This window comes from Odocoileus virginianus, chromosome 15 (genome assembly GCF_023699985.2).
Source record: "Odocoileus virginianus isolate 20LAN1187 ecotype Illinois chromosome 15, Ovbor_1.2, whole genome shotgun sequence".
Classification (NCBI taxonomy): domain Eukaryota; kingdom Metazoa; phylum Chordata; class Mammalia; order Artiodactyla; family Cervidae; genus Odocoileus; species Odocoileus virginianus.
This window is the reverse complement of record NC_069688.1, coordinates 55,555,047-55,615,994: the sequence shown is the minus strand read 5'-3', so window position 1 is coordinate 55,615,994 and position 60,948 is coordinate 55,555,047. Positions and strand designations below refer to the sequence as shown.

The 60,948-nt window shown below is 37.6% G+C and overlaps 1 protein-coding gene and 1 pseudogene across 3 annotated transcripts; one reads left to right on the top strand and one right to left on the bottom strand.

The window, feature by feature from the left end:
* Positions 1-8,357: 8,357 nt before the first annotated feature.
* TMEM67 (transmembrane protein 67) lies at positions 8,358-50,710 on the top strand. Of its 3 annotated transcripts, none has more exons than XM_070477403.1 (28): positions 8,358-8,609; positions 10,269-10,357; positions 12,182-12,275; positions 12,995-13,094; positions 13,895-13,964; positions 14,057-14,131; positions 18,667-18,729; positions 20,256-20,410; positions 20,525-20,633; positions 21,389-21,475; positions 21,799-21,864; positions 23,692-23,848; positions 24,806-24,929; positions 26,373-26,478; positions 29,191-29,247; positions 30,828-30,926; positions 32,853-32,951; positions 33,184-33,270; positions 34,491-34,590; positions 34,684-34,823; positions 36,396-36,536; positions 40,892-40,972; positions 41,458-41,574; positions 44,632-44,748; positions 44,854-44,958; positions 45,519-45,621; positions 48,446-48,588; positions 49,528-50,710. In XM_070477403.1, the coding sequence occupies exons 1-28, from the start codon at positions 8,384-8,386 to the stop codon at positions 49,606-49,608; spliced, it is 2,991 nt and encodes a 996-aa protein (XP_070333504.1). In that variant the 5' UTR covers positions 8,358-8,383; the 3' UTR covers positions 49,609-50,710. The 3 variants fall into 3 exon arrangements, with proteins under 3 accessions (XP_070333504.1, XP_070333505.1, XP_070333503.1); XM_070477404.1 differs by having other exon boundaries at positions 21,386-21,475; positions 34,684-34,769; XM_070477402.1 differs by having other exon boundaries at positions 21,386-21,475.
* On the bottom strand, positions 39,193-39,535 carry LOC139038511 (signal peptidase complex subunit 1 pseudogene; annotated as a pseudogene).
* Positions 50,711-60,948: the final 10,238 nt, after the last annotated feature.

The following is a 60,948-nucleotide window of genomic DNA, read 5'->3' as shown; positions in this document are numbered from 1 at the left end:
CCAGATGTTCAAGCTGGTTTTAGAAAAGAAAGAGGAACCAGAGATCAAATTGCCAACATCCACTGGATCATTGAAAAAGCGAGAGTTTCAGAAAAACATCTATTTCTGCTTTATTGACTATGCCAAAGCCTTTGAGTGTGTGGATCACAACAAACTGTGGAAAATTCTTAAAGAGATGGGAATACCAGACCACCTGACCTGCCTCTTGAGAAATCTGTATGCAGGTCAGGAAGCAACAGTTAGAACTGGACATGGAACAACAGACTGGTTCCAAATAGGGAAAGGAGTGTGTCAAGGCTGTATATTGTCACCCTGCTTATTTAACTTATATGCAGAGTACATCACGAGAAACGCTGGGTTGGAAGAAGCACAAGCTGGAATCAAGATTGCTGGGAGAAATATCAATAACCTCAGATATGCAGATGATACCACCCTTATGGCAGAAAGTGAAGAATTAAAGAGCCTCTTGGTGAAAGTGAAAGAGGAGAGTGAAAAAGTTGGCTTAAAACTCAACATTCAGAAAACTAAGATCATGGCATCTGGTCCCATCACTTCATGGCAAATAGATGGGGAAACAGTGGAAACAGTGTCTGACTTTATTTTTCTTGGCTCCAAAATCACTGCAGATGGTAATTGCAGTCATGAAATTAAAAGACGCTTACTCCTTGGAAGGAAAGTTATGACCAACCTAGACAGCGTATTAAAAAGCAGAGACATTACTTTGCCAACAAAGGTCCATCTAGTCAAGGCTATGGTTTTCCCAGTGGTCATGTATGGATGTGAGGGTTGGACTGTAAAGAAAGCTGAGCACTAAAGAATTGATGTTTTTGAACTGTGGTGTTGGAGAAGACTCTTGAGAGTCCCTTGGACTGCAAGGAGATCCAACCAGTCCATCCTAAAGGAGATCAGTCCTGGATGTTCATTGGAAGGATTGATGCTGAAGCTGAAACTCCAAGACTTTGGCCACCTGATGTGAAGACCTGACTCATTGGAAAAGACCCCGATGCTGGGAGGCATTGGGGGCAGGAGGAGAAGGGGATGAGATGGTTGGATGGCATCACCAACTCGATGGACATGGGTTCGGGTGGACTCTGGGAGTTGGTGATGGACAGGGAGGCCTGGTGTGCTTCGATTCATTGGGTCGCAAAGAGTTGGACACGACTGAGCAATTGAACTGAACTGAACTGTGGTGACAGACGTTAACTAAACTTATGGTGGTGATCATATTGCAATACATACAAATATTGAATTCTTATGTTGTGCACCTGAAACTGATCTAAGATTATGTGTCAGTTATACCTCAATAAAAGTAAATAAATAAATAAAGTTAAGTATTTTCCTTAAAAAAGAAAAGGAATATAGTTGCCTGGATCCTAATATAAGTTCTTATTGGCTTGTTCTGTTCCTAAATTTCCTCATTTATAAATTGGGTATAACAAGACCTACTTCAAAGGGCTACTGCTAAAGATCAAAACCACTGGAGAAGAATGTGGCACATAGTAAATGTACTGAATATACTTAAAGGAGAATCATAGTTCTAAGGAAGAATTGAGGACTTTTTAATGATAGCACAAGATAATTAAAGTAACAAAGGAAACACTTATTCAAATAGGAGAATGGTAATAATTATGGTATGGTGAGTGAAGTGAAGTCGCTCAGTCGTGTCCGACTCTTTGCAACCCCATGGACTGTAGCCCACCAGGCTCCTCTGTCATGGGATTTTCCAGGCAAGAGTAATGGAATGGGTTGCCATTTCCTTCTCCAGGGGGAGTCTTCCTGACCCAGGAATCGGACCTGGGTCTCTTGCATTGCAGGCGGAGGCTTTACTGTCTGAGCTACGAGGGAAGCCCTGGTATGGTACATGACTCAAATGTGACTAGCATTTAAACAATAGTGTAAACAATGATTACTGCTCCAACTGAAAATGTAAAATAAATAATATATATTAGAAAGATGGAGAGGTCCAGAAAATGTGATAAAAAGCAATCTTCATCTTTCATAGCAGGCAGGCAATGGATAATGCCTACAGCTGAAAAATTAAGTTTAAAATAGGCTGCTGCAGTAATTTAGAGGAGGGAAAGGTTGTACTTTGGGTGCCAGTGATGATAAGAGATTAAGAAAAGTAAGATTTCAAAGGATATTTGTGCAATAAATTCAAGAGATATTTAGAAGATAAAAACCAAGAAGTCTTGCCAGTGGGCCGATACGCTAAGTTGAAGGAAAGTAAAGCATCAAAAGCTACCCCTAGATTTTGGCTTTTTTCATGGTTTGATGACTGCCATTACCTGGGGTGGAGTACACTTAGAAGAGGGCACGTTTGGGGAGTGCGGAACAGGCTGGAGCCCATGAGCTGTTTTTGGACACTTGGATTGAAAGATGCTTCATTCCACCCAAATGGAGTTTTTCAGGAAAACAGTGGAAATACTGATTCAGAGCTCAGAAAATTTATTTGTCCTGAATTTACATACATATGACTTATCTGCAAAAAGTAGTCAATGAAGTCATGGACATGACTTTCCCCAGGAGGGGAAAATCAAAGAATGAGAGGAGTCAAAAGTCTACTGCTGAGATCCTAGGGATTCCATATCTAATGGCTAGGTAACAGAGTCAGAGAGCAGGAGCAACCGGAAAGTTTATTCTGGGAATAACCTGGAGGAAAACCAGAAGAGTGTTCTATCATGGAAGTCAAGTTCAGTTTAGGACATACTGAATACGAAGCAGCAGTTGTTTATATCTAGTTGTTTATAAGTCAGATTCTGGAGACTGGGAAAGAGTGCAGGACTCACCACACAAGGTGCCCCAACTGAAGGATCTTGACCTAATTCCTCTTTTGACCACAACCTCCACTTTTGCACTTTGAATTTGGCCTTCACATTCTTTGCAATATTTTAATTCCTTAATCCCCTCATGGACTCACTTGCCTTTTCCTTTTATTTATTAATGCCCAGGAAAGCACATCCAGGGATTCAGGAGCACGAGTAAAGAATCAGGGTTAAAAGCAGGTCAGTTGCCAGGGTTAGAATCATGATGTGAGTGTGACCCTAGAAAGTCACAGATGCTTTCTATGCCTTGGTTTTCTCATCTGTAAAGTAAAGGTGATGATAGTGGTCCCAATTTAGTATTAAATGAGATATTGCAGTGCCTGGCACATTGAAAGCAAGCAATTAATATCAATTATTTCAATTATCATCCATGGTCCTAACTCCAACCAACATACTAGAAAATTCCTGTAAATTGAATTTCTACTTTAATTTTTTTTTAATTTGGTGAAAAGTCTTTATCTGCCCCAAGTATTTTCAATGTTCCTTTAATGTCACCATCCACCCAGCCACCTAAATCAGGAAACCTGGGAATGATCCTTGCTCCTGTTTCTTTACTTATTCCATCCAAGTCTAAAATTCTCAAAATTCTTCCTCCTAAAACAGCTCTTTCATTTATCTTCTCCTGCTTCTCCCTTCTTCCCCTGCCCTTAGACCCTAGATTTCTGCTTTAACTTTCTAAGGCATCTCTACCTCTAGAGATTTCCATGTGCTTTTTTTCTAGGATATTTTCTAAAATGCAAATCTGATCAACAGTAGAAGACAAATAATAAGCATTTAAGAACCTTCATTTTAATTTCTTTTTACCTTTCTAGCCTCATCTCCTGCCACTGACCACACACACCCCACACTTCAGGGATGCTGAGATACGTGTCATTTGCCCATGAGCCTGTTCCCTCGTGCCTCTGGTTCTGCTCTGGTGGAGCTGCGACCTGTCCAGTCCTTTGAATCTTCACTGATCTCCCGCCTGCCCAGCAAGGCAGGGGTAATAACATCCGCCAGTTGCACTGTCTCAGTGACAGCACTTGTCTCAAAGCAGTTGTTTCTAAGTCTGTTTCTCTACAAGATTATGAAGCCGCTGAGCAAAAGCACCAGGGATAGCTCTTGTCTCCAACAAGTGTCTACTCACGTATGTGTATGCTCAGTCACTTAGTTGTGTCCGGACTCTATGTGACCCCGTGGACTGTAGTCTGCCAGGCCCCTCTGTCCATAGAATTTTTCCAGGCAAGTATACTGGAGTGGGTAGCTATTTCCTCCTCCAGGGGATCTTCCTGACCCAGGGATCCAAGAAGTGCTCAACACATGTTTGGAAAATTCTCCACCAAAGATGAGCTGCCTTCTGACGTCTCAACTCAGGTTCTCTTCTTCCCTTGTGATTCTGCCTCTCTTAACTCCCTCCGTTTAGGGATTCAAATACACAACAGTCTTTGGGATACTCAAAATGATTTCCATTTCTGGTTCCAAACTCTTCATCAAGCCCGAGACCGTCACATCCATTTTTGTTACACCTCTCTACCTGAGTAGGCAACTTGCTCGACATAATCAAACTACACTCATCTTCTCCATAAACTGTTCATTTTGACCCTGGAACCTTCCTAACCTACCCTCCATCTGCTCCCACTCCAACATGATTCAGCCTTGTAGGTAAGATCTAGACTTGCTGCCAACTTTCAGCTCTAGATGATTTTCCTTCCAATTATCTACTCTATCTTTTCAAAGAATTTCTTACTTTTACGTATGTTCTTTACTTAGAAAACTGATCTTACTCAACTTCTCTGATACCTAGTCCAAGATTTCTGGATGGCTTCACTTACCTTTCTCTTTTCTTCTAGTCTGAGAAAGAATGACTCTCTTCCCCTTAGGTGGTCCTTCTCCCAGTTTAACATCCAAGTCTTCGGCCCCTTCCTAGAGGCTCAAGAGAGAGTCAATTATTCCTTCTTTATTTTGAATCTCTCTTTTACTACTCCTTTCCTTTTCTCTCCATTTATAGACGTATTCTTCTTATCCTAAGAAAAAATCAAAATTCTTTTATCTCAGTCCCTTCTTTTGTTTTCTTTTCAATGTCAAAATAATCTACATCTGTTGGTTACTCTTAGTACTGCTCTGTGACTTACTTCTACCCTTATCGCTGTAATAACTGCACTGTAAAAGATAACTAATGATCCCCTAATTGCCAAATCCAAAGACTTTTTCTCCATCCTCAGCCCCTTGCCTTTCTGTAGCTTTTATATTGTTAGGACACACAGCATTGTGGTTAAGCAGCCCTAAGAGTTAAACTGCCATAATTTAAAGTTACTTCTGTAAATTGAAATCTTTGTATTTTGATAAGTTTGAAAAATCTCCTTGTTGCTCCATTAATCATCTATAAAAAGAAATGAGAATCACGGTATAGGTTTCATAAGGTTGTTGAGTGGATGATAATTTTGGTAACACATGTTGCAGTGCCTATCTCATAGATATTCAATAAGCATTTACAATTGTGTTTGAGCCCACCCTTTCACTTTTGGGGGGTAAAGTTCTTCCTAAGCTTATTTAAACCATGTTCTTCTTCTCATCCACTTCTATGTATAACTCTTTAACTGCTTAGCTGGGTGATATTGGGTAAGTCTTTAAGCCTGATAAATGGAGATTACTACTTATTCATAAAAATATTGAAATGATGCATGTAAGAAGTTTAACTTTAGCATACCATCTGGCATTAAGAAAATACTTGCTTTCCTGACTAAAGAGATAGAAAAAACATCTGTGATTCAGTCACTTTCCTTCTTCTTGTCTTAAATCTGAATGTTGATTTCTGATATAAGGCAATCACATGGCAACTAGGAGAGAAAAACCAAGAGAACTGCAGAGATGACCATCTGATATCGTTGAATAAACGTCAGCAGTCCCTATGTCAGAATTTTCATGTTTGTTTTTGTTCAGCCATTGTGAACTGGCTTAAACTATGTGATTTTTCTATTACTTGCAGTGAAAATATTCCTAATGATACAGTCCCAGTTTATGCTTCATGGTTTTAGCTGACACTCTCTCTGTTATCCTTCTAGGCAGTTTATAAAGATGAACCCAGAGTATCCACAGTTATTTCAAATTTAATTACATCTATTTTGAACACTTCTGCTACAAATAAACTCTCTATTCAGCTCTTTGGGAAAGATTTTTTTTAGGTGCAATGCCCGAAGTTCTTAGACAACCATAGTTCCCCTGCTTGTGGTGTAAAATGGCAGTATCATCTTGTTAACTAAAGACAACAGGTTTGTCCTGCATATACAATATGCCAGATTTTTTTTTTCCAAACTATTCCACAAAGAAGCCACTTAGTAGATTGAAAAGATAACAGGTTTTGGAGTTGGTCAGATGGAGATAAAGTTTGATTTCACCACTTCCTAAAATGTAACTTTTTTGATCTTCAGTTTCTTTGATTATAAAGTATCCAAAAAAGGGGGGAAAGTATTCCTGCAGAAGGTTACTATGAAGAGTTAACATTAATGCTGCCAAGTGCCTAGCACAGTATACAGTGTGGAACACAAATAACCTGCTCTTTTACTGCTTTGATTATATAGTAGACAGTGAGTAAATATTACCACCCTGAAGCCTCTCACAGAGCGTTAAAAAAGATGAGTTAAAATTCACCCATAAGAAGCTTTTGTAGATTAATCTCAACTATTCTGACCATACCCTTTCTGAGCTCCTATTAACATTTGCACAGTCATATGTTTTTCAAAAATTTTTTCAGATAAGTAACTTCTTCTTCAAATTATAGACTCTAATAACATGGTAATTACTCAAAAACATCTTTTATAATGCCTATTTAAGCAAGAGTTTTCAGAATATACACCTCTTTCTGTCATAAACATTAGCAACAGAATGAATGCTGGTCTTTTGCAGATGGTCACATGACAAATACTAGGCCTAAATATGGTTAATAACTTTATCTAAATTTCTTAGATGTATTTTCCCACACGTACTGAGGATATTATGTGTGTGTGTGTGTGTGTGTGTGTGTGTATTCTCCTTAATAGTAATAAGCCATCATTTTCATTACAAAGTTTGTGGTTTTGGGGGGAAGCTGAAAGTCATTTCAAGATATACTGATGGATAAGGTGGTTTCAAAATATGCCAGTTTTATTGGGGAGGAAGGACAAAATAAAACAATAAAACAGAATACAACAAAAGAGGAGATGAAATTTAAATATTAAGAAACAGCTTTTTCTTTTATGACCCAGAAACTGGCTTTGAAGGTAATTCTAAAATGTTTTGGGCCCAACAGCCTCTAAGAGTGCCCATTTTGAAAGATAACAATCATGTATGTGTATATTTGACTTAAAAAATAGATTCCTTCTTTATTTACAACTGGACTAAAGATCTCATTTTATGAACATGATTTCTATGCTCAAAACAAAGAACATAGAAACACAAAAGAAGGTCTGTCAGGAAAGATCTTTTTTCAGTGAAGTGAAAGTCACTCAGTCGTGTCCCACTCTTTGCAATCCCATGGAGTGTAGCCCACCAGGCTTCTCTGTCCACAGGATTTTCCGTCCACAGGACTTTCCGTCCACAGGATTTTCCGGGCAAGAGTACTGGAGCCGGTTTCATCCCCAGCAGCCGGTTTCTCTGGGGATCTTCCTGATACAGGGATTGAACCCTGGTCTCCTGCATTGCAGGCAGATTCTTTACCATCTCAGCCACCAGGGAAGCCCTCTTTTTCAGTCCTCGAGCCAATCATCCAACATTGCATATTTCAAATCAGTGTTGTTTTTTTCCCCTACTTTTTGGACAAGTGTATTTTGACAAATACATTGCTGGCCTGTGTCCTTTAACATGAAAATGACCATAAGTTTTGATGTAAATATCATCTAACGACTTAATGAAACAATACTTTTGTGTGATAAAGTCAGATATTTTCTTGGCTGCGGTTACCTATTTTGCGACTTCTGAAATTGATTTCACCTCCGGCAAACAGGTCGCTTCCTAGTGTCTGAAATCTGGTCGTGCCTGCCAGGCTCCAGGGTTAGCTTGCCTCTAATTGATGCTTTTGAATTGTAGTGTTGGAGAAGACTCTTGAGAGTCTCTTGGGCTGCAAGGAGATCCAACCAGTTCACCCTAAAGGAAATCAGTCCTGAATATTCAATGGAAGGACTGATGCTGAAGCAGAAGCTCCAGTACTTTGGCAACCTGATGCGAAGAACTGACTCATTGGAAAAGACCCTGATGCTGGGAATGATTGAAGGCGGGAGGAGAAGGGGACGACAGAGGATGAGATGGTTGGATGGCATCAGCGACTCAATGGACATGAGTTTGTGTAAACTCCGGGAGTTGGTGATGGACAAGGAGGCCTGGAGTGCTGCAGTCCATGGGGTCGCAAAGAGTCGGACACGACTGAGCGACAGAACTGAACTGAACCGAACCCATCCTTTCCAGATCGCCAGCTTCCTGCGGCTTTTGGTAACCTAGCAACCAGGTCGACACTTCCGGAACACCGTGGCGCCGCGATCCAATCAGCTCTGCAGAGTCGCCGCTGAGGCTGACGGGACACCGGAGACCGCCTGGCCGCCGGCGTCTGTACCATGGCGACGGGCGGCCGCGGGCCTGTGGTGGCGATGGCCGCTGGGTCCATCCTGTCGGCTGCGAGTGTGACTCTGTTCCTCTTGCTGGTGCTCCCTCGCGTCTCACAAGCTCAGACCTTCTTTCTTCCTTTCCGGCAGCCGGAGACGTGCGGCCACAACCAATACTTCGATATCTCGGCGCTCTCCTGTGTGGCGTGTGGTGCCAATCAGAGGCAGGATGCCCGAGGTGAGAAGGCTCGGGACGGGCCCTGGCCGAAGGAGCAGTCCCCGCTTGGTGCCGTGCCCAGATCCCGGCGTCGCTGAAACATCTTTTTCTTTTTCTTTTTCCCCCTGCGGAAAGAATGTTTCAGAAAGGTTAACTGCCAGCGCCTCAGAGGAGGGTCTCCTCGGAGGATTGAAGCTTAAACACACAACGAATGAGGTTGGGGAAACCTTGAGTCCGCTACCCTGAAGGTCTCGTAATGAATTTCTTGTCTCCAGGCCCCTACCCCTCATCAGGGGGCCTTTAGGGAGGCCTCTGGAAAGCTGACTACGGAAGAAAGAGAAATGAAGTAATCTTTAGGGTCGCAGAGAGTCGGACACGACTGAGTGAACCACCACCAGGATAATCTGAGGTGCTAAGAGCAGGTGACAGGACCTGTTTGGGAGGGAATGCAAATTAGCGCTTGGAAACTTTGGTAGTTGTTTGTTTGTTTGTTTAATCTTAAATCCAGAAATGTAGAGCTGGTTGGGACCTTAACCATTTATGGTCCAGCCTTCTTACTTTAGAGATAAAGAAATGGAAGTCTGGATGAGGTCGTCAAGCCTTCTTTGTCCTGTAAATTGGAGACTGGAAGAACTCGTTTATCTCTTTGCCGTCTGTCTTGACTTTTGTGTTTCCGCTATACAAAATGTCCATAATAGTATAGATTTCCGTAGGACTTAGCCCTTTCTTTGTTGAATATTACTTATTCCCTCCAAAGTCTCTTTAGATTAAACTTTTTTTTTTCTTGAGATGTTCGTCATTTGGTCCTAGTTGTCCTCTGAAGCTGCTCAGGATAAGATTTTTCCCATATTCTAAAGTCTAGGATGTTTTTAATCTCAATTTGGTCACCCATGGTATTAACTTTCTGCCATCTTGAAATTTGATTTAAGTCATTGTGTAGGACAAGTCAGGCTTCTCAGGTGAGGAAGTAAGAAGAAAGCATTCCCAGACTCATTCTATAAAGTGTAAGGTTCATAGTCATGCACCCTGATATCATAAGTATTCTACTACATGTATTCCTATTAAGTGTCCACTTAATGCCTTCTTAGAGAATACTGTCCTCTCCAGCAAGTTGAATAGTGATTATCTTATAAAGTTTACTTTAATCTTTCCAAACAGAGGAAAACAGTGATTTATTTGAATCAAGATAACTTTTCTAATAAGATTTTGTTTTGACAGAATTTGAACTCAGTGAGTATATGTGTCTGGTTGGGTGAAATAGACTTGTAAAATCTCCCATAGCGGTTAGTCAGTAGTTTTGTTGTTAGTTTAATATTTATAATTTAATAACTTATTTATGCTTGCACTTAAAATTGTAGCAAACACAATACCTAGTGTATGCCAGACACATTGTAAGACGTAAATAGAGCACTTTCTATATGCTTATAATGACTAATTTAGTACTCATATTAACCACATAAGGTAGGTACTGTTCCCATTTTACCTAATTCGAAGCAAAGACACAGAACAGTTCCTTGCCCAGGGTCACAAAACTAAGTGGCAGAATCAATATTAAAACCCAGGCAATACTGGCTCCACTGTCTTGCTCTTAGGACCTGCTTCTCAAGATCTTAAGAGTTATTAAAATTTTCCTATCTTGGAATTTTATTTATCAAGGTCAAAACTGGCTCTTCTTTTTAGGAACTTCCTGTGTGTGTCTACCAGGATTTCAGATGATCTCTAATAATGGAGGACCTGATATTATTTGTAAAAAGTGCCCAGAACACATGGTATGGAGTATTTATTATTTTTTTAATCTTACTGTAAAAAATAGCAAATATCATTTTTTAAACTGCAGTTTAATGCTGTACTCTAATATTTTCCCACAGACTTTAATATTATTAAGCCAGCTTTGTTTTTACTAAACTGTGGGAGATCAGTGAAATTTTGCAAACTTGGAAAAAAAACAGAAAGGTATTTTTAAAATCTGAAATTAAAAAAAAAGCTATAATTTGTCTTTATTTCTATTTCATAGAGAAACTGATTTATAAAGGAAAATAGATGAATGAATGATATCTACCGAGTAAATATAATGTCAACAGTTTTATATAATGATTCATGTTCATAATGACATCTGAGTGATAAGTTCATCAAATGCCTATTTCATCACTAAATAGATTAAATAATATCTGATGCTGTTTTATTAATCATTTCATTATATCATAATTTTTGGAAAATTAGTGTATTAATAGTAACTATATATGATGATTCTTGATTAACAGAAATGTATCTTCCAATCATTTTGAATAATTAAGAGTCTTAGTATGGCAGTTCTAACTTTCATAGTAATGTTTCTTCACATTTTTGTTTTAAAATACAATGTTATCTCTTCTCATTATTGTATTTAAAAAAAATTTAATCTGGGAATTTAATATTTACCATTTGTCCTGATTTATGACTAGTACTTATAGGTTTGATGATCATTTTTATACTTTATATTTTTGGAAATAGTGACCCTAGCTGAATTATGATGAGAAAAAGGTACTAATATGAAATGGTGCCAAAGCAGACTAATTTTTCAGTGATGTTACTAAGCTAGTGGGGCTTCCCTGATGGCTCAAGTGGTAAAAACCCACCTACAATACAGGAGACACAGGAGATGCAGGTTCTATCCCTGGGCCGGGAAGATCCCCTGGAGTAAGAAATGGAAACCCTCTCCAGTATTCTTGCCTGGAAAATCCCATGGACGGAGGAGCCTGGTGGACTACAGTCCATTGGGTCACAAAGAATCACATATGACGAAGCACACACACACACACTAAGCTATCATACTTTTTAAATAGCCCTATATGTGTAAATGTATCAAATACAGGGGCATTTCTTGATATATCCATTCTTTTTGGCCAAAACTTAACACAATTTGTGTCATTGTTTTATTATTACCATTGTTTTCTATTTATTTTGTTTATATCCATGTTTGTATTAAAATTACTGTATTTTTACCACAGGTTTTTTTCTAAATCATATAAATTCAGTTTTGGATGGTGTCATATTTTATCAGAAATCTTTACCAGTACAAGCTATTAGTGGATTAAAAAAGATCTCATAATTTAAACAAGTTTAGGTATATTTATTTACCATAAGATTCATCCATTTTGGATTATAACTTAATTGCTGAAAGCTAATGTATTTGAATTTTTAAAAATTAGAATAATTATTTTAGAACAGGTAAGGCTAAACTATTAATTGGCTGTTTGTTGATTCAATACCATTGAATTTTGTTGCATTTTATCTTGGTAAATTGAAAAACTGGATGACCATATTAATCATGGTAATAAAAGCTCATTTGAATTGAAAATCACAAAGAACTATTGCCTTTACTTCTTAGTAGTTAATAGTAGTCAGTACATAATAATAATGTGTAGCGTAATGTTTGAATATAAGCACAAATTGTCTTTCCAGGAAATTTTTATGTAGCTCATATGTGTATAATTTATTTACATATTGCCTACAAATTATACCTTATTGTGACTTTTTAAACTCACGTGATCATTTTAAGAAGGAGAACATTAATTAAAGAAAGGGGAAATAATTTGTTTTTTTTTTTAATTTAGAAAGGTGTTACTGAAGATGGCTGGAACTGTATTTCTTGCCCTGGTGGTTTAACTGCAGAAGGAAAATGCCACTGTCCCACTGACCATATTTTAGGTGAGAAGTAGAGTCTAGAATGTGTCCTCTAGACTCTTTTTTTTTTTCTTTCTGTTTTTAATGTATGCATTGTACTTTGTATACATTGTAACCACAGGAAATATAAGTGGTATTTTTTTATGTAGCTATTTCATAAGCTGTTCTCTAGCATATTCCTTTCAGTTAATGGTATGATCTACCTCATTCTTTTTAATCCACTCCATGGTGTTTTATAACTTTTTGCTGTTTTAAATATTTAGATTGTTTTCAAACTAGTAATGTTTTGATGAATATTTTTATGTACATAGTCAAGTGTTTCTGTAGGTTAGGTATCTAAAAATGAAGTTTTAGTATTATGTATTATAGAGTATGTGAATTTACAGTTTTAATACATACCACCAAAAGCCCTCTCAAGATGAGAAACTTACCAGAAGTCTGTGAAAATACTTGCTTCCCCAAACTTAGTGTAACAGGAATATGCAGGTAAGAGGAAAGAAAATTTTTAAGGAAAATATATTAATTTATTATGATGATGATAATTTGGAAATTTCTGTATTTTTTTTTTTTAATGTGGGAATGGGGAAGGCTTCACTTTTCAAACTTTATGTAAAGTATTGACATGTTTTGTTCTAACAAGGTGTTTTGAGAATTATTAGAATAATTACAAGTGGGTTTTACTAAGTGTATAGAAGCTTGTATATTGATTATGAATTATGTCTTATTGTCTCTAAATTGTTTAGTGGAAAGAAATATTAATGGAACATTGTTGTCTCAAGCAACTTGTGAGCTCTGTGATAAAAGTGAAAACTCTTTTACGGTAGCAAATGCTTTAGGAAACAGGTAAGCAGTATGCTGGGTGCTGTCTTCATTAATATCTTATTTACATAGAATTTGTGTCTTTCGTATCATATTCCTTAGGCTAGAAGAAGGCATTAACAGGTAAAGAAGCTGAGGTCCAGAGAATGAGACAGAATGGGATTTAAATGGGCTTCCCTGGTGGCTCAGCTGGTTGAGAATCTGCCTGCATTGTGGGAAACCTGGGTTCAACCCCTGGGTTGGGGTGATTTCCTGGAGAAGGGAAAGGCCACCCACTCCAGTATTCTGGTCTGGAGAATTCCATGGAGTGTATAGTCCAGGGGGTCGCAAAGAAGATTTAAATCTTGTTTCTGTCTCTTGCTGGTTGTTTGACCTTTGTTTAAGCCAGTATTCTTGTCTTCAGAAAGGGGACATACCATCCACTTCATAGGCTGTTACCACAGCTCAGAAACATACTTTACATACCTAAACAAGTACTATAGAGTAAGTGCTTAGTAAAAGGTAGCTATTTTTAGCTATTTTTGTTTTATTATTGATGTTATGTAACTTGTACATAATCTATAATATATAGTATATAATAATAACTTATTTGCAATCCACTTAGTATTTTCTAGGTACTATATTTATATATATTATTGATTTTATCTATACCGTGCCTTATAATACAGAGTAGTGTATACTTCAGATATGTTTACTTTATTGCAAGTAATTACTTAGTTGAATAGCCTATTCTAATCTATAAAGTTAGAAAGACAAGCTCTCAATTAAATTAGAGCTAGCATAATTCATTAACGTTTTAAAAATAATTTTTGTTGTATTGACAGGTGTGTCCGATGTGAACCAACATTCATTAATACCAACAGGTCCTGTGCATGTTCAGAACCTAACATTTTAGTAAGGCTTATTACATTGATAATGTATATATTTTTAAGTTGAATTGCTGATATTCTTACATAAACTTTTTTTTTTCTTATTTATTTATGAAGACAGGGGGATTATGTTTCGGCAGCACAGGGAATTTTCCTCTACGTATGATTTCAACTGCACGTTATGGAGAGCTTGTGAGTATGCTTCAGTTTTTTTGTTCTAGTGTTAAGGATATTTCTGCTTTTCTTCCTTTGGTAATTTGGGGCTAAAATAAGCTCAGTCCATTGTTCCTCACATTTTCATAGGTTTGGCCATTAGAAGCCGTTTGAGTTTGTTCCTATGTCTTTTGGACATAACTGTATCTTTCTTGGAGCATTTCCTGTCTGGCACAACAAGATTTCCAGGCTTATCTTATACTTTTCCTGCTTCGGTCCTGGAAACAACTATTTCTCTAAGAAGCTCTTAAGGATAATATTTAGAAACAAAGATTACCATGCTTAGTATGCCTTCATTAGCAGGCATAGCTAGAAAATATATACACACATTATGTGTAAACATGTGTGTGAGTGTGTGCTCAGTTGCTCAGTCGTGTCTGACTCTTTGCGACCCCATGGACTTAAGCCCACCAGGTTCCTCTGTTCATGGAATTTTCCAAGCAAGAATACTGGATTGGATTGCCATTTCTTACGCCAGGGGATCTTCCTGACCTAGGAATTGAACCCACTGCTCTTGTGTCTGCCACATTGGCAGGCGGATTCTTTATCACTGCACCACCTGGGAAGACCATGCATATGCATACACACATCTATAACTATTTCTTTGTTTATCTTATTGTTTTATGTAATTTCTAAGAGAGACATCCAATCCTCTGTAGTAATATATCAGACAAGCAATAAAGAATTTCCAAATATTTGAGTCAGTGTCTTCACATTCCCTTTCCCCAAAGACCATGAGCTTACATCTTGGTTTGCTTTCCCAACTTTAATTTTGAAAAATTTTTATTGCAGAAAAGTTAAAAAAGAAAAAAAAAACAATGACTGTGCGTGTATCTTTTACTAGTTTAACCAATTATTAGTGTTTCGCCACATTTGCTTTCTCTCTCTCTCTGTGAATGTCAACATGCACATGTACACATACATTCGTATTTTTTTCTGAACCACTTGAAAATAAGTTGTAGCTGTGTAATGTTTTACTCCTCAATATTTTGTAGCTCCTAAGGAAAATGGCATTTTTCTGACATCACACCTCAAAAGATTAATAGAATTATTTGATATACTGTTCATATCCAAATTTGCCTACTTGTTTCAATAAAGTTTTTTATCCCTGCCCACTTTTTTGGCAAAGGGACCCAGGATCAGCAAAAGATCCCACATTGAAATTAAATCTCTCTAGTCCCCTTTAATTTAGAATAGAGATTCTTATCCTGTTTTGCTTTTTGAATTTTTTTTTTTCTTTTATGGTCACTGACTCTTGCAGAGTCAGGGCCAGCTTTCTTGTAGAGCATCCCAGAGTCTTCATTTTTCTCATGTTTTTCTTATGATTAGACTCTGTGAAACATGTTTTTGGAAAAATATGACATGGGTACTGTGTATAGCCCATTGTATCATAACATGGAGCGCATAATGTCAGAATATCCAGTTATTGGTGATGCTAACTTTGACTGCCTAGTCATGGTGCTGTCTGCCATTTCTCTCCCTTGTAAAAGTACTGTGACTAATAAGTTAATCTGAGATTTTACTTTGAGACCATGTACATATCCTTTTTAGCAGTCATTGATGAACCTTATCTGAATTAGTTATTAAATTGTTATATCAAAATGGTTTCACAATTTTATTGTTCCTTTTTATATTTTTAAGTTGACACTTGCTCTTTTTTTCTCTTTAGCTTTACTGCAAACCCTTGGTATCATGAATATGTTATGAATTGTCACTGTTATTCTTCTTTTCAAAGTGTGGTTGGGTTCAGTTCAGTTGCTCAGTCGTGTCCGACTCTTTGCAACCCCATGGACTGCAGCACGCCAGGCCTCCCTGTCCATCACCAGCGCCCAGAGTTTACTCAAACTCATATCCATTGAGTCGGTGATGCCATCCAACCATCTCATCCTCTGTCATCCCCTTCTCCTGCCTTCAGTCTTTCCCAGCATCAGGGTCTTTTCCAATGAGTCAGTTCTTTGCGTCAGGTGGCCAAAGTATTGGAGCTTGCACTTGAGCATCAGTCCTTCCAGTGAATATTCAGAACTGATTTCCTTTAGGATTGATTGGTTTGATGTCCTTGCAGTCAAAGGGACTCTCAAGAGTCTTCTCCAACACCACGGTTCAAAAGCATCAATTCTTCGGTAGTCAGCTTTCCTTGTAGTCCAACTCTCACATCCATACATGACCACTGGAAAAACCATAGCTTTGAGTAGATGGTCCTTTGTCAGCAAAGTAATGTGCTGTCTAGGTTGGTTATAGCATTTCTTCCAAGGAGCAGGTGTCTTTTAATTTCATGGCTGCAGCCACCATCCACAATGATTTTGGAGCCCCCAAAAATGAAGTCTGTCACTGTTTCCATTGTTTCCCCATCTATTTGCCATGAAATGATGGGACCAGATGCCATGATCTTAGTTTTCTGAATGTTGAGTTTTAAGCCAGCTTCTTCACTGTCCTCTTTGACTTTCATCAAGAGGCTCTTTAGTTCTTTGCTTTCTTTCGTAAGACTGGTGTCATCTGCGTATTTGAAGTTATTGATATTTCTCCTGGCAATCTTGATTCCAGCTTGTGCTTCATCCAGCCCAGCATTTCACATGATATACTCTGCATAGAAGTTTAATAAGCAAAAAAAAAAAAAAAAGAAGAAGTTAAATAAGCACAGTGACAATACACAGTCTTGGAGTACTCCTTTCCCAATTTGGAACCAGTCTGTTGTTCCATGTCCGGTTCTAAATGTTGCTTCTTGACCTGCATACAGATTTCTCAGTAGGCAGGTCAGGTGGTCTGGTAGTCCCAATTCTTGAAGAATTTTCCACAGTTTGTTGTGATCCACACAGTCAAAGGCTTTGGCATAGTCAATAAAGCAGAAACAGATGTTTGTCTGGAACTCTCTTGCTTTTTTGATGATCCAGCAGACGTTGGCAATTTGATCTCTGGTTCCTCTGCTTTTTCTAAATCCAGCTTGAACATCTGGAATTTCATGGTTCATGTACTGTTGAAGCCTGGCTTGGAGAATTTTTGAGCATTACTTTGCTAGTGTGTGAGATGAGTGCTATTGTGTAGTAGTTTGAACGTTGTTTGGCATTGCCTTTCTTTGGGATTGGAATGAAAACTTACCTTTTCCAGTCCTGTGGACACTAATGAGATTTCCAGATTTGCTCAGCAGTGGTCAAATTTTTTTTTTTTTTTAGTGGCCAAATTTTGAAAGCTCAAATTGTCCCAAATTTGGACTTCCCTTTGGTATAGCTCCTGTGTTATTTTAACATGTCTCCTTCAGTCTTCAGGCACTACCTTGGTTTCTCTATACCATGTTCCAGTCTCAACCAATAATTATAATTTTAAATTGTCACATAATACTCTAGTTTATGCATTAAGATTCATGTAATTGTATGTCTATTAAATATTTAGGTTTTTTGTTATTAATAATATTGCTGTCAACCATCTTATGCCCATAGATGTGTTTTTCCTTTTGGAGAGATTATTGACTTAAGGCACATGTCCTAAGTGTTTCTAAATTCATGGGTTAAAGTATGTGGATATTGTTTTATAAAGGATCATGCAACTTTATCCCTGGCATTTGTCTGTGGCTTCATTTTACATGCATTTGCCAATACTGTTGTCAATACTTTCCATTTTTACTAGGTTTTTTTGTGTGTGTTAGCCAACATTCTACACATATGTTTTTTTCTTAAAACATGAGAATTTTTGCTTATTGAAGAGATGAAAATGGTGACTCATAATAATTTTATTTTAGATTTCTTGAACAGTTATGGTGCCATATTTCATATAATTTGGTTTTATCACCTTTGTTCATGTTCAGAGAATTTACTACAGATGGTGTTTCTCAGTGTCTCATTTTTTAGCAGGATATGCAGATGAGCTTTAGAGCAGTGGTTCTTAACTAGAGGGAGGCCTGTTATCTGCAGTTTTCAGAGGATGTGTGTGCCTTGTCTCATTCTAGAGATTCTGATTTATTTGGTTTAGAATGAAGCCAGGCATTTTCTGTTTTCAGGAAATTCCACAGTTGATTCTGATATTCTGGTGTTTGAGAATCGCCACTTTGGAGATTTTAAATGTTAGTTTCTCTATGTATCCCCAATCTCCTGTTGCTTAGAAATCATTCACAAATAATTTCTTTTTTATTACTTGCAATTTAATACAGTGTAATAATCCGAAATCACCAAATATTAACCAACTCTAAGTCAAGATCTAGTTTTTCTTTTATTGTTTTGCACTTTGATTTTCATTTTAGTGAAATGGGCATAATAGTTTTTTTTCTTATTATTATAAACATATGTTATTTCCTTGTATCTTTTGTCTGAGCAATGTGATTTTGTAATTCAGTCCTACTTATAATTACTGACATTGGTTGGAATTAATTCTTTTCTTCTTATTCAAATCTATTTTTCTGATAACACTGGAAAGGTAATATTAGTTATTTCCCACTCAGCAATGTGCACAGTAATGTTTTCCTAATAGTGTAGAGTTAAGGAATTTCTATTTAAACGTAAAACTAACATTCATCTTTTTGTTTACAGGGCATATCTTTCACTTCAGAATGGTTTGCAAAGTATTTGCAGTCATCAGCAGCTGCTTGTTGGGTATGTTTGAATTTCTAGAAAGTAGTTTTTATTTCATTTCAAAAGAGACTGTGGTACCATTTTTTTCCCCAGTTAATAAAACTTTTCTAAGTAGATATGTCTCCTTGGTCATATTCTATTAAAACCCTTTCTAAGTGAACTGAAAGAGACTAATAAAGAAAATGTTATTCATTTCACATTTATTATACATAAATTAAATATGTCCAAACTTCCTTAGCTGAAATTGAATGTTAGGGGAGACTAATTCATACTATCATTTAGTAAATGTTTGTTGATGACCTACTGTATGTCAGGCCCTGTTCTGAAATCTTTTCAGTTATCTATTTTAGGAAAAGACAGAAAAATCCCTTGTGGAATTGTAAGTAATTATGAGGTGATGCCAAGTGCTATAAAGACAAGCAAATCGGGATAAAGAGCATAGAGAGTAGAAGTGGTCCTAACTTATGGAGGGTGGTCAGGACAGGCGTCTCTGAGAATATGATATTTGATCAAAGACTTGGAAGTGGAAGTGAGCCATGAAAATATCTAGGGGAAGAGAATTCTAAGCAGAGACCACAGCAGGTGCAGAGGTCCCAAAGCAGGGGTTCTCTGGCATGTTCATGCTAAAGAAACAGGAGGGAGACCTAAGTGGCCAGAGCAGTGAGCAGGGAAAGTGGAGAAGTGAGTTCAAGGATGAAGGGGGTAACTGTGAGACCTGGAGTTTACTGGAAGGGATGTAGAGGATTTTGTGCAAAAGGAAGACAGTGGTCGGCCTCAGGTTTTGAAAAAGATCATTCTAACATGGAAAGTAGGTTTAGTTGGGGCAAAAACAAGCAGGGGGACCAACTAGGAGGTTACTAGAGTGATCCAAGTGAGAGGAAATGGGCCTTTGGACAAGGGTGGTGCCATGCAAGTGAAAGATGTGTTTAGCTTCTGGATATATACATTTAAAATTGAGCCAACCAGACTTAGCGATGAATGGGATATGAGAAGGGAGAGAAGATTCCTGCAATGATTTTTATTTGAATAACTGTAAAAATGAAGTGGTCTTTTCCTGAAAGGGAAAATTTAGAAAGAAGTTTGAGGGTCACACTCAACAGATGATATTTTGTTGTTCATAAAACAAATTGCTTAAAATAGATTAGATTTATATACAATAGATATAAAATAGATTAAATAAAATATAAGTAGGTTAGATTTCTATTCTAATATTAGGAACCAATTACTATTATTTCAAATATAATTATTTCATGTAATAGTTTTTTTAAATGTCATGCTGTAAGTTTTTAGTTCTTCTTTCAGTTGCTTGTCTTTATATCTTCACCTAAAATTTCAGGTAAAATTTATAAATTATTAACCTGCCATATGGAAAGTTCTTTTCTACTTTAATTAGAGGAAAGGTATTAAAAGCAAAAGAATATCCAAAAAAAGAATTTGCAGAATTCAGTTTCTAAGCATAATTAAATTAAAACTAAGCATAGTTTTTGTATGAACTTTTGTTTAGGATATTAAAGTCCATATATTTCTTTGTCATTGTTTTCCTGTAGGTGTATGGCAATCTAACATCTTGCCAAGCACTTGGAAATATCTGTGTAATGAACATGAATTCTTATGACTCCTCTACTTTTGATGCATGTGGATTGTTTCAGGTTATCTTTGAAAATACTGCTGCACTGGGCACTGTTCATTCTGTTTCCTTTTGGTAAGGTTATTCTAATTAATGAACCATCATTTTGACCAAATTCGGTGCAGTTACTTTCACAAATATGTACTAAGACCGTTCCCCCTTTATTAAAACAATTGTGATTGTTTGTAGGAGACAGAATCTTCCATGGCTGTTCTATGGAGACCAGCTAGGATTAGCACCTCAAATACTTAGTACTACACCTCTTCCTACAAATTTCAGTTTTAAAGGGGAAAACCAGGTACAAATCTCTATATTGTTGAAGGTTAACTACATTTTGATTTATAATTTTGAAAGGTAATAAGAATATTACTAGACATAATTCTTGATAGATTTTTAAAGTTTTAATGACTAAATTAAATCTAGATATCAGCTGCTGAGGAACTAAACAGTATCGAGTTTGGTTTTCTTCCTTGAGAGTGTGGATGCCTCTGGATTGTGTGTTATGGTGGCAGTACTTGTGGGTTGGGAAGGTTGTCATCACCAAACGCAAAGCCTTCTCTGTCCTAGATCTCCACATTCTTAAAAAGGGCTGCCAAAGATTGAGTGGGATTCTATGCGTTTCCTCAGCATGTCACAGGTCCAAATGCTTACCTTCATTTTTTTGACCTTCTAGAATGAAAGAATAGATTATTTCCTCCTCTATTCATCCCCCATTCACGTACACACACACTCATTTAACAGGTTTGAAAAGAAGTTATCTGTCACTGCCTCTCAATTCTGAAGTAATAGTTTTTGTGCAAAAACCCAGTCCATTTATATTAAGCGTGTTTAATCAGAGAGATATACTGATTAATTTTGCCTCAAAGTAATGATCGATGAATTCAGTATTTGATCTCTAGAAAAAGAAAAGATCAATTGGCAATGAAAAAATTTATATAGACTATTATATATACTCTGAAAGTCTAAACTCTGAAAGTTTTTATAGACCATTATATATATTTATAGACTTTCAGAGTACATGACATTATTTTATTCTTTTTTTTCTTTAAGCAGAATACAAAACTGAAGTTTGTTGCTGCTTCCTATGATGTGAGAGGAAATTTTCTCAAGTGGCAAACTTTAGAAGGAGGAGTTTTACAGGTGAATATGATTCTAGAGAGAATCCCTAACGTGTCTTGTTTTTGACTGAGGTGAAGATGAGGAAAAAACTAGATTATCGCTTGAATAGAGCGTCAGTTTGCTTACTAGAGTTGATTTTTCTTGTTTTGTTTTAAATTGGAATTTCTTAAAACTACTTTTAAGTTATAACAGATACCCCCTTAACTTTTCACTCCCTTGATAACCTTAAATAAGTAAAGTATAATATATAAAGTATATATCCATGTTAAGTCTTGAGAACCCTTGACTATAAGCAAAGAAAAGATTCATGAGAGATGTTTATCAGTTGTGTTCTTTTGTTGTAGCTTTGTCCAGACACAGAGACAAGACTAAATGCTGCTTATTCTTTTGGAACAACCTATCAACAAAGTGTAAGTTGGAACTATTTTAGACAGTCTACATTTTGGCTTCGTTTTTCACATCAGCAATAATTGGAATAATTATTGAATTTTTGAAATTAGTAATTTTTTGTGAAAAGAAAGTGAAAGTGAAGTTGTTCAGTTGTGTCTGATTCTTTGCAACCCCATGGACTGTAGCCCACCAGGCTCCTCCATCCATGGAATTTTCTAGGCAAGAGTACTAGGGTGGGTTGCCATTTCCTTCTCCAGGGCATCTTCCTGACCCAAGCATCAAACCTGGGTCTCCCACATTGCGGGCTAATGAATAATTTATGGATGATTTTTATTAATATAATCAGCATGAAAACAGTACCTTGTCATCCATAGAGTCTTAAACATCATAATTGTGTATTTGCTTCTGGCATATAGGTCTTAAAAATAATCTCCACTTTTGAGGATTTTAGAATGAAGTAGAAGTACTTCATTTTTAATAAACAATAAAGTGTTATCACTGCCTCCTCCCCCCACCCTCCAGTAACAAAATGGTTCCTTTTCTCTCCCTCCGTGCTCACCTCCCTCCCTCCCTGACCTTCCTTCATTTGGTAGTGCATTTTAAAACTACAGTATGGGACAAAGCAACATTATGAGCCGTTAAACATTTGAAAGACCTTCAATAGTCTACAAAAATACTTCTTGATAAAATGCATGTACACACACCACAGAACAAAACTGTGATTCCAGCTTTGTTAAAATAACAAAAAGCACCATTGGGGAAAACAGATGAGAAAAAGAAACATTTTTAACAGTGGTTATCTCTGGATGGTGGGATTACAGATTATTTTCTTTCTTTTTCATATTTCCTATCATGAACTTGAATTTGCTTTTATTATCAGAAATGACTTCTGTGTTACTTTAAAAAACTGTTGTGTGTCTACTTTGGGCCAGAATAATCAATACTTGTTAAATGCCCACTGCTCTGTCCTCAGCATTTTATCATTTTTATCTCATCTGATCCATGAAATAGCTTTGTAAAATACATACTAGTTGTGTTTTATGGATGAGGAATTGTTGCTCAATAAGATTAGGTAACTTGTTGAAATTCTTTCATCAAGTAAATGTTCTGTTAGGCTTTAACCGTGTTTTTTTCCATCAAACCCAGTTGCCTCTCAGGGAGTTCACAGCCTAGTAAAGAAAACAGCTATATAGACAAAGAATTGAAAAGAATGTGATGTGTTGGGCTATAGATATGAACAAGGAACCATGTTGGTCCAAAGAAGGGTCCTTAACGGTTCCTAGGGAAGTTCAGAAAGGCTTTACACAGTAAGTGACACTTGAGCCTGCAGAATGAATATGAGTTTACCAGGGAGCACAGTAGGGAAGGGAATACCAGGCAGGAATACCATTTGCAGTGTCAGAGAGATGTCGAATAGCATAGCATATTTAGGGACTATAATTAGGTTAGTGTGACTGAACCACAGACAAAGAGAAAGCAGTGGGAGATAAACCTGACACTATTAAGGGGAGTCACATCATAAACAGTGTATATCAGGAGAAAGAGTTGGGACCTCACCCCACAGGATAGGAGTTTTTAAACCTTTTTATTGCTGTACAGTTACAGTTGAGAATGAATATACAGCCTCTCCAGCTGGGTTGTAGGACAAGATTCAGGTGGTTCTTTACTGTTAGTTATTTTGGCCCTTATAAAAGAGTCATAGATAGTATTCATGTTTTAAAAGATGTATGAAAATGTGTATAAACAGTATAGTTGGAAGATACTTTCTTTTACAATGACAAATCTTTTAAAGATAATAAATATGCTTTCTAACTTTCAATTTGGGTACTTTTAATATTATTTTTCAGTGTGAGATTCCTATCCCTAAGATCTTAACTGACTTTCCTAATCCTACATTTTATGATGTGTACCTTGAATATACTGATGAGAATCAGCACCAATATATCTGGGCTGTGCCTGTGTTAAACTTAAATCTTCAGTACAAGAAAATGTTTGTGAACCAAGGTAAGGTGTCTATACACACCACTCTTTCTCTGAGCTGAAATCAATAAATAAGTCAACCAACATAGCTTAATAAACCACAGATTATAAGAAAAGTCATGGATTCTCTATGATTGTAAGCTTGTTTGTTTTTTTAAAATATTTATCTATTTGACTGCACCAGGTCTTAGTTGCAGCATGTGGGATCTAGTTCCCTGACCATGGATTGAACCTGGGCCCCCTGCCTTGGGAGCACGGTGTCTTAGCCACTGGACCACCAGGGAAGTCCCTGATTGTAAGGTCTTATATAGCATGCCCCACAGTAAAACAGTAAGGTTGTTGATATATTTACTCAATGTGCTTAGTCACTCAGTCATATCAGACTGTTTGCGATGCCATGGGCTGTAGCCTGCCAGTCTCCTCTGTCCATGGGATTCTCCAAGCAAGAATACTGAAGTGGGTTGCCCTTCCTTTTTCCAGGGGATCTTCCCTACCCAGGGATCAAATCCAGGTCTCCTGCATTGCAGGCAGATTCTTTACTGTCTAAACCACTGGGGAAGCCTTATTTACTAAATATATCAGGCTTTTTATTAAGAAATTTTATCATTCCTGAAAGTTTTTTCCTGAGAAAAACAGTAGAACTGTAAAATCAGGGCTTCTTCAAACCATTGAGCTGCTTTTTGGACAAATTAGTTTCTTTTGTTGTTTTTCATTTTATAAAATCCTATTTATTCAGGTAATTTGCAGGGAAAATCCTTCCAAACTGATGAAAAGTCCAAACAATCAGAAAACATTCAAGTGCGGTGGGGAAGGCTGTTACTAGGAATTTCTTACAGCGGGAGTTGTTTTTGCAGCCATCTTTTTAAAAGAAAGTGTACTAATTTTATGTTTTAAAATTGTCCAGTAATCTTCACTTTAAGTGCCACCTTGAACAATTCAAAGTATTTTTTTAAACCCATCTTTTTTTTTTTTTAATAAAAGACAGTAGTTCGGGCAAGTGGCTTCTGACTCGGCGCATTTTCTTAGTGGATGCATTAAGTGGACGGGAAAATGACTTAGGAAGCCAGCCAAGGTTAATTAGAGTCGCTACCCAAATATCACTGAGGTAAACAAACGTCTAATTTACTGAATGAGGCTTGGACTATGTGGGAAAATGTCATAGTGAAAGTGTTGTAATTATCAGATTAAAACAGTAAGAACACCTCAACTGGAATGATACATAATGTGTTCTTAGATGTCTATATAGATTGGGATAGACTAATAGAGGGGATAATTACTTCAGAAGGGCTTAAAGAGTTTGCCAAAATTCGTATCCTAAGCCCCACTCTAGACTTGCCAAGTTAGAGTGAGTTGAGAGGTGGGGAGCAGTGAAGATCAGCGGGCTGACACGGGTGTGTTAGAGCCTGCCAGATGATTGCAGCAGACGGGCCTCCTGTGGCTCCATCTCCTTCAGCACCCACTGCTCTAGGTTGGCCCTCATTAGTTATCAACACCTCACTCTTCCTCAGATACTTTGATGATGGCCCTGCCTTAGTGCCATGCAGCCCTCACTATCTCTCCTCCGCTGTGAGATTCCTGTCTCTAACTTTAGCCGGCTTTTCTACTCTAGTATCTTATGATGTGCACCTTGAATCCACTGATGAAAGCCAACGCCATCATCTTTATGGCATTTCAACATGCACTACTTTTTCACTGTTTTTTCATTTTGATTTTCACGATAACCTTGCATGAGGTAGGCAGTACAGAAGCTTTGTCATATACCTTTCTGAAATCTACCTGTACTGTTTTTAGCATTCCCTCAATCTGCCAATGTAGATTCCCCAATGTAGTGAAAATGAAGTTGAAACTAGTCAGGCCTGACTTTATTTTGATGAAACCATGTTGGCCACTGGTACTTGGCATTTTCCTTTCTGAGTTTACAAACGATATGTTACTAATGTGTTGAATTCAGCAAAACGTACCCTATTATGTGCCATAGATAGTACTAGATGTGCCACGTTATCTTTGTTTAAGAATTCATCTTTTTTTAATATTTATTTTTATTTTATTTATTTATTTGGCTGTGCCAGATCTTAGTTGTGGCACGTAGAATCATTAGTTGCGGCATGTGGGATCTAGTTCCCTGATCAGGGATTGAATCTGGGCCCCTGCGTTGGGTGTGTGGAGTCTTAGCCACTGGACCACCAGGGATGTCACCAAGAATTCATCTTTTTTTCAAAGTCAGGATATTATCTGCCTTTCTCTAGGTGTTACTCTTGAGTATTCCTCAAAAGTGGTACACAGTACTTCATTGATTTTATTTGTAAACTTTGTAGGACCTAGATCAAGAAGCGTTTTTTGAGGGTGTATTTTAATCTAAAGTTTTGACTACTTCAGATAGCCTGTGTTGTCACCATTAGTTTATGTTTAACCTTCTCTAGTTTTTAATAACTGGTGGTTCTGAGATCACCAAGATTATTCATATCACATTCAGAGGAAACAGTAAGTTATATGTATGTTTAAGGGCCTCAGTGTATTTTTAACTAAAAATGAATTTTCTTTTAAACAGCATCCACCTTGTACCCAACACAAAAAATGGAAACATTTACCCTCCCTTAATTACCATTGCCTACAGTGACATTGATGTCAAAGATCCCAACAGCCAGTCTGTGAAGGTGAGTTCCTTCCTGGTCATTGCCTCTCTATGTGTTACTGTAAAACTGATAGAGTTTGCATTATGGTCCAAAGACTGTTAGTCCTTTTCAGAGTTTTAAATAGTCAAGACAGTTATTTTTTACTAATGGTGGTAAGAGGTGAGTTCTTATTGATTCTGCACATAAAAAGGCAAGAACTAAGTTTGTCAGCGGATAGTGTCACCAGCCGCTGGGCCTCCCTGTTCTGGGTGCCAGGATAGTTCTCGTTCTCTTTGGCCACCTTGCTTCTGTTAAGATTTGTCTCCTTGCCCACTAAACCAGGAACTCAAACCTTAAGTGGGCATATGTGTTTCTTTTCTCACCAGTCTTGCCCACTTGATAGAGACGTACTTAAACAGGCAGAAAGAGAATCAAATTATTAGCTTTATAACTAGTAGAACTAGTTATAACTAGTTTATAGTTATAGTTTATGAAAGTTTATAACTGTTTCACTAAAGTGAAATAGAGAATGCAGTTTGGACCTACAACCAGTTAGTCTTCTGACAGTTTCCCAACTCAGTTAAACTTCACCCCAGAACCTGAGTCCTCCCCTGCCGGGAAGGGCCTGTGTGTGGAAGTGAGACCGTGCACACACGGAGAGCAGGCAAAAGAAGGAGCCTGGCAAAGGCCGAGCTCTGCCTCGCCAGGCGACTGAAGCGTCCCTGCCCGAGGAGGGGTAGGTAAGAGAGGATGGAGATCGGGACCAGAGCTCACCCTTCCAGACTTCTTCCTCATCCCCTCTCTCCTCTAGAAGCATGACAGTTGGAAGGTGCACATTCCTTATCTCCAAGACTCACTAATAGCTTTACATTTCTACTGTTTCACTTCACTGACTTTTCATGTTCTAGTTCTTCAGCCAGTGTTCTTGGCCTTGCTGTTGTGCTCGCACCTCTGCTCAGCTACTGTTGGATTCAGGCTCTCATAAAGCGAAAAGTAGGCACCTGATTTGACATTTCTCTGAAAGATGGCACATCCTCAGTTTTATTACCTGATTTGATGCTAAATTGGTTTCTGTTGCCTGAATTTATATATACTGTAATGAGAGGAGAAAATCCAGGAACAGCTTAGTAACAACAACAGACTGCCTTGTTTAGATTTTCCTGGAATGTCATTTTTGGGTAGTTAAGAATATGTTTATCTTAATATAAAACACTTCGGGATGTTTTCTTTAAATATTTTTCATGTCCAAAATATATCTAAGCTGTTTTGACAAATTGGAAAATAAGAGGTAGGAAAAAAGTTGAGAGAATCACAGAACTATACTGAGGAAGCCCACCTCAATTCATTCTATTTATAGAATGCACAGTTTTCATCATTTCTTAATTTCTCATGACAGCTATTTTAAAAATTCTACATTCATTTTGAGCAGCTGTATCTTTGCTGTCATACCATCTCTGCAAATAACCTATCTTCCTGTTTTTCTGAGCAGATCAAAACCATCCAATATGAATTCCCTCAGATTTCCTCTTTAATACTTCAGTATCTCTGTTTCAATCTTTCTCGACTCCGGTTCCTATTTCTAAGAATAAAGGACTCTTCCCACTTTCTTAAGTGAATTTTAAACCCGTACTTGTTTAGGTTGTTTTCTCCTATTTAATTTTACATATTTTATTATAACATATTAACGTGTATTTTCTCCTGTTTTACCCCCATCCCTTTATTCGGCCAGTTTCTCTGCTGGTTCCTTTCGTTTCAGGTTGCCCTATCTTAAAAACAAATTAGCACAACCAAACCATAAAATCTTCTGTCAATTCTGTCAACAATTCAGCTTGCTATCATGTGTCTTTCCTTGATTTCCCAACCATTTATTCTTTCATCATTTGCAGTTTGGGTCCTGCCATTTTGCTTCTTTGAAAACCTCTTTAATGAAGTCAGTGAGGTATTCCACATACGCTGGCTTTATTTCTTTAATTTTACACTAATACAGTTGACCCTTGAACAACATAGATTTGAACTGCATGGTTCTGCTTATATGTGGACTTCAAAAATTTTTTTTAACTAAATATGTACTGCAGCACTCTGCAAAGTTGGTCGAATTCATGGATGTGGAAGACCAGCTCTAAAGTTCTATCTGGATTTTTGACTGCATCGGAATTGATGCCCCTAACCCCCATATTGTTCAAGGGTCAGTTGTGCAACATTTGACTCTACTCGTGACCTCCTCCTCCTCGAAGTTCCCTGTTCTGTGACCTGGTGAGACTTAGGTGTCTTCCCTCTCCTATTTCTCATGCTACTGTTTCTCTTACTCCTTTATGATTCATCTCTCTCCTGTCTCTGTGTAATTGTGTCCCTAAGATTCTTGTTTACACCTTTGATCAATCTGCCTTCTTCCTATGTGATTGTTTAGCCAGTTGCTGAACTCTTGATACACAGGATAGGTCACATGCCTCAGTTACAGAAACCTATCAGAAAATGAAATACAATTAGTTTGACTTGACTGCCATTAATGAGCCTAATCTACCTTCTAATGAAACCCTCTTTCTTTAATATGTGCTCTAAGTGGATATTTAAAGTAGTGTGGGTAATTTCCCAAAGTGTATTTATTTATGTATAAGTAAAGGTCAACTCTAGTAATATTGATAATTTAAAACTATGATATTTTTGGTAAAATTCAACTGTGAATGTATTTTTATAGTAAAAATAGGTTTGTATCATATAACCAGTATGGCTAATTTGCTTTCTTTTAAATATCAGGTTTCTTTCTCAGTAACATATGAAATGGATCAAGGAGAAGCACATGTCCAGACAGATGTGAGTTTCTTTTAACCTGTCAAAATACTTTCAGTATATTATTTAATTAAAACAAAATTTTTTTACATGTTCAGGAAAGTTATCAAAATAAAGAGATTTGCCATATATCTCTCACCAAGTCTCCCTTAGCATTAACATCTTACATAACTGTAGTTATTGTTGTTATTCAGTCGTTGGTCGTGTCCACCTCTTTGCGACTCCCATGGACTGCAGCACGCCAGTCTGCATACTGTAGTACAGTGGTCATAATCAGGAAATTAATATTGATGCAGTCCTGTTAACTAATCTGGGCTTTCCTGTGGCTCAGTGGTAAAGAACCCACCTGCCAATGCAAAGACGCAGGTTCGATTCCTGGGTAGAGAAGATCCCTTGAAGAAGGTAATGACAACCCACTCTAGTATTCTTACCTGGGAAATCCCAAGGACAGAGGAGCCTGGCGGGCTGCAGTCCATAGGGTCATGAAGAGTTGGATGTGATTTAGTGACTAAACAACAACAAATTAACTAATGTAAATACTCTTTGGATTTTATGGATTTTTTTCACTATCCTTTTTCTGTTCCAGGACCCAACCATCGTGTGTCTCCTTAGTCTCCTTAGGTCTGTGACAGGTCGTCAGTCATTCTTTGTCTCATGACTGACCTTAACACTGGTATTTTGTCCTTCAGTTGGTTTTATCTGGTATTTTCCCATGATTAAATATAGTTTTAGCATACATACCATGAAAGTGATGTTATACCCTTCTCAGTGAGTTGTATCAGAAGATACTTGGTGTCAGTATATCTTATTAATGAACTTCCCAGGTGGCACTAGTGGTAAAGACCCTGCTGCCAATGCAGGAGAGATAAGAGACCTGGGTTCGATCCCTGGGTCAGGAAGATCCCCTGGAAGAGGACAGGGCAACTCATTCCAGTATTCTTGTCTAGAGAATCCCATGGGCAGAGAAGTCTGGCAGGCTACAGTCCATAGGATTATAAAGAGTCAGACGCGACCGAAGCTACTTAGCACACACATATGTTGTTAATGTTGATGTCAACTTCGATCGTATGGCTAAGATGATATCTTCAGAGTTCTCCATTGTCGTCTTCTGCTTATAATTAATAAGTGTCTTGTGGGGAAATACTTGAGATTATGCAAATATCCTGCTCCTTTTTATTCTTTTGCCCTCTAATTTTAGCATCCATTGATAATTTTTGGCCAGTAAAAAATACTATTGTGATATTTGTCTGATGGTAGTTGTGTTTTTCCATCATTTCTTCTATATTGATTAGAATTCTGTAAATAGGAACTCTCCCTTTGTCCACGTGGATTTATTTATTCATTTATTATTAGGTCAGTAAGGACTCATGAATATTTATTTATTCTAGCAATTTTAATTCGTTACCTTCATTTTCTTGCTCAAATTGTCCCAGATTTGTCCATTGGGAGTTTCTTCAGTTTGGCGCCTATGTCCTTTTAGTGTACCTTCTAATTTTTGAGCCCTTTTTTAAGTACTTTGTTACTTTTTATTTACAGTATCTTTGAACATTGATGAAATTACATTATGAAATTACATAAATCTCAGTTTTTTTTTTTTACTTTAGATTGCTTTAGGTGTGTTGGGTGGACTAGCTGTTTTATCATCTCTTTTGAAGACAGCAGGTTGGAAGAGACGCATTGGGAGTCCCATGATTGATTTACAGGTATAATCACAGGGCTTTTTAAAGTATATTTTTATCTTTTGACTATTTTATATCCTTCTAATAAGACACAGATAGCAAATGAGTAAAAAGTTGCCTTGAGTTTCTCTGGGGTATGTGACTAGGAGACGTTCATGAGTAGGAAATGTACCCTTGTTTCCCCTCCAACATGCACCACGGCTGGTGGCCAGTCTGCACCCACCAGCCATGCTCTTCTTGTTTCCTCGAATCCTCAGCAACACTTGCTGTTTTCCCACCTTTTCCCATTTTTTTGCCGATCTGGTGGGATGAGTAGTTTGTCATCAATTTCCATTTCTTTGATTACTCTTCATATACTTATTAATCATTTGGGCTTCCCCTTCTGTGAACTTCTTCTTTATATCACTTGCTCATTTTTCTGTTGTTTCCAGTTTTTCTTATTTATTTAAACAAATTTTTATATTTTATTTTATTTAGTTTTTTTGTATTTTCTAAATATAAATCTTCTTTTGGTTTTTGACATTGAAGTTTCTTCTCCAAGGGTAAATCCATCTGTTATTTTACCTATGTGTTACTTTGTTTAGTAGAAACTCTTGATTTTAATACTGTCAAATCTGAATAGGTTTTCATATTATGGCGTGTGCTTTTAGGATCTTGTTTAAGATATCCTCCCCTATCAAAAAGATATTCTCCCATATTTTATTCTATTAACTTTATGGCTTCATTTCTCATTTAATTGTTTTTACATTTGTTCTTGTTTTTATTTTCATCTGTCATTTATTGAATATTACTGTAAGCCAGGCACTTTTTTAACCTTGACACGTGTAATTCATTTAGTCCTCACAATAGCTCTATGAAGTTAGGTATTGTGATCATTCCCATTTTATACATGCTGAAATTGTAGAGATTAAGTAAATGTCCTATTCATTTAATGTTTACCATATCAAAGTATAGGTAGTATTTCCAGTTAGCTGATTAAGACAATGAGAAAGGCAGCATAGTAAACTGGTTTGTGTTGGGTTATCTTCCTGTCTCCAGAGCTAATGTGCGTGGAAATCAGAGGTGGGGGGCTTGATTTACTGTTTGGGAGAGTCAAGAAAGGCATCCAACAGAAGTGAAGTTTAAGCTGGGTTATCTATGCATTATCTGAGTTTGAGCACACTCCTGGAGATAGTGAAGGACAGGGAAGCCTGGCATGCTGCAGTTCACGGGGTTGCAAAAAGTCAGACACAACTTAGCAACAGAACGGCAGCAACGATCTTCGCATTCCACAAATAGTCACTGATGGTCTGCTGTCTGAGTGCCAGATGCTCTACGAGGTGCTGGGCAATGTGATAATGGGCAAAGGGAGACGTGGTCTCTGCCCTCAGAGCTCTAGAGAGTTTGCCAGAGAGAAGAAGAGAAGAATGTCTGTTGAAATAATACTCATTTCATTCCCCAAAACATTTGGGATGGATGTGTGGAGTGGTTAATTATTGAGCAAGTTGTTGGAACTGACAGATGAGGCCAAAATTTAATTTTGGCCTAGGTTGTAAAGGACCTTGTGGATCAGGAATTTACATTTTAATGAGACATCACTGTACATTTTTAAGAAAGAGAGTGACACAGTCCAATTTACATTTTAGAAAGCCAGCTCTGATGGTGGTATGGAGGGTACGTTGGGGAGAAGGATTCCAAAGTTGAAGAAAATTAGAAAGCAGTTCTAAAGTTCTTAGTTGGTGAAAGATGAGAAGAGTTGAATAAGATAGAAGTTATTGGGAATGGATCAAAAGGTTAGGACCCAAAAGGTATCTAGGAAGTGGCTGCAGTCAGTCCTGACTGAACCATGGATACATGAAATAAGACTTCAAGCTTGAGAAACTGGGTTGATAATAATGTTATTAATAATAATATAAAGTAGTATAAATAGATTGAGTCTATAACAGCTGTGATTCTCTTTTTAAATTGCAGACAGTTACGAAATTCTTGGTTTACTATGCTGGTGATCTGGCCAATGTTTTCTTTATCATCACTATAGGAACAGGTCTTTACTGGCTTATTTTCTTTAAAGTAAGTGATTTTCTGAATTTAACCTTAGTGCCACAACCTGAATAACTTGTAAGCTCTCTTTATAAAGCAACTGTTTTTACTTGAGGGTGTTTCTAATCAAGAGTATTGGGGCAAGTGCTAAACTCACCGTAACCTGAGTGTATTGTGTTTATTTTATGCTTTCTTTGGGTTATAAACTGTGCCTAATAAAAACCTTGTGTGGTCATACTTAGCAGTGTAATTTTCATCACAGGCGCAGAAATCTGTCTCTGTTTTGCTACCAGTGCCAGCTCAAGAAGAACGTTTTGTTACTTATGTGGGATGTGGTTTTGCTCTGAAGGTAAGTTTCAAAGCACAGGTTACTGAATTTTAAAACTCTGCTTAAAAAAAAAAGGTCTGCTAATAAACACGTAAGTCTTCAGAGTTAAAACGCTTTCAAAATCTTTGCTGTAAAATTTAGTTTAATTTGAGAAGAAAGTATGAATTGTTCTATTTTACTAGGAAGTCTGCATTTATTTATAATAGATGTCTCATTCTGAAGCTCTACCTTAAATACCTTTTAATTCTTTAATGTAGACTGTTAATCGAGAGTGAACGGTACCACGCTGGTTAAAGCGCTGAACTCAGCCTTGGTTCTCTCTGCCTCCACTTTCCTTTCCTCCTCTTCCCATGGCAGCCCCCTCCCTGCTTCACTGTTCTTTCAGTGGATGTGATGCTCTTTACATGCCTCTTTCGTACATCTCATCCAGTTGTGTTGTGATTATTAAGTGACTACTGTTCCCACTGATCTGTGAGCCCCAGGAAGAGAGACATCATCCCATACTTAGATTTTTAACCTTTGTTTGATCAATAATGCACCTTCTCAGAAGAAGCCTCAGTTTAAACATTCTGAAGTGAAAAGGATTTTTTTTTTTCATCAGAAATCTTAGTAGCAGAAATAGAGAAAAAGACAGTAAGCGCATCCTAAAACTTTCATTAGGACAAACAAATTACAGTTGGAAATACCTTTCCTTATAAAGAAGTTAAAGGCTTTTGGAAACCTTGGGAAAGAGAGTCAATTACTCAAGATCCCTGTGTGAGGAGGGAGGTAGTTTGTCTCGTTTCATATTCCTGTTTCAAAGAAAGACAGAGGAAGGGAAGGTGAATTAATATGTGTGTAAAAAGTCTGTGAATTTGGTGATTGTTAGTTGTTGAGTTTCTGGTGAGCCCCTCATGGTATTATGAGTTTGTCACTTGTGAAACTTACAGTGAAAATGTTAGTCACTCTGACTCTTTGACTCTCTGCAACCCGATGAACCGTAGCCTGCCAGGCTCCCCGTCCATGGGATTCTCTGCAAGAATACTGGAGTGGGTTGCCATTCCCTTCTCCAGGGGATCTTCCTGATCCAGGGGTTAAACCTGGGTCTCCCCGATTGCAGGCAGCTTGTTTACCATTTGAGCACCAGAGAAGCCCCATATATCTTCTTGTGACTGCAAATGTTCGTTTCTTAAAGAATCAGTGTTGGTTTCATAAGCAGGGTAGATGCCAATACTTTAAGGTGTTTTGTTTGTCATTCTCAGGCTCTGCAATTTTTGCATAAGCTCATCTCCCAGATTACCATAGACATATTCTTTATCGATTGGGAGCGGCCTAAAGGAAAGGTTCTTAAAACTGTTGAAGGTAATGAAAGTAACCATTTGCACCAAGTTTCTTTTGCCACCATTGTAAAGCAAAGAAGGTGAAATGTTTTACTCATTTTATCTCCCCAACCAGGTGAGGGTGGTGTTCGGAGTGCTACTGTTCCTGTAAGCATATGGAGAACTTATTTTGTGGCAAATGAATGGAACGAAATTCAGACTGTGAGAAAAATTAATGCACTCTTTCAAGTACTTACTGTCCTCTTCCTTTTGGAGGTATAAACTATTTGATATAATTGTATGCAGTTTATGGGTGCCTCATAAATGTTAACTTAATTCCAACTAGATTTTCCTGTCAGTGGTAGAAGTTTAAAATATTGTTACTGAGCCATTAATAAAAATACACATAACATGAAATTTACCATCTTAATCATTTTCAGTGTACAGTGCAGTACTGTTAAGTACGCTCCTGTTGTTTTACAGTCCATCGCTAGATCTCTTCATCTTGCAGAAGTAAAACTCTGTGCCCGTCGTCTTCCCTCTCCCCAGACCTGGAACCCCCATTCTACTTTCTGTCCTTGAACACCTACTAAGGACCATGTCCTGTGCTAGGATTTGGGGCTACAGCCTGACAAGACACAATGGGTACATGCTTATGATCCCTTTACAGTTATTTGATGGACCTGGGTAGAATTATCAAAGGAATTATTCAGTACTGAATATGAGACTGAAATATGGAAACTGTATAAGTAACATTTTCTGTAGAACTAGCTGCTTAAGTAAGGTTTGATATAAATTTTGTCAGACTCCTTTGTTTGCCTGCCTTCCTTTTTTGCTTCTTTCTTGCCTTTCTCCTTCCTTTCCTTTTTTGAACCTAGAAGAACGTGTTGTGTCTCTGGGACATAAGAACACTGTCTCAAAAACTTACTTATAGTCCTGTTTTTTAAAGCTTAAAAGGGATTTTGTGAGAAAGTAGTTTTATAATCAAGTAAGTTTGGAAAATACTGTATTCCATAAAGTCATGTAACTTCCTTTATCATAGAACTTTCCAGAGCCTTTAATGTATGAGAGTAGAAGGCATAGAGGTGAGTATAACATAATACCTTCCTCAAAAGGCATTTTGGAAAATAGTGTTTTAAAGTATAAAAAGTATTTGCGTAGTGCCTGACATGGATTACTGGTTGTTCATTGGTAGTGAAAAGTGAAAGTGAAAATCACTCAGTTGTGTCCGACTCTTTGCCACTCCATGGACTATAGTCTATGGAATTCTCTAGGCCAGGATACTGGAGTAGGTAGCCTTTCTCTTCTCCAGGGAATCTTCCCAACTCAGGGATCGAACCCAGGTCTCCTGCATTGCAAGTGGATTCTTTACCAGCTGAGCCACAACTTTATTTTTTTGACAGAAATTTTTAAGCTTTGTCAGTGTATATGATAATAAGGTTATATTTGGCCTTGAGTCAAAGAGGATGACAGAGGATGAGGTGGTTGAATGGCATCACCGACTTGATGGACTTGAGTTTGAGCAAGCTCCAGGAGTTCGTGATGGACAGGGAAGCCTGGTATGCTGCAGTCCATGGGGTCACAAAGAGTCAGACACGACTAAGCAACTGAACTGAACTGGCCTTAAGCCATATTGAAGGACTACCTAATGAACTAGCTAAAATTTTGTATTAAATACTTTGTAATTAAAATACTGGATAATTATTTTTATCTAGATTTTCTGCTGTTTGTACAAACTTGAATAGTTCAGTTTTTCAAGGGAAGGAGTAGAGAGAGGTGTCTCATTTTCAGACTACAGGAGTTTTCTTTATCTGTATCTTTTAAAATTATTTTTTCTTTTTATTTAAGGTTGTGGGATTCAAGAACTTAGCATTAATGGACTCATCCTCTAGTCTTTCCAGAAGCCCACCTAGCTACATAGCTCCTTACAGCCGCATTTTGAGATATGCTGTGTCATCTGCTCTTTGGCTGGTCATTGGAATTATACAGGTAACAGGAGATTATACTTTGAAGCAACATTACCTCTCTATATTTTTAACTCTGTTTATATACTGATCTTCAGCTCTTGACCACAGCAAGATTTCTATAGTATAAAGAAGGTGACAAGAACAATAATAAAGATAGCTAATAGCTAATTCTTATATAGTATGCTAATCTAGGCACTGTGTTAATTGCATTACACAAAGGAACTTACTTAAACTTTATAGTAGCCCTCAGAGATAGATTCTTTTAAATATCCTCATTTTATAGATGAGGATGTGGTGGCACAGAAAGGTTAAATATTTGCCCAAATATGATATTAAAAATCTATTAGAAATGAGCAGAACTGGAATTTGAGCCCAGAACAATTAGAAGTCAGCAGAACAAAAACAGAAAAAGAAATCAGCAGAACAGAAATTTGAACTCAGGCAGTCTGATTTCAGATTTCATTTCTTATCAATAGTGGGGCTCTGAAGGGTCTTTCAGAGTCTGTAGAATTTAGTTTATATATAATGATAGGAATTGCTAAGGTACCCTCAATCTTTGCTTTAAAACTAACATATTGTTTATATTCATTTACATATCATTAAATCTCACTCAAATTACCAGTACCCCTGCTGAAATTTTCTTTAAGTATTAATTGAAATAGCTGAAACTAAAAATAAATCTGAGGACTCACAGCTCTAGCAAAGGATCTTTGCTATGCTTATTTCCTTTATCTTCTTATAGCTAAAAGAAAATAAAAAGAATGAAAGGAAAAAGAGAGAGAGAAGCAGGAGCTACAGCACTTAACTAACTCTAGTCTCTGCATTTCTTTCTCTTGCTTACAGACACTCCCATGAGTGGGAAAAGCCTTTCAGTTTGATTAAGATTTCTTTAACTTTTAAATAAGCAAAACTTTTAAACTTCCTATAAACTGGAGAGCTTATATTTGCCTTAAAAACGAAATTTTAAAAGATTTTGGAATTGAAGTCCCCAAATTCCTACAGAATTGGATCTAGGTGTCATTCTGTGACCTGAGACTATTGTTTAAATTTGTATTTATTTTAAATTGTTAAGACTTGTGCAAACCTAAAGGTGTAAAATAGAGCTAGTGAGGGATAGTTTGACAATCACAGGAGAGAGACAAACAGAAATTAGGATTTGAAATAAAATTAGATTAAAATAATATGGGGTTTGATTTTTTTTCCCGTTTCAGTTTTGTTTTGAGCTATAACTGACGTGAAAGTGAAAGTTGCTCAGTCGTGTCTGACTCTTTGTGATTCCTTGGACTCAGTCCATGGAATCCTTCAGGCCAGAATACTGGAGTGGGTAGCCGTTCCCTTCATCCAGGTGTCCCACATTGCAGGCAGATTCTTTACCAGCTGAGCCACCAGGGGAGCCCTGGTGACATACGACAGTGACTGTTTGTCACTGTAGGTCACCAATACAGTGACATACAGCACTGTATTAGTATAAGGTGTACAATGGTATATTATGAAATGATTACCACCGTAAGTTTAGTGAACATCCATCATCTCATATAAATACAAAATTAAAGAAATAGAAAAATATTTTTCCCTTGTGATGAGACCTCTTAGAATTTATTCTCTTTTACATATAACATACAATAATGTTAATTATATTTACAATGTTATACATTATATCTTTAGTACTTATTTATGTTATAACTGGAAGTTTGTACTTTTTGATTGTCTTTATCAAATTCTACCCATTTCCCCCTCCAACCACCACCTCTGGTAACCAGAAATCTGATCTGTTTTTCAAAAGTTTGTTCATTTGTCTGTTTTTGAAGTGTAATTGACAACACAGTGCTAGTTCCTCGTACATAGCATAGTGATTTGACATTTCTATACATCTCAAAATGATCATCATGTTGATCTAGTTACTCTGTCATAATACTCTGGAGTTTGATATTTATCATCAGTATAATAGTAAGTAAATATTTATTTTTACTTATACCAGTATAAGTTTTTGTGAACAGATCAGATTTATCTGGATGTAGAGAATTTAAAGGAATACCATCTGAAGCTTTTCATATTGGTTGAGTACAACAACTAAAAAAAAATAACCCACACTGGCAGGCCTGAAATAAAAGTAGCTCTTCTCTGTCCCATGAGGAAGAGAGTCGGGGTAAGCAGTGCAGGGCCAGCAGGGTGGCTGCCGTCAGGCCCAGAGCCTGTTGCTCTGCTTTGCCCCTCAGGACTTCACCTCTCAGGCCACCTCGTGGGCCGCAATGGCTGATGGGGTTGCAGGTGTGAACCAGGGAAGGCGACCTCACCCTTTCCTCTTTTTTTTTCCTTTCCACTATGAATTTTAATTGAAAACATTGCAACAGCTTAACTACGCATAATGAAATATGAAACTTCAGTAGTTAAATTATTATTATCATTTATGAGGCATTTATTCTTCCTTATTTTATAGACCAGCAGGAAACTTTGCATACTTGTATTTTCTGTTCTCCATTTCAGAGGAAGATTGTGAAGAGAAAGTCTAAAAGTTTTATAAATCAAAACCTAATTGAGAAGTAAAACAGGGAGAACAGAATCTGTGTATAGCTGAGCGTAGGTGGTTTTTAGCTCATATTTTAGGTATGAAAACAGTTTAGCTCATTTCACATGAAACAAGCAGGTGAAGTAGTAAAGCTGAACTGTGAAAACCCCTGTCAATTAGTTTTAGCATGCTTCTTAATTTTCTTTTTCCCCTGGTTTCTTGTCTTCTGTGCTGGAGTCTCGAACAGGTAACCCCTTGAGGGGGTGTCGGTGATAAATGGGCCGTGAAGGAAACATCAGCAAACCCAATAAGGCAAATCCTGCCATAACTATGTAGCCCACCCAGGCTGTTTAGCCACATGCACATAGATAAATCCAAGTGCTGTAGAAAAGAGTCACCTCCTGAAACATCTGTTCAGCTAGAGCCTGGCCCTTGTAATCCTTGAGTGTGAGCAGTGAGTCCAGATGCTCTGTGAGCGGGCGGGCATGGGGCAAGGACTCTGGCTCGGGGGCCATATGGGCCGGGGGCTGGTCCTCCCTGCAGACTGGAGGGCGGGCTGAGCCGGGGAGTGTGATGACCACTCGCCCCCTTCTCCTTGAGAGCCTTTTCAGAGGTGTCTTCCACCTCTCCTTGGCCAGAACTTGGTCACATGCCCCCCCGTCCGCAGGGCAGCAGCGTGCCCACACAAGGGTCTGTCCCTAGGAGAGGGGAAAGGCTCGTAGGAGCAGCAGCTAGCCACCCTGGGCACTTTTGTCTGACCTTGTTTGTTTCTCACTCTGCTGTCGTTTGATAGAGACGGATGTCTCCATGGTCGCATCCTCAGATTATCAGTGTTTATGCATCCTTAAGAGTTCCTTTAACCTATAGCAGTTCCACAAATTTGTCTCTACAAACTCTTCTTGATTCTCATAACGTTAGGTTTTATTATTCACTCCCCAGCCCAGCGTCTTCAATTTTTAAGTGGTATCTCTTAAACTTTGTTACTGTTTTTATGTCATTTAAAGGAGCTTTAAAATACGTACATGGTGTTTTTAGGAAAGGGTTTTCAGTATTCAGCTGCTGCAGATTCATTTATGTATTCATTCCCATATCTGAGTATATTTGATGTGGGAGGCACTGGCGAGCCCAAAGATAGGCTCTAACAGGAACAAGTTACAACTTGTGACAAGTGCTGTGAAGGGCGTCAGCAGGCAGATGAGACAGCAAGTAGAGGGAGGTAAGGGGAAGGAAAGTTAGGAGAGGGGACAGCTTTGAATAGGGTGGTTAGGAAGTGTTGTCTTTCTCTGAAGGATATCTAAGGTCTATAGTGTAAACTCTTCTCTTTTGATTTGTATAACTCCCCTTTGCAGTATTATTAAATCTGTCTAAGAAAACACTTGAAACCACTCTATTTGAATGTTTAACACATTATCTGTAGTTGAAACAGATTACTTGACATATGCTTTTTATATGCTACTCTTATCAGAGAAGATTAATTTGAAAAACAAGCAGTTTCTCTAGTAGACTTTGGAATTTAGGAGATGAGCAGAATTGCAGAACTAGACCTAAATTGGCCATAATGCATTGGTTTATCCTAAGGTTTTCAAAGCCCCTTACTTCCTCTCCCTGTGTTTGTCCTATCTTATTTTAATGATACAGAAAAGTTTTTAAATTCAAAATAAGCCCCCTCAGTGAATCTTAACAGAATTCCAAAACACTCTTCCTTTAACAGAAGAATAGGAAATGCTAAGTAGGATTTTATCCCACAAGAATCATTATTGGCCCCTATGTTCTTGTTTGGAACTTAGTTTTTCTTAATATACTATACTGTGGCTATAAAAGAAAATTAAATCCTAAAATATAATAAGCATGAACTTGGCTTAATGTTTCAGATTGTGTTCTTTGCTGTCTTCTATGAGAGATTTATAGAAGATAAAATTCGACAGTTTGTTGATTTGTGCTGTATGAGTAATGTAAGTACTTTCTGACTTTATCTTGCAACTGTTATTTCTCCCTTTTTAAAGGTCATGAGTACATTAAAAGAGGCTTTAAAAGTGATTTGCTGTGATTGGATTTTTAGTCTGATTTCCACTGGTGGTTAATTCCAGAGATGGTCATAATGAGCTACAAGTTAATATTTGCTGCCTTAAATTTTCCTTCTTTATTTGAAACTTCTTAATTGTAAATCCCTTATGCTCCCAAATAGTTGACTCAGCCTGAAATCCCTGAAAGGTTTTCATATATCAATCCTCTTTCTTCTTTTCTTGGAAGTGTCTTCAGTCTCTTTTCCATCTACTTTTTAAAATACCTCATTATCCTTTATTACCTTATTGTTCCTTTTATATGTTTTCTAAGAATTCAACTCTCATTATTTTGAGAGGAAGGAAGCAATTTCAAGAAGAACTTAATTTTTATTGTTTTGCAGATGAATTGCTAACTGATCCTTCTCTTTTTATAGATATCAGTGTTTCTGTTATCCCACAGATGTTTTGGCTACTACATTCATGGTAGATCAGTACATGGGCATGCTGATACTAATATGGAGGAAATGAATATGAATCTTAAAAGAGAAGCGGTATATTTTACATCTTTTTCTTTTTTTAAGCTGAGAGGTTCTCATAATCTGGGATTTGTAGTAGTATTTTTTAAAAATCCTCATTGATTACTTTTAAAAGTTGCTAGAATATCAACTCATTAGCCTGAACATTAAAAGGGAACGAATCACATATCATCCTGCATTTCCTTTATGGAGTGTATTTCAGGGTAAACTGAGTAATTCATGAGGGAAAGATCCTCCTAATGGAAGCAAGTAAAAGAATTCTAAGTTAGAAAATCACCATTTTGTATTGACTAATGAATTAATGCATATAGGCTACAATCATCAGTGGATGCCAAAACAATTAAGTGAAAGATAACAGGGAACTTTATAATCAGGTTGACATTATCTGAACACACTAGCTCAATCTTAGAACATGTAAAAATTAGGAAGACTGACATTACGTACTTCCTATTATGGTGCAGTGAGGAAGTACATAATATCACCCATGGAATACTCTTGCCTAAGAAAATTGAGCCTGAAGGTAATCAAGCCTCTAGCTCTAACAGGAAATCAAGTCTCTAGTTTGCAGTAAATAGCGGGGATAGAGAGACAAAATAAGTATACCACAGAAGCGTTTAGCCAGATGCAGAATGTTAGGATATCTCGTAGGACAAATGACCCAATGCCCCCAACAAATTAGAGGCATGAAAAGAAAAGAAGTGATGGTGGTGGTAGAAGAAAGTTTTTGGATGTTAATTTTAAGGAAAAAAAAAATACAACATGTAGACTTTGGATTTTGATTCAAAGAACCAACTATCAAGTAAAAAAAACCTTTGGAAAAAATCTTGGCAATTTAATGAGCTAAATATTAAATTATATTAAGGAAAGATCAGTTTTATTAGGTGTGAAAATGGCATTTTTTTTTGAAGGTCTTATTGGTTAGAGATACTAAATTGCAAATGAAATGACATGGTATCTGGGGTTTGCTTTAAAAGAAAAAAGTTGGGAAGATAGATGAAACAAAACTGGTAAAATGGTAATTGTTGAAGTTGAGTGTCGTACGGTTCTCTCTACTATATATTTTAGAAAACTTACATGAGAAAATTTTAAAAAGAAAAATATGTACCTGAGAGGAAAAACCAAGAGGATTTATTGATTAAGGGATCATACCTGTGACTCGCAAGAATTTAATACATGGTCACAACATCTCAGAGAGGAACAATTTATTTAATACATTGAACTGAATCAGTTGGTTAACTGTGAGAACTTATACCTGGGTTGAAGAGTTAAATTTTAAAAATGAAACTATGAAAACCTAGAAAAGAATATCTCAGTTTGGGAGATGACAAAGCATAAAATACAGAAAGTATCAAAAAAAGTATTATTTATTGATTCTATTTTATTAATGTATAGAACATTTATGTAGCCACAATTATATAGATAAAAGACATAGGGTAAAATTTCCACAGTAAATATGACACAAAGATATTGATCACAGTACTTAAAATCATATAAATCAATAAGCAAACTAAGTTAAAAGCTTAACAGAGGGAATTCCCTGGCAATCCAGTGGTTAAGACTCCATGCTTCCTTCGCAGGGGGACTGGTTTGACCCTGGTTGGGAAGCTAAGATTCCACTTGTCACAGGAGCACAGCCAAGAAAAGGAAAAAACCAAGCCAAAAAAAAAAAACCCTTCAATGACAAAAAGATTTTTTAAAACAAGTAAACAGAATAGACTAAAAACCTCTAAAAATATTAAACTCATGAATCATGGAGGAAATGAATGTAAAAATAACATACTTACTTTCTTCAAATTACAAAATTTTATTTTAAAAAGCTAATACTTAGTAGCATCAAGGACAGGGTGTAATGGTCACTGATCTTAGGATACATTTTCATAAACCTGCTAGAAAGCATTTGACAGTATATACCAAGAGCTTTCTGAGACTTCATTATCTTCGGCTTACTGATTCTATGAATCTAACTAGCTCAAGAAAATAGTTAACAATGTGAATAACTGATTATGTTCAGGATCTTAATCACAGGGGTTATTTATAAGGACAAAGAATACATAAAAATGAGAGAATATTAAGTAAACTGGTTTATCTATACAGTGAAACATTAGGTAAACACTAAAATTCATGTTTTGTAGACCATTTAATGGTACTAAGAGTTGCTCAGGATATAATGTTACATGAAAAAGAAATCAGTATGATCCAGATTTTATACCATCTCTATGTATATGCATAGACAACAACTAATGAAATACCTTAAAATACTGGCATCTCTTGGTGTTGCAATTATAGAAGATTTTTTTCTTTTTGTATTTCTCTGTATTTTATAAATTCTCTATAATCAGAATTTTTTTCTTAATAAAGAAATTCACTACACATAGACTGCCTTTAAGTCAGTAGAAAACCAAGTGTCATATTTGTAGCTTAGGTTTAGACAAAGGAGAAGAATGTTAAGCTCTAGAGTAGACAAATAAAGTTAAGAATGGAGGCAAGAATACTTATGCTGAACCTTGAAGCATCTATGAGAATTAGCTAGGTCAGGGGTAGGGTAAAATGTTACAGACATATGGTTCTCAGGAATCAAATTGTGTCAGAGAGACTTGCAGTAGATATCTGGTCTGTAACATTAACCATTGGGTGATGTATCACTACCTTTTTAGTGAAATTAATCAAGGAAGTGTATTCAGAGTGTTTAGAGAACAAAAAAAGATCATTTATAAAAGTTGCTAATTCTAAGACTAGACTTTTTATCATTTATTAAAGAGCAATAAATTGATTATAAAGAAAGCTAAGAATATCAATATATGGTGAAACTAGTATGAGGTGTTGTTGTTGTTTTTTTTTTTAAGTAGGGAGAAGTAAAGCCACCTGCACAGAGGTATGATGAAGTAGAAATTAGTAAGACCTGGAGGGTAGTGGCAACCTTGGATACTATTAAAATTGCTCTGTCTCAGATAGAGTTCCAGTACAACTTCAGTTGACTTCCAAGTCTTATAATATTAAATATTGCATTTTCTTTTTAAGATAGGCAGAATTTTCATTATCTTGATCTTAACATGAATTTTTTTAACTTTTCAGGAAAATTTGTGTAGCCAAAGGGGTTTGGTACCTAATACGGATGGTCAGACTTTTCAGATTGCAATTTCTAGTCAGATGAGGCAACACTATGACAGAATTCATGAGACACTAACAAGGGTTTGTATAACTACAATTCAGATACATTTTCTCAATATTTCGTGTTATTTAGGTACCAAGAACGTAACGCATGTTTCGTTTACCCTTGTCTCTTTTTCACATTAGAAAAATGGCCCTGCTAGACTATTGGGTTCATCAGGAAGTACTTTTGAGCAGAGTGTAAAAGCATATCATACTATGAATAAATTTCTTGGCTCTTTCATCGATCATGTATGTATCATCATTTATTTTTAAGCTAGAGTCAAAATTCAGTATTTAAAAGGTTAGCCAGAAATGTCAATTATTTCTTCAGTCAACTAAGTCAATGAACTTAGAACCCTTGTGGGGTTGGTTGGTTGGTTGGTTGTTTTTGCTGAAAAAATTAATACTTCGTGGATGGAGTTAGGTTATGTAAAAGTAAAATGAGATTTTTATACATCTATTAGCATGATGATTAGCTTAAAATATGTCTATACTGGAATTTTGTTAGTTACCAAATATTATCAGTTATTTATTATAGAAATATGCTATGCTTGTATTCATGAAAAGCTCGTTATAAACTTATTTTCAGTACATCTAGCCCTAAGTACTACTAACAGCATTTAAAACTTAAAACATTCTTAAAGAGAATTTTGTTATAAAGTCCAGTGTAATAAATTGTCTTTGAAGAACCAAACCCAAAGATTTTCTTTGGGTACTTTCATTTTTATTTTTCTCTCCTTTTGATTTTATAAAAATTGGGAAGCATTTATTTCACTGCTATTTTTCAAATGACTCATTTTTTATATTAGGTTCATAAAGAAATGGACTACTTTATAAAAGATAAGTTGCTTCTTGAAAGAATTCTTGGAATGGAATTCATGGAACCAATGGAAAAAAGCATCTTTTACAATGGTATCCTTCAAATGCCTTTGCTAAACTTGATTATTTTCCAAGCTTGAAGAACATAATTGTAGTTATTGTCTTTTGATTTTATACTTTTATCGAGGAAACTTAGTAAACTTCAAGGAATTACAGTAGTTTTCTATATCCCATTTTATTATACGTCATATAGGAAGAAACATATACGAGATAATTATTCTACAAAAAAGTAAAAAATGAGGCTTAATTTTAAAATCAATTGTACACATGGAAGAGATAGTAAAACAAATACATAAAATTTTATGTATTGAAGTATTATTGAAATATTCATTCAGCAGCACACTTATAAAACATTTAAAGAAGAATACTGTTCATGATTTATCTTTAAGTTTTCATTTTATCCTGCTTCTTAATGGCACATATCTATGACAGGAATAGTGACTAAATGGTTTTTTTATCATTAAAAAGAAAGTATATATGTCACTTTTCATATATATGTTAATAACCTCTGTGTGGCTTGGGAAGACTGGAAATGGTATGCTATACCCAGTGCCCTGGCCTAGATATCACTCATCCTGGTCTTACTGAGAACCACATGTTGTGCCAGTCCTGGGATACACAGACTGATGGTCCCTGCCTTGGGCATCTTGATAGCAGACTATGGAAGGCAGGCATGTGATGGATGAGTGGAGTGATGCTGGGATAGAAGTGTGTGCAGACACAAGTTAAACTGGGTGTGGAAAGGAAACTTAACTAGACAGAGTGAAGCCAGAGAGACAACGTGGTGAAGTTTGAGCTATGTCTTAAAAATAAGTTACTGTTGTCAAACAGGAGGGTCCAGGGAAGAGAGGTGAAGACATTTGTGCAGAGGGGGAAAGGGTGTTATGCACTTACGAACTTTATGATTGAAGCCTGGAATGGAGTGAGAGAGTGATGCGTGATAAAGAGGGCAGAGACCGAATCCCGAAGGCCTTGTCTGACACCTTAAGGAGTTTTGCTTTATTTTATTCTGTAGAGCACTTGTTTTCAAAGACATTTTTTTAAAATGTTTTGTTCTACAAAACATGCACTGGTTGCTCCATGAAGGTATGAGAAGAAAATATTAAAATGTCTATTTGCAATTCCACCATTCTTAATTTATATATATTTAAAATTATATGTAGTAGTAATTCATAAACTATGCCTATTATGAAATGCACATTCAGCATTTTATTCTGATAGGGATACATGATCAGAATAATTTGGAAACCACTTCTAATGAACGTGGATGTCATAAGAAAGCCTTCATATCTGATTCATAAATTGGAAGAATTATTTTGGCAGGAGTTAAACAGATGCCAAGACTATAGCTTTCAGAGTCTTCTGTTCTTAGATTTGAAATCTGCTACTAGTTTTGTGAACTTGAGAAAGTTGTTTTCCTTTCTGAACTTTAATTATTAAACTTCTGTAAAGTATAACCTTCTAAAGCTTGTTGCATTACACGTGTAATAGTGTAAAGAACCCGGTATGGGTAGGCACTCAGTAAAGTGATGTTGTTACCATTTCTAATAATAATAATACAATCATCATCATCATCTTCATCTCTGTTGGGAAATGAGAATATGAGCAAAGGCAGTAGTGATGGGGATAAAGAGGAAGAGATTGCCAGAAATGTTAAGGAAGAGAAAGGGTAGGAGAGAAAGAGCAGTCAACAATGATGTGGGCTTCCAGCTCGACGAGGTGGTTGGTGGCGGAGCCGCCCCTCACTGAGACACGGAGTGCAGGTGGAGATCAGGTGGTGAGGGGAAGAGGATGTGTTCAGTTTTGAATATGTTGTCTTGTGGTACCTTTGGGACATCTTGGAAGAAATGTCCAATCAGCCATTACATGTAAGGGACTGGGGGACTGGATCTGAGGGGAAGGTAAAAGTGCACAGTAAGTGGGAAGTCTCATCAGAGGAGGTCATTGCTGGAGCAACAGCAGTGACAGATTGCCCAGGAGAAGTATACAGAGCTGGCTTGTTTATTTGTTAGAATATGTATACAGTATATGTACAGAAGTGCACATCTTGTAATGCTCAGTGAATTCTCGCAAACTGAATATATTCCTATAACTAGCATCCTGATCTAAATAGAGTGTTATAAGCAAGCCAGATGCCCTCTTGTATAAAAACAAGGGTCCTAACTGGGTGCTGATGGGCCGCTGCATCTCTGAAGAGGCTCTCTGGTCCTCCCTGAAATTGTGTGCGAGAATCATATATTTGTGCTTTCCCCACTGCCTCTTGTGAAAGTGCCTGTACCTTTCATTAGAATTTTAAAAGAGTGTTCACATCCCCAAAAGGATGAACTCACCCCTGCTTGGAGAGTGAAAAGACGTCTCAGAACAGAACCTTGCGGAACTGTTTGAGGCATAAATTGTAATACACTATTCTAGTCCTTGTGTTTTGCTTTTTAAATTTAACCTATCTTCGAGAATTTTTCAGATTCTTTAACCTTTAGTTATATAAACAAATAGAGAAAGGATATTCATTACCTGGTCATTGAAAAATATAGACTGTATACTTAAATTACCAGCAGTTACCAAGCTTTTGCTGCAAGTGTTAAGACTGCTTTCCTTGGTTAACCTTTTAGATTAGCAAATTTAATATCCGTTGTTTAATACCCCTAGTTTATTTTTCATAAGTCATGAAGTATTTTTTCTTCTTTTTAAATTCAAGTATAATCGACATGTAATAGTCCTGAAGTATTATAGTAACTAGTTGTTTTTAAGTATCCAAGTTTTATCACCAGAAATTGATCACATTTTTTTTGATCACATGTTTATTATTCTATTTTTAAATTTCTAATTTATATCTTCTAAATTGCTTTTTTTAAAATAGATGAAGGATATTCTTTCAGCAGTGTTCTGTATTATGGAAATGAAGCTACCCTTCTTATTTATGATCTGATGTTCTTCTGTGTTGTGGATTTGGCGTGCCAAAATTTTATTTTAGCAGCCTTCCTTACATACCTACAACAAGAGGTAAATTTAAGAATTTTTTGTGGATTTCTTTGAAGAGAAATATGTGAGAAGCAGATATTTATTTTTATTGCAGAGAGTAACAATGTCTGCCTTCACTCAGAATTTATAGATTTAAAATATGATTAGCCCTGCCAAAAAAAAGGAAAAACATTTCAACCAAGTTCATTCTATACTCTCCTTCAGAGTCGGTGAAATACCAAGGACTTGTGGAGGGCATAAGTTGCTTGAGCAAATGTGAAAGAAATCCAGTAGGAAGACATTTATGTTACCCTTCTCTCTTAGATGCCAGCATTGAGCAGAACTAGAATCCCATTTACCATCTGCACCAGATGTTACCATAACAAAAAGGCAAACTCTGAGATCTAGCTCAGGGCTCAGCCAGTGTAACTTTGATTTCACACATTACCTAGCTGCTTGGATGAAAAAACAGCTGCGTGGATCAGTGTGGAACCTGAAATGGAGACTTCAAGAAAAGCCAAGTTTGTTCTAGAAATGTTAGCATTCGAATCACCCACATATTCCCCACTTAGGTCAAAGTCATGTATGGGTTAGTGGTATGATGGGTTAGTTCTTGATAGAGATCTAGAATTATGAACAAATTTTGTTCCTAACAGTTCTTTTGATGTTTCCATAGATTTTAGAGCCAGGGGAAACTTGTCTTGCCAAATATTTAAAAGTATATTCCTATGAACATAAGGGAATTTGTATTAATTTATTAAAACATATTCTGAATAGTGACATATGCTGCTTCAGTATTATGAAAGATGATAGTCTTGAAATAGTTTTGTGTATCACCATGGAATTCAGGTGTCTGATACATGAAAATAAATAGTCACGAGAATTGGCTAGTTTAATTTAGATATTTTAACTGACATGCACATTTAATTTCCTTTATATGTATTTTCCCTCTGAATTGTTTTTACTTTTTTTTTTTTTCAGATTTTTAGATTTATTCGTAATGCAGTAGGACAGAAAAATTTGGCATCCAAAACACTGGTGGATCAGAGATTCCTGATTTAATTTATTGAATAGATAAAGACAATTATAATCATGGCAAAAAAAAAGGTCATGATTATCAAGTTAGTTTGCCATATTTTTTAAAACTTGTAATACAAATTATTCTATTTTTATTTGTTTTTTAATCTACAGGAAGATTTATTTTTATAACTCATAGAAACATAAACTTGATTTGTGAATATGTAATATGATGCAATGAAAAATATTGTTTTCCTGTTATGCATGGTATTTAATTCATCAGTTCGTAAACTAAATAGCTCTGATAATGGGACAAAAAAAAGTCTAAATTGCTTTCATCGTAACATTTTTTAAATGGTAATCAAAACAGTCCCCATCATTTGTGTCTGTAAGATTATTTTATAAACTAGATTTGTGTATATTTTCTCACACTGAAAAAAAAATTGATTCCAGTTCAAGCCTAGTTTTCGGTTCGTTTTGTTTTACATATTTTATGTTTAAATAAATGTTGAAAATATTTTCAAGTTTACTTAGATATTTGAAATTGTATGTGGGCTGACTCAGTTGCTCGCTCTGGCAGTGAACTGATTCACTATTGTATTAATAGGCAGTTTGTGTAAAGGTACATTCTCATTCTTTTGTTTATCTGCATTATTAGGTCAATATGCTGTTTCCATGAAGTATATTTATATCTATAATATATAAATATAATTTATATTATTGAGCTGTAATATGTGACATTTTCCCCAAGTTAGTTTTTTGTACATTTTAATTACTCAGCATTTTAAAAGCACTTCCAAACTTTTGCTTTTCAATTGTGTTTAAAGATTATAAATAACAAATGAACTGTAAGTTATCATGTTATGTGAAAGTGGTTTATTGAAAGCAAACTTAGGCCTGAGCCACGTAGCCAATAATTCTCCAGGATATCATTTTTTTTTCCAAAATACTCTTTAATAATCCTTTTCATTCTGTACTATGAACTTGAAGGTCACCTTATACAAGTATAATGGTCATTAATGCCCAAAGCAACATTTCTTTCTGCCTTCTGGTTAATGCTGTGTAAATACTTATATGTATTGCTATGTAAATATTGTTTATATTACTAAATTGAAAATATAGAATAAAACATTTAGTGTTTCTCTTTCCTGTTTGATTAATATACATTTTGTGAAATAGCATTTAGGAATACAGCACTACTGCATCTGGTGTCCCCAGGCATTGCTGGAGTCGAATCCTTTAAAAGCGTTACCAGAACATTGAGGATGACTGAGGAGAAAGAGGGGAAGCTAATAAGTTGAGGGTCTGAAGCTCTGCTTTCTTAAGGGTCAGCATACAGAGATGCGTTTCTAAAAGATAAGTAAACACAACAGCCTATATTTGTAAAGCCACCTACTCAGAAGCTTATGAAAAAAATACAACTCTCATTCCACATATGAGAAGTTAATATTCATGTGAATTTAAGTGGAAATTTTAAAAAACAGGTCAGTTGGCTTATCTGCTGATAAATTAAGGCAGAGAAAAGACATTTAAAGTAGTTTTATACAGTATTATTTTTACTTTGGTTAGGTGCATAAGAGTGCATTTGGGTTTTCCTGCATTACTGACTCCTGTGTTCACATTGCATGATTTAAACTTTGGGATCACATGCTTAATTCTCTGCTAGACCTGTAATCTTTTGTCTGTTTCTGTAACACCAACCCACTGTGCGTGTGTGCTTAGTCGTTCAGTCGTGTCCAGCTCTTTTGCGACCCCATGGACTGCACCCTCCCAGGCACATCTGTCCACAGGATTACCCAGGCAAGAATACTGGAGTGGGCTGCCATTACCTCCTCAAGGGAATCTTCTCGACCCGGGGATCCGAGCCTGCGTCTCCTGTGTCTCTTGCGTTGGCAGGCAGATTCTTTACCACTGAGCCACCCAGGAAGCTCCCAACCCACTGTACTTTGTATCTTATATCCCTCATTTTTCTGATTACGTAGAAACATTTGATAAATCTCTTGGTCATTTCATAATGAAACAACCCTAGGTTCACCTCGAGGTCCTTTACCAGCTGCTGTGTGCTTTACCCTCCTTAGAAATGCACAGGCCCTTAAAATAACTGCAGATCAGTCTCTATTGTGTGATGTTTATGTTTGCTTACTTCTCGTACTGCTTCCCTACCAAACTGCCTTTTGAGAAGGTTCTGCTTTTTACCTAGATGGAGAAGCATTCAGAGTGCCCATTAATTCAGTGCTTGCAGGCATGAAACAGGAAAACAGGTACTTTTTGTTGTCTGTAAACATTGACAATAAAAGCTGAGAGGAAATAAATGTAAATGGAAGAGCATTGTGGCTTAATGGAAAATGCTTGAAATTTAACAGCAGAAGCTATGAATTTGAATTAAAATCTTGCCCTTTGTCACTCACTAGCTTTGTGACTTTATACCAAGTCATTTGGCATCTTTGAGTTTCATTCCACATCTTTATAATGGAAATGATATCCTTTGCTTACCACTTGTGATTCATTAGGATAGACTTATAATAACCATAAACACTGGAATTTTTATATACTTTAGTTTGAAATTTGTGCCTTCTTGCTAATAGATTCTATGATATTAAAACAGGTTACTCATTTCAGTAGTTAACCAGTGAAGATCCTGGGCCTTCTGCTTCAGTCACCCCAGCCTCATTGAGGAAGAGGCCTCGGGAGGTGTCACAGCCTTTAGTGAAAGGAGGCAAGAAGGAGCTTTGACACCATATTGTAAGTGTGCTTTGTGGTACACGTTAGAAAAAAGGAGTAGAGAGTGGAATATCGTCTCTGGAAGGGAGGGTTTCTCTCTTACATGTTCATTCAAGTGACATTGCTTCCCATTCCCACTCCAGAGGTGCTCAGAAGGATAAGACAATTAGTAGAGGACACAGACATGTTAACCAGTAATTAGAGCAATCAAAAGTGCTACAGCCACTAGGGTGTGATGTGGGGAAAGCTTTTAGGTATCTGGTCATCTGGGCTTTGACGTGACAAAGTGGTTGGTATTTGATCTAAGATTTAGATGAGTGCAGTCAAAGGAAAAGTACAAGCTCTGAGATGAAGCACATGGCCATTGAGTACTATAGGTAGTTTGAATAGGTATATTTATGCTTTTTTAAAATGCTCTGTATATTACATTTTAACATCTTAATTTTTTTTTTTCCCCTGGCTAGGGAGAGACTGCCCTATTGGGACTAGCCAATTCTTAGAGGTAGCAAAGGGCTCAGCCAGAAGTGGGCCTCTGATAGCAAAACTGACCAATCCAGAGCTATACCTGCACCATCTGGCCGTTATTCCCAGAAAGCAACATCCCTCCGCCTTCATCATCCAGGCAACCAGGGAACTTCTTTAGCTTAGGGCCTGCTGGAATGATTCAAGCTAGCCAGTCCTAAGTCGTTACCCTGCCCTGCCTTGCCTTTCCTGCAGAATGCAGAAACTGATAAAGGCCAGGACCCAGGCTCACCCCTCGCTCCTGTCTCTGCCTCCTGACCAATGCTGGTGCTTCCCCACACGGCTCTGCGTGGCGCGGGCGCCTCCTGTTCTGGGACCTGCGAGTATAATAATCTGTTTTCCTGAGCCTCTCCTGTGTCTCCTCTTGGGGCTGAACCTGACTGAGTCTCCCGGAGAACTCAGGACAGCGTATTTGGGGATTTTGGAGGGAGGTGGTTGGAAAGGAAAACAGGAGCCGTATCCCTAAAGGTCTTTATATCAAGCCCCAGTGTGTGGAGGGTTAGCCAAGCTAAGTTTCCCAGTCTGCCTTCAAATGAATACTCAGCACCCCAGCGAATGAGTGAATAGACGGGGCAAGAGAGGGCCTTCCACAGTCAGAGTGCTCTGGTATTACTGATGCTCTGGGGCTGGGACGCTGGTGCTCCTGCCCGTCTGTTGCCTGGCTGCATGTTAACAAGAAAATATATTGCCTAAGAGAGGCGAGGCGGTAAGGCAGTGAAGGGAGTTAGTGGCTGAGAATACAGACTCTAGGGCCTACTGCCTGTGTTCAAGTCCTGCCTCCACCGCTTACTAGTTGGGTAATCTGGGATGGCTTCCTCAGCTGCTGTTGTTCAGTCACTCAGTCGTGTCCGACGCTTTGCGACCTGGTGAAGTGCAGTATGCCAGGCTTCCCTGTCCATCATCTCTCAAAGCTTGCTCAAACTCATGTCCATTGAGTGATGCCATCCAACCATCTCATCCTCATCTATACCTATTTCATAGAGCTACTGGGAAAATTAAATGAGTTTATTGTGTGTACAGTGCTTAGAAGAGTACCTGGTACATAGTAAATACTATGTAGTCATAGTTCAGTCAGTTCAGTCACTCAGTCGTGTCCGACTCTTTGCGACCCTATGGACTGCAGCACGCCAGGCTTCCCTGTTCATCACCAACTCCCAGAGTTTACTCAAACTCCTGTCCACTGAGTCAGTGATGCCATCCAACCAGCTCATCCTCTGTCGTCCCCTTCTCCACCTGCCCTCAATCTTTCCCAGCATCAGGGTCTTTTCAGATGAGTCAGTTCTTTGATTCAGGTGGCCAAAGTATTGCAGTTTCAGCTTCAGCATCAGTCCTTCCAGTGAACACCCAGGACTGATCTCCTTTAGGATGGACTGGTTGGATCTCCTTGCAGTCCAAGGGACTCTCAAGAGTCTTCTCCAACACCACAGTTCAAAAGCATAGTTCTTCAGCACTCAGCCTTCTTTACGGTCCAACTCTCATATCCATATATAGCTTTGGAAAAACCATAGTTTGACTATGAGGACCTTTGTTGGCAAAGTGATGTCTCTGCTTTTTAATACGTTGCCCAGGTTTGTCATAACTTTTCTTCCAAGGAGCAAGTGTCTTTTAGTTTCATGGCTGCAGTAACCATCTGCAGTGATTTTGGAGCCCCCCAAAATAAGGTCTGTCACTGTTTCCATTGTTTCCCCATCTGTTTGCCATGAAGTGATGGGACCAGATGCCATGATCTTAGTTTTCTGAATGTTGAGTTTTAAGCCAAACTTTTCACTGTCCTCTTCCACTTTCATCAAGAGGCTCTTTAGCTCTTTAGTAGTAGTAAGTCCCATTAATATTTAATTCTGAAAGAAAGACCTAGATTAGTCCCTCAGGAATTGCTGGGAATGCTAGAAGTAACAGCAGACAAACTGTCTAACCAAAGCAATCTGTGGATCTTAAAAAGTAACTTTGCTTCTATTATAGTTACATTACAAAAGAAATACATGTCTGCAGCCTGAGGATAAACAAATGACAGTGGGACGGAGACTAGAAACAGAGCCACAGACACACATACGTCACTTGATTTATGACAAGGGCAGTACCTTGAGGAAAGGGTGGTTTTGCAGTGGTCAGCTGAATAGTGCAGCAGAAAAAAAGGAATCTTTACCCCAGTGTCACACTTACACAAAATTCAGTTTCAGGTAGATGGTAGATCTAAATGTGAAAGGTTAAATGATAAAGCTTCTAGAAAATAGCATGTGAAAGGTTAAATGATAAAGCTTCTAGAAAATAGCACTGGAAAATATGTTCATAACATTGGTGTAGGCCAAGATTTCTTAAGCAAGACCCAGAAAAGACTGAGCGTGAAGGAAAACACTGATAAGTTGGACTTCACAATTTACAGTAAGTTTATAATTGTGCGTATTTACAATAAATGTACATTTTCCATTTACACTGAGAGGAACTCTGTTCATCAAAAGATACTGTTCTAAGAATGAAAAGAGAAACTTCCAAGTATGAGGGAAAAAAATTTTTTTAACTTGTATCTGACAAAGCGCTCCCATTCAGAATTAAAGAACTCAAACCAGTAAGGAAAAGACAGACAACTCAGTGGAGAAATTGGTAAAAAAAAAAAAAAAAAAAAAAAACAACTGAAGCATGCATCTACCAAAAGAGGGATTTCAGTGACCAACAGGCACATACGAACAGGGCTCAACCTTAGTCATCATGAAAAGGCAAAATAAAATCAAGGAGGTACCACCGACTACCAAACCACCAAAATGGTTAAGCCTTAAAATAACAGCAAGGTAAGGAAGTGGAGCGAAGGACCGTTGATACTATGTTTATCATATAAAGTGAGAGGATTTGTCTTACCGGGTTGGACTGTTTTCAAGTCTCTCAAAGATGTGGAGACTCGACGGCTCTGCCGGTTGACTGACCCCCGCCGCCCGCAGGTGGCGGCAGAACGCGCGCTGGGCCCGCCGGCCGCCCTCCGGGCCGCGCGTCCGCCCTGCGGGGCCTGCGGGCGGCGGGGCTGCGCTCCCCGCGGCCGGCTGCACGACCTCGACCGTGTGACGGCTCCCCACTTCCACTGTCCCTCCTGTATAGGTAACGCTGAGGTTTTTCCCAACCCAGGTTTAGGAACTGAATGCTAAAAATAGAAATGGAAGAGACTCACAAAAGAAATTATGTTCTGGGGGAGAAAAAGCTCATTAAAAATCCCCCTCCCTTCATTTTTAATAAAAAAACTACACATTCACATTAAAATCTTAAAATCACACCATCTTCCAGAGTATGTAAGGCCTCTTTTATACATACAATCTCATCAAATGGGACTCTGTATGGTATTTTCCTTGTATGCTATGATATATGATATATCACAATGTAAAATATGACATATATTAATAATGTTATATATTTTATTGTGGCAACTTTAAACCTTCAGCAAAAGGCAGTATAGTTTCCAGAACTGTGCAGCCCACTGTCTTTACGTGAGGCCCCTCTATTAAGCAAGATAACATGCTGCTGCTGCTAAGTCACTTCAGTCGTGTCCGACTCAGTGCGACCCCATAGACGGCAGCCCACCAGGCTCCCCTGTCCCTGGGATTCTCCAGGCAAGAACACTGGAGTGGGTTGCCATTTCCTTCTCCAAGAGAGGTTTTTCAATAAGTATGTGGCATGTTGACATGTGTGTGCTTACCCCCTATTTTTTTGCTTATGCAATATTTGTACTTTCTAATACTATTATACTGTTACTTTTCTACTTTGTATCTCATATTCTTTTACCTGATGGAATCAGAAAAAAATAATCACACAGTCTTGACCTGACTGAGAGTGCCATGGCCAGTGCTGTCACTGGGCCTTGTCTCTACCAATCTGATCATCTTTAACTTGTACCTGTTTCTTTTCTATGGGGAAAGAATAGTGGAGTTTACATCAATATATAATTGATATAATTTTACTGCATTCACTAAAACTATATCCTGTAACTGTATGAACTTACAAACAACTTTCTTATATATATCTTCCAATTACAAATCCATGTTTAAATGATGTAGCAAATATAAACAAGCCTTCTCACCAAAGATTTGGACTACCACTCCCCAAAAGTCAGTTATTTTGGCTACTTGGGCACAACTGTGAGACATAAAAGGAAGCTCTTGGGTAGCAAGAGGCACCACTTAAATTCATCTTAAGCGAAAGATCAGGACTGTTTTGATTACTTTCTTATCCTAATTGTCTGACATTGCACCTCAAAAATAATAGCAAATGTGTGAAGGGATGAAAATGGATGGGTGAATGAATGAATGGGTATTCTGGTCAGGGGTATTGTCTACTGTCACAAAGACCAAGGAAGATCTCATGATGCCATTACGGCTTGCCTCTATGGAGCACAATCAATTTTCAAATATTTATCCAGTGCTCATATATGCCAGATACTGGGCTCTACTTAAAGAACTTATAAAACTTAAAGGTAAACAAAAAAGGCAGAATAACAAAAAAAATGCAACTGTAATAAGTATTCTACTAGTCTCTTATAGCGGCTGTAACAAATGACCACAATTTAGTGGCTTAAAACAACATAAACTTATGGTGTCACAGTTCTAGACAGCAAAAGTCTGAAATGGGTCTCACCAGGCTAAAACAAAGTTGTCAGCAGGGCTATGTTCCTTGTGCAGACTCGAGCGCACACTCTGCTTCTGTGCCTTTCCCAGCTTCTAGAATGCCACCTGTATTCTTTGCCTCTCGGCTCCTTCCTCTTTCTTCAAGGCCAGCAGCATAGCATCTTCAAATCCCTCTAGGGCTCTGAATCTCCTGCCTCCTTCTTTCACTTATAAGGACTCCTGTGATTATTGGGCCCACCAGATAATTCCCATCTTAAGGTCCTCTACCTAATCATACCTGCAGAGTCCCTTTTACTATGTGAGGTCATGTATTCAGAGATCCTGGGGATTAGAATGTGACTATCTTTGGAGGCAGGGGGCCTTATTCTGCCTACCACAAACAAACCTATAGGGTACAGGAACAAAGAACTTAAAATACCTGAAATTGTTTTGTAGCCTGGTAGGGCCTTGTGTAGGAGGAATATTTCAACTGAGGCATGAACAACAGGCAGGAATCAGCCAGGATGACGGGATGGGAAAGAGGGCGAAGATCTGCAGAGAGAAGAAACATGAGCAACGGGCCTGTTGTTGTTCAGTAGCTCGTTTGAGTCTGACTCGTAACCCCGTGGACTGCAGCCCACTAGGCTTCCCTGTCCTTCACTATCTCCCCGAGTTTGCTCAAACTCATGTCCATTGAGTCAGAGATGCCATCCAACCATCTCAACCTCTGTCACCCTCTTCTCCTCCTGCCCTCAGTCTTTCCCAGCATCAGGGTCTTTTCCAATGAGTCCTGTCTTCACATCAGGTGGCCAAAAGTATCGAAACTTCAGCATCAGTCCTTCCAGTGAGTATTCAGGACTGATTTCCTTTAGGACTGACTGGTTAGATCTCCTTGCTGTCCAAGGGACTCTCAAGAGTCTTCTCCAACACCACAGTTCAAAACCATCAATTCTTTGGCACTCAGCCTTCTTTATGGTCCAACTCTCACATGCATACATGACCACTGGAAAAACCATAGCTTTGATCATATGGACCTTTGTCAGCAAAGTAATGTGTCTGCTTTTAAATACACTGTCTAGTTTTGTCATAGCTTTTCTTCCAAGGAGGAAGTGTCTTTTAATTTCATGGCTTCAGTCACTGTCCACAGTGATTTTAGAGCCCAAGAAAATAAAGTCTGTCACTGTTTCCATCTTTTTCCCCACCTATTTGCCATGAAGTTGTGGAACCAGATGCCATGATCTTAGTTTACTGAATGTTGAGTTTTAAGACAGCTTTTTCACTCTCATCACTTTCACCCTCATCAAGAGGCTCTTTTAGTTCCTCTTCACTTTCTGCCATTAGGGTGGTATCATCTGCATATCTGAGTTTGTTTGATATTTCTCCCGGCAGTCTTGACTCCAACTTGTGATTCCTCCAGCCCAGCATTTCACACGATGTACTCTGCATATAAGTTAAATAAGCAGGGTGAAAATATACAGCCTTGACATACTCCTTTCCCAATTTTGAGCCAGTCTGTTTTTTGATGTCCGGTTCTATCTGTTGCTTCTTGTCCTGTACACAAGTTTATCAGGAGGCAGGTCAGGTGGGCTGGTATTCCTGTCTCTTAAGAATTTTCCACAGTTTGTTGTGATCCACACAGTCAAAGGCTCTAGCATAGTCAATGAAGCAGAAGTAGATGTTTTTCTGGAATTCTCTTGCTTTTTCTATGATCTAGTGGATGTTGGCAATTTGATCTCTGGTACCTCTGCCTTTTCCAAAACCAACTTGAACATTTGGAGTTCTCGTTTCACAACCTGCTGAAGCCTAGTTTGAAGAATTCTGAGCATTACCTTGCTAGCATGTAAAATGAGTACAATTGTATGGCAGTTTGAACATTCTTTGGCATTGCCCTTCTTTGGGATTGGAATGAAAACTGACTTTTTCCATTCCTGTGGCCACTGCTGAGTTTTCCAAATTTGCTGGTATATTTAGTGCAGCACTTTAACAGTGTCATCTTTTTTGATTTGAAATAGCTCAGTTGGAATTGCATCACCTCCACTAGCTTTGTTCCTAGTAATGATTCCTAACGCCCACTCGACTTCACACTCAGGGATGTCTGACTCTTGGTGAGTGATCACATCATCGTGGTTATCCAGGTTATTAACTTTTCTGTACAGCTCTTTTGTGTATTCTTGCCACCTCTTCCCAATCTCTTCTGCTTTGTTAGGTCCTTGCCTTTTCTGTTCTTTATTGTGCCCAACTTTGCATGAAATGTTCCCTTGGTATCTCCAGTTTTCTTGAAGACATCTCTAGTCTTTCACATTCTATTGTTTTCCTCTGTTTCTTTGCATTGCTCACTTAAGAAGGCTTCCTTGCTATTCTCAGAAACTGCATTTAGATGGGTGTATCTTTCCTTTTCTCCTTTGCCTTCTGCTTCTCTTCTTTTCTCAGCTATTTGTAGGGCCTCCTCAGACAGCCATTTTGCTTTGTTGCATTTTTTTTTCCCTTGGAGATGGTTTTTGTCTCCGCCTCTCATACAATGTTACAAACCTTTGTTCACAGTCCTTCAGGCACTCTCAGATCAAATTCTTAGAATCTATTTATCACTTCTACTGTATAATCATAAGGAATTTGATTTAGGTGATACCTGAATGGCCTAGTGGTTTTCTCTACTTTCTATAATTTGCGTCTGAGTTTTGCAATAAGAAGCTCATGGTCTGAGCCACAGTCAGCTCCCAGTCTTGTTTTTGGTGACTGTATAGAGCTTCAGCAAAGGCCCTGAGATCGGAGTAACTGTTTACAGAAGCTCGGGGTTGGCCATTTGACAGAACTGACCAACTGTAGAGAGAGGATTTGCTTAGAGTCCAAGAAGAAAAAACCAAGTTCTAGAGTCCATCTACTTTCGCATTGCAGAAACCGGCACAAGATTTCAGGTCTTTTGTTTTAGCTAGGTAAATGTGGGTCCACCCACAGGATGGTTCTTCTTTTCTGGAGCCTTTCTTGAAGCCATCATTACACAGTTTCAAAGTTTGTTGTTACTTAAAAGTGAGAGAGACAAAGGTCACAAAGCCAAAACCAAGGCCCCAGTCCTACTTGGGGATGGTCTGCTCCTTGCTGCGGGTCTGTTATTCTGATCATGCTTTCCTGTGGGCAGTTTTCTTTTTGCAGTCATTCTCTGTCTCTGAAGGACAGAACTGACACAGAAGAAAAAAACAGCTATTAGCAGACCAGGGCATTTAAAAAATAGTTTTAAAATAAATCATAGAGCTCTTTTTCCCCTTATGTCACTATTGAACTTTTCTCAAGCCAGCTCTCATTGGGAATAATTATAACCGGTATTTGCATGACATTTTGAGTCCCGATATTTTAATTAATATTTGGGTGTCATTCCATGTATCCTTTTTAGCTGCCTCGTATCATATGAGCACAGCAGTGCCAGCTGCCAGGGAAACTCATTAAATTGATATTTTCAAAACTTCTGTAACTTAAGAGACCACCGGAGCTCTAACCCCTAGTGTGTAGAGGATTAGGAGATAATAGGACCAGAGTATCTATCTATCCTGGATACTAACAAAACCGGAAC

Coding starts and splice junctions, on each gene's coding strand:
- TMEM67 (XM_070477402.1), top strand. CDS start 8,384: ATGGCGACGGGCGGCCGCGGGCCTGTGGTGGCGATGGCCGCTGGGTCC. Junction 29,248..30,827: donor AAGCACATGTCCAGACAGAT/GTGAGTTTCTTT, acceptor TTTTTACTTTAG/ATTGCTTTAGGTGTGTTGGG. Junction 30,927..32,852: donor GTCCCATGATTGATTTACAG/GTATAATCACAG, acceptor TTTAAATTGCAG/ACAGTTACGAAATTCTTGGT.